Raw genomic sequence first — 62,813 nt, 5'->3', positions numbered from 1 at the left:
GCCACACTAAATTATATTTTCCGCACTCATTTTTTGCACTGTTTCACTCTAGTAATCCAACCAAACAACACAAAACCGTGTGCATTTATTAGGCACGTAATACGGGTACGCTTGAAAATAAGTTGGCAACACTTAAAATATACTATGACTACGATCAACTGGTAAAGCGTTTCACATTTTGTTCAACGCTTTGATTTAGCCTAACCTAAATCTTGGTGTATAGTGTTTGAATAATTATTTATATGATTTTTAGTAACTGTAGGAAAAATATAATATGTAACGCGAGTGAAAATGCCTTTGCTGCACTACACAAATAACTATTCAATGGTCACATTCTCATCTGAGTCGTTATCCAATTTTGTTTCAAAGCACGAGGGGAAATAAGTAGTTTTCGTCATTCGGAGTGAAAGTAACTCTTTTGGGTACGCAATTTTGAAATACGATTAAGTGCCAAAAAGATACTTCTCTCCGTAAAAACTATTTTAATCATATTGTGGAAATAACCTTTTGATCTTTACAAAGTTAGACCACATAACTTGAGGTTGTACATAGTCGTAATGAATGTTAACATTTTTGTTATTTACAAACATAGCTTTAAAATTATCGTGTGATTAGCAGTTACCCGAAAACAATTTTGCAGACGATTTAGAGAACTAAAAACGGCTGCTTTCCGGACAGCATGATGAAAAATAGTTTTCGATTTTTTTTAGATAAATATAGGGAAAATTGGTCTTAAATACAAAGCTAAGACATGTCGATTAACACAGATTAGTAAAACTTTATTTGTTTACATTACAGTAATATCAAGTCAGGGAGGTTTCCTAACCTATCCACAGTGTCCTCCATGGCATCCGCCACCACCATGGTGACCTCCACCACCGTGGTGTCCTCCACCACCGTGGTGTCCACCCCCGTAGCCCCCACCTCCGTAGCCCCCACCACCACCTCCACGTTGTGGTACAGGCTCTGGAGCGGCTTGTATAGAGGCTACGAGAGCCACGAACAGCAGACAGACCTGCAATGAAGAGGAGTATGAGTATTATCTTTGACTGATAGAAATATTCTACACTACATGCATTTATTGAAAACCCAACAATCAAAATTTATAACAATCCTACCAATAATAGCTGAATACCAGTCACCTGGTAATCAAAGGTCACCGTGCGATGCTTAGAGAAGTTAGTAGCTTTTTGATGGTTTGAAAACACACCCAGCTGATCTCAATCTTTAGCCATTGTTGATTCAATTAAAACTACATCAAATCATGGAGCAAAGAAACTGAAACCAATAATCTATTTACTTATTCTACGGAGTAGAAAGAACAAAGACAGGTTTCACGTTTTTACTTGAGTTGGCAATTTTCACGCGCAAATATTTTAAAGTTTTTAGACTGTTGACATTAAAATGTTTGACACGGATATTTACAGAATGAACTGAATATGGTAATATAAGTTCATGTGAGGAGAGATTTTTACATATTTACTACCCAAATAGTTTATTGAAATTTTTCTAGCCAATGCTTACTTAATTAACCAACATTTCTTTGTCATAGTTTAGCGGGAAATTAAAAAAGTATTCTGTTAGTATTTTTATATGATTATTATTTATCAAATGACAGGTTTGTTTGAAAGAGATGAATTATTTGGTTATAAATGATCTTTATGGACATTACTTGAAGTTTTAAGTTTAATTACAGTGTAATGGATTCGTACGAGGATTGTCTAGACTTGTTATTAAATTAAGGCTCATGCATTACTTATTCCCTACACATAATGGGAATCTGTATTTATAGTGTTAGAGAACAAGGTTTGGACACTCAGAAAAATCCAACACATAGAGCTTCAGGTTAAAAACTGAGACAAACTGCTGTCCTCATTTTTAGTCTGGTGAAAAACTAAAATTAATTCAGACATACAAAACTTGGATAATTTAAGTTAATGCCATTTATTCAGATTAGTTCAAGTCCAATTGTTAAATCTTTTGTAGAAATATATGTTTAAGGTATCCTTAATCGTGTGATTAGCAAATTGCCAGAAACAAACACACATTCTTGATAACTAGTACCTAGGCCTAAATATATACGATTTATTTTTTTTTTACATTTTATAGAAAAAATATTTTTGCTACTCTTTTGCACAAATTTAAATGAACATTAATATCGAAATGCATTTTCAATGTATTAATACTACATGATTTCTGCCTACCCAAATAAAAACATGTTATTTAATTTTTTAATTCCATGAAACTTACAAAACTCAATAAGGCATTTGCTACCCTAACAAAGTAATCAAACAAATAAAAACTTAATATAAAATTATTTTCAAAACTTACCAAGAACAGTTTCTTCAACATATTGACCGTGTTTGATGACAATCCTGCGTTCAACTGTTTATATTAGGTCGTTGTTGGGGCTTTCACCTCTAAAAAACTTATTAGGAATATCTTATCAAATTAAGGAAACTCTTCTTAATTTATAGCAAAATTCCTGGAAGTCTATTAGGAGGAAAACTGCAGAACTGGGTTAAGAGTTCAAAAGAACTACAAAGTAAATATTATTTATTTATTAAAATGTTGCTTTATGTAAAGTTTTTATGTTATCACCGTGTCTACAGGAGCTCCATAATGTATAATCACCAGTTACAATAAACAATGATAATGATTTCTTAAAAAAGGTAGTTGAATGGAACATAATTTTACTCCCAAAAAGAACACAAATGCTTTTTGTGGTTTTCCAAACTTTACCGGAGGGCAAAATAATTATTTTTTTATTAAGTAGTGTGAGGTCTATTGATAAATTACTATTATATTTTCCCCAATCCTTAAATGACCCCTAAAGTTTTAAAATTTCAGAAATTTACGCATTTTCTATAAACAACTACAAAATAGCATTTAATAACTTATACCAGTATTTTTTGTTTTACAAAATATTTTTTCAATAATTCGTGTGGTAGAGTAAAAACTTTAATCATTTACAAATAAAAAAAATGATAAACGTTTTTTATTCTTAATGTTTTTATTAAAATATAACCTTCAAACAGTCATTAAGAGCTTAAAAAATTAGTTAAAAGCTAGGTTTTTATTATTTAATTCATTTTATTGTTAACTTTTAGTCCTTTATTCACATCACAGAACAATCGGCTTTAACTCTGAAACATAACGAAATGGAAACTTGGGTGGTTGAATCCAAGCAATTATACTTAGATTTTATAAGTGATTTATTTATAGATTTGTGTGTTATAAAAATAAATAAATACCCCCACCACAGCAAACCTGCAGACTAAGCGAATACCCATTTAGGTACTTGGCTGGATTTCCACAAAATATTCCCTTAATATTGTCACATTTATTTCCTATGAAAATTACAAAAATTTTAATGAGTACTTAGGTTTACTGCTCCATGGAATGTAAACAAGTGTGTTTTTTATTGAAATGTTGATATGTTCATTAAGTAAATGAATTTGCCAAATTCGATTAAAATATGCTCTTAACAAGCAAATTACAACAGTTTTCTTTTTCTCCATAACAATAAGATGTGGATTTTAATTTACACTTTTTTGGAGCTTTCTATATTGCCATCAGGCATACAACAATGCTTAATATACAATTATTATTTTTCATGGTCTAAAAAATTGTTGAAAAGAAAATGCAAAATTTATGTTTTAGGGTCAACAAGGGAAAGCCAATTTTTACTCCATAAACCTTCGTTCCCATAGTCTGATCATTCTGGTTTTTGAGCTCGTTTAAATAAACGTAGGTTTACACATTTGTACCAAATTTCATAAAATCCGATAATCTTTTCCCGAGTTATCTCGCAAACGGATATATATATAATGTTGATCGGATGATGTTTTCGGCCTCTGGGGACATCCAAACGAGAATGTAAATCGGTCCATGAGTTTATTCCCCCTGCGGGAAATTCGCTAAATGATTATCATAATGCGATTATGTTAATATTGTTTATGAATAAATTTCCTAAAACATTATTAACATGCATTGGAAGAAAATATATGTTCAATAGTATAATTATTGCTGTGCTAAAAGAAATATTGAAGAAGTTAAAAGTAAATAGTCATATTATCTTAATAAAATTAAAACTTCATTACAGACAACATTGACAGTACAAGAATTTATTCTCATGTACTTAATTTTTTATGCGTATACTTTTAAATGTCTTGGCTCGGCCAAAAACAACATACAGTTTGACCATTTGTGACACACGAGTTTTGGAAGGTAACAGCAACTTTTGAAAGGGCCTGTTCTTGGGCATTGTTAATAGTAATTGTAAATGCTAATAATAATAGATACTGGATTGGAAAAATAAGTACACAGGTGAAAATTTTGTATATTAACCATGAGGAGTCGAGACGCAATTCAGGTCCCGGTAAGCAGCAGCTGGGACAATTTCGAATTATTTCGTCTGTTTGTCTTCGTACATTTTAAATTTTTTTTACATTTTTTGTACGTTTTAATTATTTTGAACTCTTAACCAAGCTCTGCAGTTTTCCTCCTAATTGACAGTTGGGAATCTCGCTGTAAATTAAGAAGAGTTTCCTCAATTCGATGTGATATTGCTAATAAGTTTTTTAGAGAGGATAAAGCACTAACCTGCCTAATATAAACAGTTGAACGCAGGATTGCCATCAAACACGTTCAATATGTTGAAGAAACTGTTCTTGGTAAGTTATATGAATATACTTTCAAATTAAGTTTTATTTGTTTGATTGCTTGGTAGTAAATGCCTTATTGAGCTTGTGCAAGCTACATGAAGTGTAATATTAAAACATTTAAAATTTATTTCATTATTGGTGTTTAGTTTTAAATGTATGTAAACGAGTAGCCAAAATAGGGGTTTCTTTAAAACCCTTCAAATTAAAATAGCAAATTGTATATATTTAGGCTTAATATTTATCAAGAATGTATAATTTTTCCATCATGTTTAGAGAACCTTAAACAAATATTTGTTTAAAAAAAATCAATTGAACTTTACGTAATCTTAATTAACTGGCATTAAAACATTGTCCAACTTTTGTGTATCCGAATTCATATTACCTCTACAACAGACTAAACATAAGTTTGTCTTTGTTTTACCTGTGGTTCGATGTGTTAGGTTTCCTTGAGTGTCCAAACCTTGTTCTCCAACAATATGAATACAGATTCCCATTACACAGTTTATAGGGAATAGGTCATTGCCATATATACTACAATATGTAGTATATAGTAGTTACAATAGAATCAACAATGGCAAATAATCTAGGTCAGCTGGGTCTGTTTTTGAGCTATCAAAAAGCTACTAACTTCTCTTAGGACCACACCGGCAACCTTTTAATTACCAGAAGAGCACTATAACCACTCAGTTATTAATGGAAGGATTGTTATACATTTTTAAGATTGTTTTTCAATAAATGCATGTAGTGTACGACTACTTATGTCAGTCAAAGATAATACTTATACTTCTTCACTGCAGGTCTGTCTGCTGTTCGTGGCTCTGGTAGCCTCTATACAAGCAACTCCGGAGCCTGAACCACAACGTGGAGGTGGTGGTGGGGGCTACGGAGGTGGAGGCTATGGAGGTGGACACCACGGTGGTGGAGGACACCATGGTGGTGGTGGAGGTTGCCATGGACGTCATTGTGGATAGGCTAGGAAAACTCCCTGACTTGATATTACTGTAATGTAAACAAATAAAGTTTTACTAATCTGTGTTGCTCGATGTGGCTTTGCTTTGTACTTTTGACCAAGTTTCTCTATAATTACAGCTTAAGAAATTTTAATTTCATGGAAAACTAATTTAATCACCTATGTTTTGAAACAAAATTGGATAACGACACGAAGAAAATTTTACCCTTTAATAAGGAAATTGTGTTTATTATCTTTGTTCTGGTTCAATCAGCTGCAAGAACAAGGTTATTGGCGCATATATATATATATATATATATTTATTTATTTATTTATTTATTTATTTATTTATTTATTTATTGACATATTTATATAAATACATAAATATATATTTAAATATTTCTTTATATATGTGTCCGGTAAAATTGGGTTGACCCACTTTTGACCCTTAAACATTAAATGTATTTCTACATTGTTTTGTAGAGTTAAAAAACAAATAATTTCTAATATTGAAGCGTTGTCATGCACTTATATTGTTGAGGAGAAAATTTGTTTTAATCTGTAAATTCAAAATTCCCTTTTTATTCTTATGGAGATTTAGTAAAGTGTAGTTAATAAAGTTTAGTCGTTTGCTTGTTTACAAATATATTTTGTTTAAATTTAGAACATTTTATTGTTTATACTATGCTATTAACATTTAACTATAAAACAAATTATTAGATACCTTCTTTTTAGCAGCAAAACTAGGTACTCGTTAAACTTATGTTATTTAAATACGGAATAAATATGACATAAGGAGATATTTTAGTGTAATTTCAATAAGACAAATGGAAATTCACTTAGTCAGCAGGTTTGCTGCAGTGTGGGTATTTTAAAATTAGAAGCTGTTAAGGTGTGCACTTTCTTTGAACTTGTCTTCTTTGATTGCAGTGTGTGTGTTATGGATATGTCTCCTTTGTCAAGAGATGTCTTCGTTTATTATCTAAATAATTAAACAAATATGCAATGGTTTGAATTGAGCTGTGTTTATTAGTGGCCGTGTTGTATTACTTACTGTGGAATGTTAATTTTAGAAGAACACAGCCGTTTTTAGTTAGAATAATCTATTTGATCGGGTTATAACCTAAATAACCATTCCAGGTTATATGGCGATTCGATAGATTACAAGCTAATCAATAAGGACACATACAACTTGATACATTTTTTGATGAGATCTTGGTGTTTAAATTGCGCATTTAGGGATATAATACGTATACAGGAAATTCGCTTGGTTTGTCGAACAAATATTTTGAGCTTAAATAACCGTTTAGTTGGAGGTGGAAGTTATATTTTATATCATCACCAGCTATTATACTTTACTATACACATACTTTATTATCCTCACTGTAGCAGCAAACCTAGGTACTTGTTAAACCTAATGTTATAAGTATATTTCAGCGAAAATCTAAACAGAAAACTGGAAGTTTGCTTAGTTTACAGGTTTGCTACTACAGGGTTATTTTAATTTTAGGTAGTGATGGCTACAGGTGAATTAAGGGTACTGTTGTTAACTCGTTTCACAAAATCTTTGAATTGGTTATAATTTATTTAGTTTAGTCGTCAACTTGTAAAGGATTTTTTTCATGATAATCACATTTTATATGACATTTTACACATTTTCCTCCGAGTGTCACTATCCGTCACTTACCAAATACCAATAATGTAACAACAGAACGAGTCGTCTAAATTCGAATGCCGGTCTGTTTGGAGAAATTTTCTTCTTACAAACTTTTACTTCTATCTTTACGTTGATTTAGTTACTACTGACCATTGGGAAATTTGCTGTAAATATTAGGAAAGGTTTCCTTATTTTGTTATGTTATTGCTAATAGGGTTTTAGAGGAGAAAACACCAACAATAGCCTAATATAAGCAGTTGAACGCAGGGTTGTCGTCAAACACGGTCAATATGTTGAGGAAACTGTTCTTGGTAAGTTTTATAAATATACTTTCAAATTAAGTTTTATTTGTTTGATTATTTGGTAGTAAATGCCTAGTTGAGTTTATGCAAGTTATATGAAGTGTATATTAAAACAATGTAAATATATTTCGATTATGGTTTATAATTTCACAATTTATGGATACTTTTCCAAAAATCAAAGACAATAATAAAGTACCCCAACAATCGTGTTATTTTACTGACTAGCAACATAGCCTGTTGTTGTTAAATACAATGGTCTCTAGAAAATTAAACACCACTTTACTTACTTATATTAATGGTACAGATAAAGCACATAACTTAAGAAACAGACTTTAAATACAATAAATTCTGCACAACAACAAGTAAACAATAAAAGTCAATGCAGAAACATTCACATGTTTCATATTATTGAAATATGCATACCGAAAAAAGCCATAAACCTTTAGGAAAATTCAACTTTTATTATTATCTGCAAATCCTAATTGATGAAGATTTCCATTGCCCTTTAAATAATAAAGTCGGACCAAAAAAACTGTGAAGGTAATTTTACATAGTAAAACCATCTCCTATTCAGTACTTTCTAAAAACTATAAATATGTTAAAAGCTTTTAAATAAACAGGAAATTGGCCAAAGTGGGAAGGTGGTATTCTAAAATAGAATAAGATTTCCCGCAAATTAATACTACGTGTTTCTTAAAAAAAGTCAATAAAGGCAGCCTAAAGTTGCAACCAAATAAAAAACATGAAAACTTCCGTTTTCAATGTATTTCTTATGGGAAACAAACTTTTTTCACCATAAATCAAAACAAAAACAGTTTCATATTTATTTGCAAATCTAAGCAAATTATGCTTTCAAACGACCCGTTAATTTATCAAATCGGTTCACTAGAACTGAAGATTAAGTTGTTCAAAGATTTTTAAAGCTGAATTATTATATAAGAAATGTGCATTTCAACACTAAGGTCATGGTTACAGTATAGTTAAACTCCACATTAATATATAATTCTTGTGAAAGCGTTACCAAACGTAGTTTTTCTTTAAAACGCTTACAATTTTAAAACTTAATTTTATACAGGACCTAGTCATTTGTGTCAGATGTGTTTATTTCTATCAATAAATCTTTCGTGATTAGGAATACAAACTAAAATTTACACAATACATTTCATTGGACATGACCTGATCTAAAGTTACTTGAATTTAACCTAAATTCTAACTTTTGTGTTTAGTAATTCATATGAGTACGGGCTAAAAATAGGGAAAGCAATTTGTATTTTATTTAGTTTTATATGTTAGGTTTTTTCTTGAGTCTTTATCCATTTTCACCAAAACTATGAATAATGATTCCCATAAAATATTGGAAATAAATAGCCAAAGCCTGGGTTTTACTTTTCAAGTTTCAGACAAGACTCAGTAGAATTACATTTCACAGTGCAATTGAACTCGAATATTTTTATAAAGATTATGTCTAGCAAATAAATAAGGCTAGAAAACATTTTAATTAACAATTTGGGGAGTAAATATCTAAATATCCCTCCCTAAACAACCCTACAGACTTGTATAACCATTTTGAGTTTATTTTCAGTTCATTATGTTGTCAAACTATGGAAACTAAAACTTTAAAGTCAGCATCCAACTTTTAAGATATTTGCGAGTGAAAATGGCCCTTTCAAGTAAAAACAAGGGAAAAACTTTCGTTATTTTTCTTGCTCCGTAGTAAAATGGATCTATCGTGTCAGTTGCTTTACTCCTTGTTTTTATGTAGTTTCAAAGGCATTGGCTTAGTTGTTGCATCTTTCTTTACAGTTTCTGTGTATTACCCAGAGGTTATCTTTAATTGAAAAGTGTTTTCGTTTTCTAACTTAGATTATGTAAGCCTACATAAAATGTAATTTAGATTATGTTTGCTTTTCCTCATGATTATGTTACTTGCTTACCGGTTATTAACTAACGTACCGAATCCGCGGTTTTGGTTGGATTAGAAACGCCAACGGTGGAATCAGCTGATTTATCGGGCGGGAATTGACAATTCCCGCTCTAGAGCGGCTACGACCTATTTTGCGTACTGTTTACATGTACGGTAATGTGGTCATTTCTATGCAGGGATAGGGAAAAATTGTTCATCACACGGGGAAAATAAACTTTACGCCCTAGAGGTGTAATATAATATTTTTTAGTTTTTTACGAATTTATGTAAGGTAGACTAATTAATTGTTATCAGGGAAGTAATGCTCATACTCCTCTTCACTGCAGGTCTGTCTACTGTTCGTGGCTCTCATAGCCTCTATACAAGCAGCTCCGGAGCCTGTACCACAACGTGGAGGTGGAGGTGGTGGACACCATGGTGGTGGAGGACACCACGGCGGTGGAGGACACCATGGTGGTGGTGGCGGATGCCATGGAGGTCAATGCGGATAGACTAGATAAATCACCTGACTTGACCCTCCTGTAATGTAAACAAATAAAGTTTTAATAATCTGTGTTGCGTGATATAGCTTTGCTTGTGTTTTTACCAAATTTACCTATAGTTAAGAAAGTTTTAATTGTATTTAAAACTAGTTCCTACACTAGTATTTCACAATATAATTGGATAAAGGAACTGAAGAGAATGTGACTGTTTGAAATAGATATTTGTGTAACTAATGTGCAAAGTGGAACTTTGCTGCATATGAGAGAAATGTTTACGCACGATCCACAGGCGAGTGTGGAAAGTTTCTCGAGTGCAGCAAAGACACTTTGCACTCGCGTTATGCATTATATTTTTCCTACAGTTACTATAAATCATATTAATAATTAGTCTTTTAAACCCTATACAACACGTATTAGGTTAGGTAAAATCCAAGCGTTAAACGAAATGGGAATCGCTGTACCAGCTGATCGTAGTCGTAATATCTTTAAGCGTTGCCAGCTCATTTTTATGCGTACACGTATTACGTGTCTGATTAAAGCACACTGTATGTGTTGTTTGGATGAAATACTGGATTGTGGCAAAAGAAATTAATAATGCAAAAGAAATTAGTGTGGCAAAAGAAAATTAGTGTGGCAAAAGTAAGTAAATACAGCAATTACCTACTTTTCGAGCTATATCAGTGCAAGGAAGCCACTTTGTGAGGTGACTGTAAGAAAATTGAATTTATCTTTGTGTAGCTCAATCACCTGTGAGGATAATGTGATTGGTATGGTTATACTATAGATAAAGCATACTCCCAGATTTCTCATCCTTATGAAACAGCTGAAGCCAGTTTTATTGTTAGTTCTGTCCGGTTCACTGTAGAGGTCGTGTTTTACAATTTGTCTCTTGTAATTTCAATTTAAAACCTCTCTTAACCATATAAAACTATCTAATCATAAAAAAAATCGTCTCCTACTTATAAAATCAAACAATAAAGCAATCATGAAATTAATCCTAAAATAAAAGAATCAACATTTCGTCAACACTTGCTGTCAGTGTCACCGCACATGAACTAGACACGGAAAACAAGCTTCAAAATTTAAAATGGGATGATATGTCTACTTGTGTTGGTCTATGGTTATACATAGTATTTTTCCTAAAGGTACTATAAAGCATAAATAATAGGAAACCGTATGTATATACAGGTTAACATTTACTATGCAGTTTCACAAATGTTAAAACCTCAATGAAATTTTCTCACAAACAAATCAAAACCTAAATTAAATTGTTTTACATATTATCAAATACAAATCTGAATGAAATTTCACCATTATAATGAAACGGAAACTGAATATAATTGTTGGTTTTTAATGTTTAAGTTAACGCAACAGGTTTATAGGTTTTAATTTGTTGTGTCAATAAACAAATAGAATGGGTTACATCTTTACACTGCAAAAGCTGATCAATTTAGCAGTGTTTCCAAATTGTTTTCAAGTACACCCGTACTACTTAAGCACAACATTTTGTGTTATATGGTTAAAATACTGGAGTGCGGCAAAGTATTATGAGTGCGGAAAAGTAAGTAAACGCAGGAATTAGCTACTTTGCAATATAATAAGTGCAAAAAGCAATTATAATCAGTGCAAAAAGCCCGCTTTTTCGAGTAGGGAAAATATTTTGCGAGCTTCACTCATATTTTTGTGTGGTGTATGGCTAACTGTGACTCGTCAGGTATGAAGATAAATACACTTGCATTCACACAACAATACAAAATCGTCCAAGATATCAAGACTGATGATTCCTGCTAACTGAATTACGTTCCGATTCTTTAGGGTTAAAAATGCTCATTTTTTACTTGTGTTATTTTCATCTTGTACGAGGCTGTGCTAGCGTTTACAGCGACAGCAGCGCTATTAAAAAATAATGAGACTGATTTATCAAATATAAATTGTTGCCCTTGTCGCTCTCAACACCAAGCCACGTTGGACCATGGACACAACAATCTGCAACGCGATTCCAGCGTTCCACTGGCGTCGATGCTGTCGCTTACGTAGGGCCGGGCCTTAGGGTTACTATACTGTATATATGTCTGTACCATGTACTATGTACGATGTACTATGTATGTAATGGGAGTTCGGACCAAATGAGACCAATACGGTTCCAAGCTGTCTAAGACTAAGATTGAGTGGGTTGGCTGGTTTTAAAATATAGATAACCGTTGTATCAGGGTCTGGGTATGTTGAGATTTTGATTGAGGGTGTTCCTGTTTGGCTTTTTTATAATCGTCTGAGATTTTCATTTCTCGCTGATTTTGTATTTTCTGTTTTAGTAAAGTAGTACAGGGTCTGGTAAGTTTACCTAATAGTTAACTATTTTCGCATCCGTGAGAGTTTTGAAACCACAAAAAAGTTTGGGTTCTTTTTTGGATTTTGTTTTTAGTTCTTTTTTAACGTTTTGTTCCATTCAACTACCCTTGATAGAAATTGTTAGCATTTCTTGTGAATCGTCCATGGTGATCTTTACTCCTGTTGACAAGTTAACAACATAAAAGTGTAATGTAAAACAAAATCTTAAGAAAAATTGATAAATATTTACAATATTTATTTTTGGCGAATTTTCCATTATATGGAATAAGCTATTACCGTAGGTCTCATAGTAAGACATGTTCCCGGGACAGATTTACTTTTTCATTTTGAGATCCCCTGAGGCATTCGTACAAATTCATGTATATATGAGTGTGTCCATTAGCGTGATATCATAGAAAAAAATAATTAAATAAAGACTGCCACCCGTGCAATTATTTCCATGGTTACCTTAGTTTCTGGCGCACACCGCTGGGAGCGTCGTGTAGTTACGTAGCTCGTAGGCCTTAACTATATGGCGCTCCCAGCTGTGTGCGCCAGAACCTATGGTAACCGCAGCACAGCTGACGGTCTATATTTAATTCTTGTTGTCGATGGTGATATTGAGCAAACATATGATTTTGATTTAATTTGGTACAAACGTGTAAGCCTACGTTTGTTAGAACGATCTCGTAAACCAACGTGATCGGACTATAGAAACAGAGTTATATTGGGTAACGATTTTCACCCCAATTTGGACACTAAAAACATAAAAACTTTGCATTTTATTTCTAAACCATTTTTTAGAGCTGAAAAACAAATATTGATTTTATTTCAGCAATATTGTATGTCTGGTGGTTACGGTGAAATTTCCAAGAAAGTGTAAAATAAAATTCCCATGTTACTCATATGGGTAAAAAGAAAACGGTCGTAGTTTGCTTATGTATGGATATAATTTGATTGAATTTGGCAAATTTCTTTATTTAATACTAAGCTATTGACATTTTAAAAAACCCCACCTATTTACCTTCCCTGAAGCAGCAAACTTAAGCACTCTTAAAATTAATTTTATTTCAATAGGAAATAAATCTGACAGTTTTAAGGGAATATTTTTGTTAAAATCCAGCCAGGTATATGGAAATTTGCTTAGTCTGCAGGTTTGCTGCAGCAAGGGTATTAACTCTTATAAACTCTTTGCATAAGCTCTGTAAGTTTCCTCCTAATTGACCGTTGGGAATTTTGCTGTAAATATTAAGTAAAGTTTCCTTATTTTGTTATGGTATTCCTAATAGGGTTTTAGAGGAGAAAACACCAACAATAGCCTAATATAAGCAGTAGAACGCAGGATTGTCATCAAACACGGTCAATATGTTGAGGAAACTGTTCTTGGTAAGTTATATAAATATACTTTCAAATTAAGTTTTTATTTGTTTGATTACTGTGTTAGTGTAACAAATGCCTTATTGAGTTTGTGCAAGTTATTTGAAGTGTATATTAAAACATTGTAAATATATTTCGATATTGATTTGTAGGTTCTGTTCTCTACAAATCAATGTAGGAAAACTTGTTTCAATAATTAAAGAAATAATAAATAACATAGTACCCTAAATCATTGGATTTTACTAATGCACATTTCGACAATAAGGTCACACACACAAGCGACCTGTGTTTTATTTAGGAATACCTTAAACATAATTTTGTACAAATAATTTAATTTGACTTGACCTAATCTAAATTATTTAAAGTTTGTGGTTTTTTTGTGAATTCATATGATTTCTAAATCAGACTAAAAATAGGGACAGAATTATGTATTTTTTTCTTTAGTTTTATGTGTAAGGTATTCTTACCTTGTTCTTTAAAACTATGAATAATAATTCGATAGGTTACATACTGAAAATAGCTAAAGCATGAGTCATACTTTCATAAAATGTTAGACAAGTCTCATAGTAAAAATACATTCCACAATGTAATTGAACTTTTGAGACTTCCAGCAATATTCATAACGATTATGGCTAGCAAATAAATAAGGCAATTACATATTTAAGGAAAACTGTTTCCTGTTTAAATTATATTTATCTAAAAATGCTAAGATAATAATGTTTTAATTTCTTGCTTAATGGTTCAAGAATGTGGGTTTAGGAATCATCAGCTAGAAAATATTTTATTAAACTATTTGGGGAGTAAATTATCTAAATATCCCTCTCTAAACAAACCTACAGGCTTGAGTTAACATTTTGAGTGTATATTCATTTAATTATGTTGTAAAACTATGAAACTAAAAATGTTATGTCAGCATCTAACTGTTAAGTTAAGATATTTGCGCATGAAAATCACCCACTCAAGTAAAAACCGAAAATCTGTCATTATTTTTCTTGCTCCGTAGTAAAATGTATTTATCGTAACAGTTGATTTATATAGTTATTTGTGTAACTAGTGGTGAAAGTGGCACTTTGCTGCACACGAGAGCAATGTTTACTCGCCTGCGGCTCGTGCGGAATGATCTCGAGTGCAGCAAAGGCCTTTTTCACTCGTGTTACACATTATATTTTTCCTACAGTCACTATAAAGCATATAAATAATTAGTCTTTCAAACACTATACAACACGTTTTTAGGTTCAGCTGGCAACACAAATGGTGGCCTAGAGAAAGTAGTACCCGCGGTCCGTATCACTCCGCTATTTTTCCTCGGCAAGAAATGTGCTCCGCGTTTTGAGAATATAGTTCCGTATGTTTTTGTAATTTGAAGTGGTTTCCGCGCCTAAAAAATTGCTTTAAAGGTATTTTCTTGTTTATTAAGATTGTAGGAATGTTTTAAAAACGTTTAAAAGAAAACCCCAGAAAGTTCAGAAATACCGAAACTATAAACACGAAATGACAGGTAAATCGTAGTTATAATAGTCAATCAGCTGTTCATAGTATTATTATCTTTAAGTGTTGCCAACCTATTTCCAAGCGTACACGGATTACGTGCATAATAGAACCACGCTATTTTGTGTTGTTTCGTTGGAATCCTGATGTGCGGCAAAGTATAAACCGTACGGCAAAGTATAAACCGTACGGCAAAGTATAAACCGTACGGCAAAGTATAAACCGTACGGCAAAGTATAAATATGCAGCAATTAGCAGCTTTCTATACTATAAACAGTACAAGGAAGCCAACTTTGTCGGGTGACTGTAGGAAAAGTTAGATTTTTGTTAGTTTTACTATGGAGTTTCAAGCAATCAACATTGGCTTGGTCTTTTCATGGTTCTTTGCAGTTTTTTTTTCTTAACCAGAGGTTAATTTACATGAATACAGTAGTTATTTGTGTAACTAGTTTTTGGAGTAGCACTTTGCGCTAGTGTTAAACGTTATATTTTCCCCAGAGTTACTACTATATATACTAATGCAAATTAGCATTGGAATTAATAAATCTTTTAAGCACTAAACAAAACGTTTTAGGTTAGGTTAAATCCAGGCGTTAAATCAAAGATTACACATGCTACGCAAAATTTTGCATAGCATAAGTTATTGTGTAATCTTCGGTAGTCGTAGTATCTTTAACTTATTTTCAAGCGTACACGCATTACGTGCCTAATAAAAGCACACTGTTTTGTATTGGTTGGTTGGAGTACTGGAGAGCGGTAAAAAATGAGTACGTAAAAGTAAGTAAATGCAGCAATAAACCACTTTGCGTGCTATAATCAGTACAAGAAAGTCCGCTTTGTAAGATAACTGTAGGAAAAGGTATTTTCGATTTCTATCTTTGTTTGTTAAATAATGTTGCAATATGGTGACAAATATTGTTCATCACACGGACAAAAGTGTCTTTCGACCCTCGCTCATTTTCTGATCTCGGCTTCACCTCCTTCATGAACTTGAGCTTGGGTTGAAAAGAGTCACTTTACGCCCTAGTGATATAGTTTACTATTTCTGTTAGTTTTTTAATGAATGCATGTAGTGTAGACTATTTCTATCAGTCAAAGATAATACTCATACTCCTCTTCACTGCAGGTCTGTCTGCTGTTCGTAGCTCTCGTAGCATCTATACAAGCCGCTCCGGAGCCTGAACCACAACGTGGAGGTGGTGGTGGGGGCTACGGTGGAGGTGGACACCACGGTGGTGGAGGACACCATGGTGGTGGAGGACACCATGGTGGTGGTGGAGGATGCCATGGACAACAATGTGGATAGGCTACGAAAACCCCTGACTTGACATTACTTTAATGATTAATAAATGTTTGACTGATCTGTGTTACTCGATATGGCTTAGCTTGTATTTTATACCAAGTGTTCCTATAGTTACAGCCTAAAAAAGTTTTAATTGCATTAACTAGTTGCTACACTCGTATTTCATAACAAAATTGGATAACGGCGCAGAGAATGTGACTCTAGCTGAAAAGTTAACTGTGTTAATTATCTTTGGCCTAGCTCATTCAGGAGGATATTTTCAAACTGGTAAATATTTTGCGAGTTTCACTCATATACCTGTGTGACTCGTCAAGTATGAAGACTAACGCACTTGCATTCACACAACAACATAAACTCGTCTAAGGTTATCATGGCCGAAGTTTCGCTGGACCTGAACTACGACCCGATTCCTCAGGGTTAAAAAACTCATTTTTGACCTGTGCACGTCTGGAATTTCAAATGTTATGAGAGGTTGGCAGAAATCAGCACACTTTTCCACTGGCCGTGGTTCAGTTCGACTTCTTTAAAACTATTGATACACTAAATACAACTATAATTTGGAAAGAAAATCTTTAGCTAAGTGCGTGGCCAATGGCCCTTACGAACAAACGTGAATTCACAATTTAAACAATTTGCATACTAGTTACAAAGTGAAATAATCAAACTTCTATTACATTTGTTATAAACGCAACAAACATTGTCGTGTAAATCATTTTCAAGGTTACAGTAAATGTATAATCAATCCTTATGGCTGTTTTGAGGAAGCGTTCAAGGCATTTAGAGCCAATTAATTGTAAACAAAGCACGGAGTGGTCAACGATGAAAGTTCAAGGTCAGTTTCAGGTTTAGACAGCGATGACGCAAGAGTGAATCACAAAGCTAAGTGGTTCCATGACGACCTGCTCGAGGCTGGTGGGATGTTATACAACCAGGTAGAACACTGTATGTTATTTGGTGTTATAAACATTTGTGACAGGCTAAAGAGGACAAGGGACAAGATCCTAGAACAGCACCATTCCGGTGTGGCTTCGGCTCTCTGGACTAAAACTTCACGAAACTAACTAACATTTGTGTTCAGTAGTGGACAACTTTCCTTCGGTTATCCAACATTCCATGTAGTATCTATGGACATAATAAATGTGGTTGATTCAAAATGGGAAAACTAGCGTTATGGCTCAAATAGGTTTGACGATGAAGAAAGATACAGTTTTAATATGTTTACATTGGGTTTTCTTATTTTCCAGTTTACAATATTTCTGCTTATGGGACCTTGCAGCGAATAATCTATGCGAGGTACATAGAATGAAATTAAATGAATTGTTGTTTCTTTAAACAGATTTTGTTACATTGTAATTTAATTTTTTTAATTTTTTAATTTTGTTGTTGTTAATTTTGCATTTAACATTTACGTTAACGGAAAATTTATTGGTTTATTAACACTTTTAAAATAAACACCTTTGTTAAGAAGACCAAGCGTCTGAACGCCTCTAATATTATGTAACAAATTGGTAAACATATACAGGGTGTCTCGGAACTCTCTACCAATATTTTAGGGCATTGCTCTTGGGTAAAAAACATAACTTAATATCATATTTAAACTGTCCGGAAGTCCTTAGTTACTCACACAGCCGCCATTTTGTTTTTTTCAGTTATTAATTTTTTTCTAGAGAATGGTTAAACATACGAAATTGAAACTTTGCAAAAACATTTATGACAACTAGACAAAGCTACCAAAAAATTATCACGATATTTCAAATTCATAAAACAAAATGGCGGCAATTTAAAATTTTTGTAAAATCAATGGTTTTTGAGTAATTTAAGAAAGAAAATTTTATATGGCTGCCATTTTGTTTTATGAATTTGAAAAATCTTCATAATTTTTTTGTAGCGTTGTCTAGTTGTCATAAATGTTTGTGCAAAGTTTCCATTTCGTATGTTCAACCATTCTTTAGAAAAAAATTAATAACTGAAAAAAAAACAAAATGGCGGCTGTGTGAGTAACTAAGGACTTCCGGACAATTTAAAAATGTGATATTTAGGTACGTTTCTTACCCAGGATCAATGCCCTAAAATATTGGTAGAGAGTTCCGGGACACCCTGTATATATATATATGACTGCGTTCTTAGATTCGTCGAAAGGATAACTCAAAATTAAAATAACAAAAAAGTTTGTATAAGTGTGCGGTTTGACATTATTTTCATTTTCATTTGAGATTGGGATGCGACCTAGAGGGAAGAATGAGTTTAAAATGGAGTAAGATGCCTTGTGTAGCTTTGTTACTGACCAAGTCCAGCTGTTTCATTAGTCAAAACCTATTAAAAGCCCAATGATCAAGGACAGCTGGGTCCAGTTTCGAACCAAAAAGCTACACACTCTCAGGATCTTACATAAATGAACAAATTGTAAAAAAAAAAAACATTATAAAACTTTACACAACTTCGTAAAATTACTTTAAATTAAAATTGTTCAGCATATATTATTCGGCTACTGATACGAGGCGCGCCTAATTGGTTTAACAGTGAAAACAATCCTGACGTAAACACTCAATTTTCTTATGTCAGGAAATCAACATGTTTTTTAAGTCTGACCTTGCACCGACCAATGTAAACAATTCCAATTTTGAACAACACGAGTGAGTTCGAGGAAGATTTCTGGCTGTGCAGGTCTATGGCTTCAGGCAGCAAAACAAAAAGTTGCTAGGGATAATAACAAAGGAGTCTGCTTCGGTCAGGTCTAAACGTTGGTCTGGTCCTTGAGTCAAGCTGAGATGGTTAGAGGAAGATATTTGATGCGGGTGTTATTATGTTTGAAAATATCTAGGATTGTACACAAAACTTAATTAGCAAGACAGTTCTGCAGCAAACCACCAAAGTCAAGTTAATTGTTTTAAGAAATGTGAAAAAGGTGGGAAATACTCATTTAAATTTTACACTTATTTTAATTGGCCACCTTTTCACGATTCTAGTTTGAAAATAAATTGCTGCTATCTTCAGGCTGCTCAGAGTAATAAAACTTTAGTTTTCGTCTCAATTTCACAAAAATGGCTGTTTTTATGCATTGCAAGGCGAAAGTAGTTCTTTTTCTTCATGTGACAAAATTATGAGCTGGATTTGAGCATATCAGCTGTTCATCTCTATGGATATAAAATTGTGTCTGCTGATTTTGTCGAAGAAAATAATCCCAACTAATAAATATCCCACTATATCAAAAAACCTAACCGTTTCAAAGATAATAATGGTTAAAGTTTTGAAATTTCTGCATGAGAAAGAGTTTCGATAAAGGCCTTAGCAAGCATGCCAGCTGTTTTATTCGAAAACCATTCAAAATTTCACAACTTAAACCATTATTATTTTTGAAACGGTTAGGTTTATGAAAAGATTTACAAGAATAAAATCGTCTTAAAATTACATTTTCTACCAGAATACATCATGAAATACAGAGTGTTCCATAAGAAAAATCAAAGTTGGAGGCCATTTTTCCAATGAAAAATGGCGGCTAAAATAATTTTTTTGACTTGACTATAATTTTTTAAATAAAAAATCCAAGGCACTTACCATTTAACTTTTTTTATATCTCTTATGGTTTTCGAATAAAACGGCTGGCACACTTATATCAATCACCCTGTATACTTAATACAAGAAAGGAGTTTTTTATGTATAAACAATTTTTACAGGAAAACACAGAATGTCTTTGTGACAAACGCTGGTCAGTACATAAGTAGTAAAAAGAGACAACAAGATTTCTAGAATAAGAAATAATAACAAAGATAACCTCAAGATAAATGATAATGATTCACGATTCGCTTAAAATAACATTCTGAACAAAATGGCAATACAATAGATTATAGCAACGATAACAGGAGAACTAGAATGATAGTAACACAATAAATACCATGCAGCATGAGTAAAACAGGAAAAAAAATATTGATAAAAACAGATACAATCCAGATTTTTTACGGGGAAGTTCAAGATTTATGTTTCATTCCACAGGGGTTTTTTTCTGTAACATCCCTTTTCAGCTGGCCTACTCACTGTAACCGATTTTCACAATTTAAGTGTCATTAAAGCTTGTGATCCAGCGTTTCTGTGAATGGTAACGAAATATGTAATTTCCTTAAGGACTTCACCCATGGTGGAAGTAAAATACATAGGTGTGCTATTCCTGTCATATGCTGATGTCACCCAGATTGCAAACAAAAGATCACCTGATTGTATTGCCATATAAGTATACGGTATTTGTTTTGATTTGATTGTTATTATTTTTATTATTTTTTCTAAATGTTGAAATGGTGTTTGCAATGTGGGTATTTGCAATCTCCATAAACGTTGCAATAGTGATGGCCTAATCATAAATCTCTACATCCGATGTATAAGGCAGTTTTTATTTGCTCGAAAGTGAAATTAAAACTGTAAACGTAATTGCATGGTTTCATTTGAAATTAAGTAGAAGCACACAGAACGAAGAAACTCATAAAATATATAAAGTATTAATCTCATGTTTTTGGAGCAACTTTTTGAAAAAGATCTAGCCTACAAACTAAAAATATTTAAAAATTGTAGAGATTAAAAAACAAGTATTTTAGTACATTGAAGTTTTTTTGTACGCCTAATTCTTTCGTAGAAAATTCCCAATAACTGTAAATTTAAAATGTCTATGTTATTCTTTTGGAAAATAAATAAAAATTAATGTTTCTTAAATGGAAAATTATTCTGAGAATTTTAAGGAAATATGTTTATCAAAAATCCAACCGGGTAAATGGAAATTTGCTTAGACTGTAGGTTTGCTGCTGTGGGGGTATTTTGATTGTATCATTTAGTTATATTGAACATTTAACTACAAGTTATGATGTCTTCTTAGTTTCCCTTTTATATTTCTTTGTCACCCGAAATGAGTCCCTTAGCACAAAATATAGGCTTAATAATTCGTGTTTGCTGCAATACAGTCACAGTCCACCCCATATTGTTAGAGTAATAAAACTGTATTACTACGATGTGTTTACTCATCTTCCAGTGATTACCGTTAGAAATATCAGAATATTTGCTTCATTTTTCAAGTGATTCTTAATGGTCTTGCCATTTCTGTTTGACATAGTCACGCATAGTTGGTGATCGAACAAGAAAACTGTAGGCATTTCACATCAGCACTCATAATGTTTTATCATACTCTATCGGTTCGAGAATTTTTCTAGACCTACTACGATGGACTAAGTGAGTGGAAAGTTGATTTTCATAAATCGGTATAATTAGTCTTATTATTCTAAAATAAAAACACTTGCTGTGTAGCTATGTGGTGATAGTGCTCACCTAACAATCAAAAGTTTGCCTGTTCGATCCTGTGAAAAGCCAGTAGATTTTTGATGTTTCGAAACTGGACCCAGCTGTCCCTGATTATTGGGCTTTAAACAAAAATGATCCTGGCTAATGAAACAGCTGATCTTAGTCAGTAACAAAGCTACACAGATCATCTCACTCCATTCTACACGCATCCTTTGCTCATATTTGGGTTAAAAATCGCACCTAGGTGGCGTCTCCACTTCAATTGATAATGATATATATTGATAGAATCAATATAAAATCGATAATCATAATTTGACACATTCTGGAAATACTACTTAATGGATATTCATCTTATAGCTTAGTTTACTTATTTTAAAACATCAAAACCCGAAGAAAGATTAAGACTAGTTTTCCTCAAACCATTTCTGTTTGGAAAAACACAATTAACAATAGGGGCATTCTTTTATTGAAAACCAATTGGCAACGAAGAAAATTACACATCAGGAAACTGTGATGCCTTTAAAATTAGATCAGTCGGTAAAAAATACAACTAAACGTTTTCCTGCCATGAGCATTCCCAGAAGAACCTTGAGAAGTCGCCTGATGTCCTGAGGACACACACGTGCAGAAGAAGAACCAGTCCTGACCTAGCTCGGTCCCCCGGCCCCCTAAAACCCCCCTTGTCCCCCTTTTTGTAGGAGGAGCCCCATGAATATATAGCCCTGCATGCTTCCCTCATCAGACACAAGTTCATAATCTTGCAACATGACTTCTAAACTGGCAATTGTAAGTAGCATCTCTTAATTAAATTATGCTTTGCTAGATATATCATACAGTGTATACAAATATTTTCTTTTTGAAGCAGTATAACTAGTTATATTAATACAATGAGTATGTAAACATAACATTCAAAAGAGATTTTTGAGATGAAATACAAATTTTGTTTTTGTTGTAATCGTAATTGGGAATTTTTGTTAAGGTAAAAAGTTAACAACGATTTCGATTCAGCAATTTACCCATACTGTATTCACTATTTAATATTAAAATACAAAGTTTGTTTCTATAAAAAAAAATGTTAATTTCATGGGTCGGTAAACTAGTCTCTTCTATCATTGATTCTTCTATCCAAAAGACTCAGAATTTTATATATGTGTTTTGGTCCAAAAAATCAACAACTATAGAAAAAAAATGTTCAACTAAGTCTTCATTTTTTACTGAAGGGCACTTTAACTTTTGATAGGGACTTTTGATAGAGGTTGCAATCCCCATTAAAACGATCCCTAAAAACCCCTATTTTTTTACTTTTAAATTTGTTCCATTTGTATAAGGGTGTTTTCATTATAAAATGAAAAAGTTAATAAGTTAAGTACCAGGGGACCGAGCATTGATCTTGGTGTTAAGTTTCAACAAACAAAACATTGTACATAAAAAGTAATAGATTTGTACGGTTTTCATAATATTACAAAATACAGTCTAAAATATTTGATAACACGAATAATATAATAACAGTGTAGGCCTACTATGCTCAAATATTGGTGCTATTTGTAAAACATTTTAGTCCCAATCTTGTCATCTCAAGTCATTAAAAACCATTGTAAAATAAAACGCCAAATACTGACTCAAAAAAGAAACTTAAAATAATAAAGAATCTGCATTTGAAAACAGCACACCAACAGAATCCTATTTTAAAGCTGGGCCAGAATATGAGGCTTAATATTATAATAGTTCGTATCATACTGTATTTTATAGTTTATTGGTCTGTATTTGACATCGGGTTACCTTTGTCCAATTAAAATACGCACATAGTGGCGTCCCCATCCTAAATAGATTGATCGATACGTGCATAGCTGATTTCGTATAGTTTAGCAGGTTCAGTCATTATTTCATGCTTAAGAGCCGATGTTTTATGATTTATACAAGTGTCAAGAGATTAGTTTTCACACCAAACTATATTTTGAGATAAGTCTAAATAAAACAAATTAAATGCAAAATGTCTTTATTTAATAGGCAAAATTAGTACTTGCAAGTCCTCTCTACCACCTCTAAAACATAAATAAAACCATCCACTTTATAAATAAAATTAAATAATCTTCAGTACCATATTATAAACATGATGAAATTAAAAAATTATGAACATATAAAACATTATGAATAACATTATGAAATGATGAAATTAAATATACTCTAAACAAAGCAAAAATTATTAATTTGTAAACTTTACTTAACCAATTACAAAAATAAAATTTATTGTTTTACCTGTAAATCATTTAGATTTGCTACGTCTAATTAAGTTGTAAATCCAAGTTTTAAACGACCGCTCTACATTCTTAATTTACCTTAAAAAAAAAAACATTTTCATACGGACGATCAATCTGTATTGAAAATTTCTACAATAAATGTAATTTACAAACTCGTTATATTTAACATCTGTTGGCCAGCATTGTTTCGGCCAAACAACGCGCCCTCGCCGGCTGCGTGTTATAAAAAACTACAAACATTTTACGAAATGTTCTTGGCTTTTCCTCAAGGCTCTTAGTTCAATATAATGTTTTGCTGTAAAATAAACCAACGCTGTGGCCTTGTATTCAATGAGGAAGCTATGTTATATCGCTTTTAATACAATGTTACTGGGTATAAATTATCAGCTGACCTCAAAAGTAACAAAACTACACATATGTTTCCAGTCCTGTGTACACTCATCTTGCAACCATGGAGCTTTCAAAATGCATCCAGACTATGTTTCTGTTTTTAAAATGACAATGAATGTCCTTCAAACCTAGATAAAGTAGCTCCCAGCAGTATAGTTTCAAATCAACCATTAATGTTTGATTGTATCAGCGCTATCAGCTGATTCTTTTCTTCTCAGGGAAATGTTGAAGACTGACCACTAAGTGTTGACTTTTAGGTTCTTTTCATGGTCCTGGTGGCTGTCTGTATGACAATGGCAGCACCTGATCTAGAAACAGCTGAGTCCAGACATGGAGGTGGCGGTGGATATGGAGGTGGCCATGGTAGTCATGGAGGTGGCCATGGAAGTTATGGAGGATATGGCGGTGGTCGTGGAGCTTATGGAGGTGGTCATGGAGGTTATGGCGGTGGTCATGGAGGTTATGGCGGTGGTCATGGAGGTTATGGAGGTAGGTTGAAACCACTTCTACCTTTGTTGTGGTGTTTATATTGTTGATTGTGGCATCCTTAATAAAAGGGCCCAAGATAAAAGTGGCATCGCAGCCCCAGCTGACTGAAACAGCTGTTCATGATTAATTTGTAATTTATTTTTTACATATTCACAACAGTTTGATTAGCTTAGACAGCTTTCCGCTAATGGTTTTTGATTTTTCTCTTAAAATTCCACTGGTACGGACTCTATAAAAATTAATGGTACAGAAGTTCATTAAAAATTATAGTTGATCAGCTTGAAATTTAAAACAAACAGATTGAATTTTTATGATAGTAACATGGTATGGAAAATACAGTGCTGTGTTTATTATGATTTATCTCAAACAACAGGTTAATATAATTAAAATTATAGGTTATCACGAGGTTATTTTGAACATAAAAATGGTGAAGGCAACAACAATACCTTTACTTTGTGCTGTTTATTCCAAATCATGTTGACACGAATTCTAAAAAGGTTAAAATAATTGGTACTGCTTTTTGGTCTAACTATGTTAAAACTATGAGTGATAACCCTAATGATGTCTTAACCCTTAACCCGCAAGTTTTGTGTGACCAACATTTGTATTGATGATGAGACAAAATTAAAACACAATTTCATTCGGGGAGCAGGATCACAAGGCAGTACCAAGTATTTTTACATTTTAACAACAATAAGGTTACAAATGATAATTATAATTTCATTGACAGTTCATGGAGGTGGCAGTTACGGACATGGAGGTGGAAGCCATGGAGGATACGGTGGCAAGAAACATCATGGCTGAAAAATTCACTAGATTCAACTGCAAGTCCATAAACAATGCTTTCTTATGTACATAAAATGTGATAAATAAGTTATTAAGTTTTCTAACAAATGCCTATTTTATACCTTTTTCCTCAAAATAGTGTACCGCCAATGAAATCTACCAAGAAATTGGAATAGTTAGAGGGAAATTTACAAAAACAACAGTAAAATGATGAGATCAAAATGAGGTTACTTACTGAATACAAATCTGTTTCACAATGAAAATATATAGATTTATTACTCCAGTTATATTGAAAAAAATTGCAGAAATAATAAAGGTTATGCAACATACAAAGTGTTTGTATGGTAATAACAGACCGTCTTATTTTACTTCAATACTTTTAACAGAAATGGCGACCATACAAAGGTAGTTATTATAAGCCAAGTATGAATGGTGATGAGTTTAGGATGAGTCACCCTATAATCCTGAGAAGAGAGTTAAGTTTTGATGGTTCGAGGCTGTGCGCAGCTATCTAGTTCATTTAGGGATTTCAATAAGTTATCCTAATAAAATAAACAGCTGATTTTGGTTAATTCACAAAGCTACACAAGCAATCTTGATAAATCGGATACAATTCACGCTTTTAAATATTGGATGACCAAATTATACTAATTTCAGCCTCCATTCATATCGTGTCATATAACTAACTCATCCTTAAGCCCATTGAAATCTCTTTTTATATGTAGGCAACGTACCAACTAAAATAAAATAATCAAAATTTCTTCAGTGCTTTCTTTTGACTGACTAAACTTCATTAAATTTAGAATTGAGGATTTAACTCCATTAGCATATAGTTTTGTATTAGTGAAATAAATAAATTTTCAAAACAAGAACATTAATATATAAATATGCTAGATTTCTAGATATGCAAATTTGCTGTAAAGGTAATTGTTAACCCTCCCATACATTGTAATGAGGCTAAAAAAGACAGAACAAATTGTCAATTGATCTCCATGGAATGTTATTAACAATAAAAAGAAATTTTTATTTGTTTTAATCTCCATGTAGCCTATAGTGATGTCAATAAAATATGATTGAATAAATAATAGTGTTGTAACCTCTATTCGTGAGTTTCACAAGGGGAAATACTCCTTTTCCTAAATATCTATACACAAATACACGTGTGGTCGGGTCAAGTCACTGTGACTTGGTGATAGTGATCGAGTGTGTGTGTGTGTGTGTGTGTGTAAATATTTACTATAGTGTTTGTGATAAGAAGATGAACTCAGAAAAGACCCCTAAAGGTGGAGGAATGGAATGCATAGGGTGACACAAACCCAATCTTAACTACAAGAACACAACAACAAAGGTAAATCCAATATAATTCAACATCTTGACACTGGGATGACAACAAACTTTACAACAATAAAATATTGTTATGACCTTTGTTTAAGGGAAATCTCCTAAGGACCCCAAAAACGTACCAAGATAGAAAACACATGGCAGTCAGTGAGATTATTATATAGCTTATGTAACCAGCAGTCATCTTTGGACAAAACATTCTAGCATTTTGTAGTTTGCATAACCATCCAGGTTCAGGGTCAGACATGACCAGTGACCGGTTTTGGGCCTATGAAACCACACAGCCACTTTTAGCTGCTAGATGGACTAGATTAAACATATACTGAACAAAAGGATAGATAGAAAAAGGGAGAAAGAAGCAACTTGGTTATGTAATAACAACAAATGTTTTAATAATGTAATAACCAATCTGTGATGTTAGACAAAGTTGTATATACAGAATACTTTTTGGAGGATCCTATGGATTTTCATTTAGATTTGATGTATTGACTGATATTTTATATTGGTACTCTTCATACTCATTTGTCTAAGGAAAACAAAACATTAAAAATAAATCAAATATCCATAAATGGACTAGCTTTTGGGTTTAAGGTCTTTGCAAAGATTCACATCTTTCATAAATACCTGTAACTTCTTCGTTTGAGGTTTGTTTTTGATGATGGTGATTATACGTAATTTACAAAATTATTGTGGACTTTTTCCATTACGATTAGTAAAATACAGATTTCACGTTTTGGGATCTGGAATCTGATCCCGTCCGTGGATAAAATACCTATAAAATTACAGACATAAACATGTTACTATGTTTTATGTATTTTCTCACCTGATTTCGAAATCAGATTCTATGTCCCAAAACGTGAAATCTATATTGTACTGATTGTGATGGAAAATGTCTCCCAATAGTTTCTTAAATGACTCTAGCTTTCATATGATACCTGGTTGGTACCTTCTCAGATTCACATAACAGAAGAGCAAAACAGACAGAAAATTAGTAATGAGGATTTTACACACAAAACTTGTATGAAATCAAGCTACCAACTATTTAGTAGTTATTACAACGATTTAATGATGGAATAACGATTAATCAGAAAAAGATATTTGTTTGAGATCAGCATTCCTAAGAATGAATTGTTTCTGCAAGTTAACAATAACAAGGTAATTAATATTGTTACAAAACTAAATTGTTGTCTTGGAAAAACTATCAAGGCCTTGTAATGGCATGCAGCTATTGTCTAACAAAATGTTAATGTCTTCATTGCATACAGAGTGAATTCAGAACAAGTTTAAAGTTGTGTAAGATAGTCTGTGTTGTAGCGTACCGGTAGCTTTTTACTAAGAACAGCTAATTAGACAGGACCACTTAAACATGATGAACAGCTGAGCTCAGTTTTAAACAATCTAGCTATTGGGGTTTCACAGGCCAGAATTAATGAAACAATTGTGTGCACTATTTTTTTTTCTAGGACGCTAGGCACGAGCCCGGGATTGTTTTTCACATTACTTCAGGCTAGACCTAGGGGTTGCAGCATTATCACTTAGATAAAATCCATTGGGGATTTGGCAGGATTTGAACCCGGGACCTCAGGCACCCCCACTCCTACGCTCTAACCTCTAGACCAGCTCGCTCCCCATGTGTGCACAATTCCTAATAAATCGGGGAGTGTAATAGCATTATTCCAATCATTATTTTAGCCGTTCAACCATTTACAATAAAATCAAAATTTAAGCCAATTTTACCCAATTAATCAAATTAATATTACCTCTCAGCTACCCAGCTGCTTATACAGGGTGTTTCGAAACTATCTCCCAAAACTCTGTGGGCATGTCCCATAGGTAAACAAAAAAAATCATATAAACATATGCCGAATCTAGCTTCGTTTTCCGTCCGCAAGTGTTTATGTATTTTTTACATAGCTTCCCATAACTTTGGAACAACTTGAGGTACTGACTTCAAACTAGGTATGTGTATGATGACTAAAAAACATTTAATTCACTTTACAAAAATGTACAATTTTTTATAGTCATAACACAAATAACAGAGACAATTTTTACCAATCGAATTTACCAAAATTTGTAGTTTTAATTTAAGAAAAATTCATTTTTCTCCATTAATTGTGTTGTGACTCTGTTAAAATGTTATACTAAAGTAAAGTAAATCAAACTTCCAATCCTTTTTTTGTGGCTAGTAATTTTTCTATTTTATAGCTTTTCTTTAAGAGCTTAAGAGACATAACATAACAAAATTCAATAAGTCTAAACCAAATATGAGTCTTTATTAGCACCAAAGATTGTGTTATTGAGCACTCAAAAACAAAAGAGATCATAAACACAAACAAAAAGTGAACATTATCAACTTAATATACAGTTATAAAATACTTGTCTATTTACAAATTGAAAGGTAATTTAGCTTTCCCAGTTATATCTAACATGTTCTTGTATGTTGTCATACTCATCACACGAAGGTGTGCTGATACTTTCGCCTCTTTCTTGTAGGGATTCGTCTTCAAGGTATTTTGCTTTCAACAATACATTATTCCCTGTGAATAAAAACACAAATGAATATTTGGAGTAACAAGAACTAAAACTTATTTTTTGGGTCAAATATTATTTATAAAAGTCATCAAATGCAAATTCTTATCCACAGTAAACCCCCTCTTTACCGACCTCAAATTAACCGATTAACGGAATACCCGCCCTTGCTTGTAAAATGTTACACTTTGTTTTAACCGACCTTGTTTTGAGAGCAGTTCGGTTTAAACGCCACTTTCTAGGTATCTTGGCATCCACTTAACCCTGTTTTGGGTTTATTTGTGACTTTTCTATCGTCATTGCTCAAGAAAATATGAGATAAGTGTAGTTTATTTTGTAAATAAAGCATGCTCAACTTCAGAATAGGCCTATTGGTTGTATAATTTCAAATGAATCGTACTTAATTTTTAAATTCTTTTCTTTAGGGATTGCCCTTTTTAACCGACCTTTTTAATTCTGACCTGGGTCTGGTCCCCTTAGGGTCATTTAACGTACCGTATTTCCAAAGGTAATATTATTTTACCTTTTGTAATGGGAATGCAATCAATATTAGGTATTTATGTTTTGAAATGGGGACGCAATAAATATAATTTTACCGTTTGTAATGGGGACGCAATCAATATAATTTTACCTTTTGTAATGGGGACGCAATCAATATTATTTACCTTTTGTTATAGGAAAACAATCAATATTATTTACCTTTTGTAATGGGGACGCAATCAATATTATTTTACCTTTTTCAATGTGGAAACAATCAATATTATTTTACCTTTTGTAATGGGGACGCAATCAATACTATTATACCTTTTTTTAAGGGGACGCAATCAATATTATTTTACCCTTTGCAATCCCCACACAATCAATATTATTTACCTTTTTTTAATAGGGACGCAACCGATATTATTTTACATTTTGTAATTGGGGGACGCAATTGGAGTGGTTTACCCCAAATATTAATGAAGGACAAGTGTGAAATGGTGTGAATTGTGTAGCTTTTTTTACTATGATCATCCGTTTTAAAGTTAGAACCATTCGTTAAAATCTACAACTTAGTTATCAATTTAAGTGCATTAATTATTGCTTGGTTATTAATTATTGTTTGGTGCAGTTTTGCACATCAAAAAGCAACTGACTTTTATCAGGATCAAAGCGCCGACCATATGATGCAAGCATTATAACCACTCAAACCAACTTAACTCTCATTAACAAAAATTATAAATCTTTTATACACATGGGAGAGACCTATAGTTAAGTAATTCGTTATGTTTAATCAACTTAATTTTGGTATTGTTTATGTCGTTTACAGAAAATTTTTTGCTTGGAAAAAGATTGCTATGCACAACCTAAGATTTGACATTGCTAAATAGCCTTAACTAAATATACATGGCATTTTCAAATCTGAATTTGTAACAAATAAATTTATTCACCATACAAGAGTATTTAATACCAATCGTTAAACACCAGCAGTGAGAAGATTTGACAAGATACAGCTTCAAGTTTCAGATAATTTAGGATCAAAATACCAGTTGATGACTTTAGCCAGTGGATTTTGAAACCTAACTTACTTAACTCATTCACTAAATTTTCTATTAACTTTTACTTTTTTAGGACCATAAAATTTATTATCATAGAAAAATGAGAGGGGTATTAAAATATCAACATTGTTTTGAAACAATAACGTTTTTATTCAATTATAAATATATTGCAGATATAACTTAAAGAATAACAACAATAATTCTACAATACAATAAATATTTTCCAAACCATGGACATTTAGTTTGCATTCATGATAGTGAATGATTTAAACACAGATTGAATCAAAATGTAAACTAAAAACTTATGCATAACTTTACAATACTATTTTTATTTCTTCTCCGATGTTTTATCTTAAATTTAAATTTGCAAGACATACATAAATCATCATCCACGTAAGCTTCACAGCCTTGAAACTCAAGTATAACAAATATTCTTTGAAAATAGCTATACAAATATGTCCAAAATAAATAAATCTGTTGGAACAAGCAGTGGAGAATTTGAAAATTAGGTCCAAATGACATGTCTTTAACCCTCCCTATATCTTTTTATCTTTTCTGAATGATTTAATACTCTACAAAGGGCAATATTATTTGGTTAGGAGAGCCCTATGATGTGAAAGACTAGGAACCCCACTGTAAAAATGTTGATTTTGTAGGAAAATAGTCTTAACAACTAAAAAACTAACAGAGCAATGTTAAAAAAAACTTAGTCACTCTATTAGGATATGAAAAGTAAACTAAATACCACAACAAAGATGACAGGCGTGATCTTGTCGTTGAATATGGTAACAATGATAAAATTGAAAAAGATCAAAGAATGATATTGCTCTGCAGCGAGAGATTACTGTAAATCTACTGAGATCTACTAAATAGTATAACAATATGATTTTGTGACTTTACACAATAAGAATTTTTTGTAAACTTTTGTTCCAATAAAAGTTACTTGTAATGTTAAATTTGTCTAATGCCCAACTATAAATCCTTAGTAAACGGTTTACTTACAAAGAGTATACAAGACTTTTTGCCGGATGAAAGTATTATTTAATGTAATTAATAGGGGTGTGCGAGTACTCGAATCTTCGAGCTTTTTGGTCGAGCTTTTCATTATTCGGCTCGGCTCGAGGCATTTTGAAAAAGCTCGAAGTTCGAGCCGAGCTTTTAATACTAAGTCAAAACTAAAAAAACACTTTATCTAACACAGCTATTCGTATCGTAATATACAACGCAGTGCGAGTGCGTGATTGGCTTGTCGCTATGACGACACATGGTTGCCGTGACAACCCTGTGCGCACTGAGCACTGCGCCTTGTGTGTGAGGGGAGATTATACCAACAAACTATTTCAGGAATTCTATTTTGGGACCGATGAAAGATAAGGAAGAAACAAAAAGTGGTCACGTGTGCAAATGTAGTGGGCGACACAATAAGGCTGTAAACGAGTATCGTCATGCCGTTGTTCCTTGTTTGTTTACTTTTTCAGATTCCTTATCAAACGCCCCTATCTGCTATCTCTCTTTCTCTCTCTCTCTCTCTCTCTCTCTCTCTAACAATGTACTGATTAAACAGATTGTGGTTGACGACTTTTCTACTTATAAGATTCCCTGCGGTTATTTTAGTTCAATCAAACCCATAACCTTTCTAATGTTTATCAAAATAATTAATTAATCTGTTTTGTATTTTATTCCCTACCAACCCCTATTTACCATCTATATTTTATAGAATAAAATGTTTGTTTATAAAGTTTGACTGGTCACACAATTTTGTACCTATTTTATTTTGTTTAAAAGTAGGGGTGTACGGATATCTGAAAAATCGGGTAACAGGGCCCAAATTCAATATCCGACACTATCCGTTATATATCCGGCTTTTTCGGATAGACAATATATTTTGACGTTTTGGACAGAAAACTAAATCTCCATAGCCACCATTAGTTTTCCAGGACAAAATTACAGCAATACGTTTCCAACGACCTAACAGCAAACGGCAAAGAAGCCGTATGATGCAATACTGATAACTAGTTTAGTCCTTATCGGCTGTTTTGCTTTACGATTAGATTCGTCTGGAACGAACAGACATAAAGCAGAAAAGAACTACCATGGTCAAATGAAAGTCAACTCGTGCTTGTCTCCCTCCTGATACTAGGGGCGCTGCGTAATAGTTTTTTTTACAGTACTGTTTCAAATTCAAAGTAGAAAAATCTAGCCTACTACTGTGAAGTTACGTAAACAATACATTTAATGTTTCCCAAAAAAAAGTGAGAAAAGAAACAATAGAAAGGCAACACAATAGAAGGGTGGGAGGGGTTGGGCAATGACCTCGAAAGGAGCGCGGGTGTAGTGAGTCAAGTAGGACCGGAGGGGGAAGGGATGGGTAAGACCTTGAAGCTATATATAGACTTGCACTACTTCCCTAAACCTAAAGGACTGGCCGGCGAGTGGTATTCCAATCACAGGACAAGATACGTTGTGTTTTAGGTATTCATTGCCCGGTTTGACTTTGGATTGTCTTACTGTGTAGAAACTTTGAATAATAAAAAATAAAGTTAGAACTAACCACGATTATTTAGCATTGATTGTGTACATATTAAATGATTAAACTATAGGGACCATGGATATATACAAACTTTTGTCGTGATTGTAATTTCAACATCAAAATACAATATTGCACAATCGTGATATTTTAGGTCATCGACCTTTATTATGCATCCGGTATTGCTGTTTCGGAAGAGAAGCACGTTGATAAATTATAAATTGATATTCCCGTAGTTAAAAAGAATTATTTTGTAAACCTATAAAACAAAATCATAAAATCTTACATAAAGATAACAATAACGGAGATTGTAAAAAAGGTATAAAGATAACACGTTATTCTTTCTCTTTGTTCTTATATTTCTTGGGTTTCCCTTCATCACGCATTCAACAAGTTGCCATGGTTACTAATCACCCATGTCGTTATCAGCTTTTGTGACATAGCGCACAGCAGGGGGGTAAAACTTGACGAAAATCGGTTAATTTTTACCTATTATTTAATTACCAATGAATGTACTACTTTATTGGTATTTGGTACTGTATTAATAATCGGTCAAAATGGCCGATTTTTGTCAAATTTTACACCAAATTTATTGAAATTTTAAGGTGAATATTAATAAAACAATTATTACCAAACATTTGTATTCATTTAAAAGATTGATTTGTGGTATTGGATTCCCCACTGAGTGCAGCCGAGCGGCACTAATGAGGGTCGGACCTTCTTGGGGGTGAACAATAGACGGCTTATCAGACCCTCCCCTCCCCCGTGGTCTGGAGAAAGCTTGTAAACAAACTATGTCACAAGCGACTTGACATTTGGCTGCTTCAACTATAATTTTGTCAAATGAACTGTGATGTTTCAAAATCAAAAACAATAATTTGGGACCAGACTGCTTAACAATAATGGACTGCAATTATTGTTGAACATACAATCCATTTTTAACAAACTAAGATTATACGATTCAAATACAGTTATAAAAATTATCTTGGTATTATACTTGGGGTAATGAAGTTATGTAGGCTAGTGTAATTCTCAGTTCATCAAGGTTCTACTGAATTATGTTTGGCAGTGAATAAGTGTAGAATGCAATTTATTAATTCAGGGATACACACCTTTTACACAGTTATAAAGTCGTTAATTAATAGAAATAGTTAATTCTGGAAAATTAAAAATAGTGATCGCATTCATAAACCTGTTGTCAAAACAGCAACACGGGTGTAAGGGTTTATTGTTTTAGATGCAAGGGTGTTTCAAGGACAAGGTACAGTGTTGGGCCTCCCGGCTTAGGGGGGGAGGGGGGTGGTGAGACTGTGTGAAGGGGAGGAAACTGGTTTTGGCTATTTATTGATTAGTTCCCTGACCCTTCTAGATAACAAAATTGAGTGACAGTATTAAATCATCGTGTACTTTATTTCATTTCTTGTTTACTTTGTGTGTTATTCTATTAATTTTAGTGTTTTGGTCTATTTCCTCTATGTCAATTATATCTTTTTTAATATATAAGTTTACTTTTTACTTGTCTCTCCACCTTTTTGGATCCAAACCAACCATATTCTTTTTTTGATTAATACGATTCATAAAACAAAAATATTTTGTGCATGGAAAACAAAAAGAATAATCACGTGTTTTACAATTTATTTTGTATTTATTTATACAAAATAGAATTAAATATTCATAGTAGTTACAATATACATTATGTAATCGAGTTGCTAGTTGTTTTGTCATCATTCAATGTCGCGTCGCTGTTCTGTTCAAGAATCAAGAAGAATCAAGAATATTTATTTGCCATTAAATAACAGAACGTTACTGTTATGAAAGACAATCTGATTGTCTCAGTCTGCACTGCATATCTCGGCAGGCCTTCAATCGATATCCTTTTATTTCTTGCATCTTAATTTAGTTCAGTTCAGTTCTTATCGTGATTATCTACTATTTGATGTCTTGACAATTCTCAATGTTTTTAAACATATTAAAATAACATTGTGTTTATTTAAAAATTGACAGAACATTATTATTATTATGCACTTTTTAAGAAAAAAAGTTTAGTAACTTAGATAAGGTAGGTAACGCTAGGAAAAGCTCGGCTCGAAAAAGCTCGAGCTCGAAAATTTTTTAAAAAGCTCGGCTCGGCTCGGCTCGAGGTTGAAAATCACTATTCGCACACCCCTAGTAATTAAGTGATGAGATTTTATTCTACAAGGTGCCCAATGTTTAGCGACCCCAAGGATTTAATGATGGATAGCAAACAATGCTAAGATTAGCAATAGAAATGTTTAATGTTTAGGAACATTTGACCTTGACTAATTTAAACAGTTGATACATGTTTTTTCTTGTATGATTTTAAGATTTTGTTTGCAAGGTTTGGCTTTTTAGTTCTTACTCATAATTTAAAAAGTATTTTTAATAGTAGTCGTAATAAAGTTTAAACTAGGCTTGTGTTCATATTCAAAAACAAATTTGGTGAGGGCAGGATTAAAAAATATTGTGTTAAAATAAGATAAACAATTATAAATTCTTGATCAATAATACTCTTATGTCATATCTATTTTCTTACACAATCAAGTATTAATATGGTTCGAAGAGTAAGGAGTGTGTACCAAAAATGTGTAATAAAAATACTTATTTATGTAGTGATTTGGAATATTTAGATACCTAGGCCATAATTTTATTTCTAATCAAAACTGAATCACTTACAGCTTTTAAGCTTGGTAACCATTTTAAGATCTTAACGTAAATGTCAACAAATACTGAAGATAAATAATGAAAAAAATAATGAAAAGAACAATAAAATAAATACAATGGAATCCCGATAATCAGAACTTTGGTAATACAAAAGTCCGCTTAATAAAACCGAAAAAGCTGTCAGCTGTCGTCTTTAGTTTTTGCTGTGTGACGAAGTAATTTGTAGCGTCCGAGCGGACGGGCGAGATAGACTTTTAGTAGGCCAATGGGCCAACTTAAACGTTGTGTATTTCATAATTATGTGTATTTTAGTAAACATTTCACTTAATCCGAAATATTTGGTAGGCCGAAATGGGTCCGGTCCCATCCATTTCGGACTATTGAAACTCTACTGTATTAGTAAAATCTAAAATCTGAATGAAAAGAATAGTTTCATACGATTACATTACGAAATGCTTTGCATTATATACCGTTACATTATATTATATACATATTACTGGGTTACATATAAAATCTAGTATGGCAATTGGGCTTGTCAGCCAAGTAGGATTTTAGGTTAGCCATTTACATTAAATATACTGCTTTATAGATACATCCTTACCGATCAAGTGAAGACAATTTTACTTTTAGTTCCATACAGTTCATGTAGAAAGTGTGTTTATGTTTACTATTTGTTTCTGGTTATTTAAAAAGTATTATAACCAATGAAAACAATGTAGTTATAAGCTTGTCCTTTTGTTTTATAACCAAACAGTAAACAAAAATTATGAAATTTATCCTAAAGAAAAAAATAATTTTGTCAACACTGGCGGCGCTCAATGTCACCAACACGAGAAACTCGTAAAAGAACAAGTTTCAACCTTTACAACAGGTTGAAAGTCTTTGTATCAAAGTCAATGGTATAACTTTAACAAACATTCCAATAAAATAAGACATTGGCACCAGCTGTACACTCAATAAAGACTTCCGTCGTCTTGAAAGATTGTATGGAAAATAAAATCATTAAAATATTACTAAAACCACAAAATCAAAGAACCACTTTCATTTTGTACATAATTTTTACTCTGATTAATGCTATTGCTGTCAACACAGTGTTTTCACGTCATAAATATCACACCAATAAATTTATCACAAGCTCAATGAAAAATTAAACTTTAAACCACCATCAGTGACAGCACTGAAAAACTGATATAACAAATAGAAAATAATAAAGCAAATTGTAAATTCCTCATTTGCTTATCATAAATCGTCGTAGAAAAAATTATCAAAAACTCATTGAAAAGTGTGTGTTAACATAATGAAAGTTGTAATTTTAAAAATGAAACCATTCAGGTACGATAGTTATAAATTGATTAGCTCGCATCAGCATCTGTCACATTGAAAAACTTTGAAAACAAATCCAAACAGATTGCAAAGTAGAAATGTATAGAATGGTGTTACATGTACGATGGTAGAAAAAATTAAATCCGGCAAAACATGTGTATGGGTAATGATCCTTGTGATACAAAAATGGTGAAGTTACGCTTAAATTACAAGGTTTATTAACCTCCCCTCATAGACAGCTCCCCTAGAGTATCACAAGAGGGGGTTCGGATGCTTTGGGCTTTCTGGAATAGTTCTTTGTCACCAAAGTTGCGGGCTTTCCACTGCATCGTGTCCTCTGCAAAAGCAAGGCAAACGGTCATCAGCAAACACCTGATAATTGAGGGAGTGATGTAACAAGGAAGGAAGGAACAAATTAAGAGGAAAAGGAGCAAAGAGTCAACATTAAACACCTGATACACCAGGGATTGGATTGACAAGAACGGAAATATGAGGAGAAAAAAGAGGAAGAAAAAAATAAGTGAAAGAGTATGCATTTAGTAAAAAAAGTGGGTGGTGTTCCAGGTCGGTTATGTTGCTTCTCGTTAGAATGAACTGATGAGGACAAAAAGTAAAAAAGGGGGAAAGAAAGAAAATGAGGAAATAATGAAGAGAAAAAGAAGCAAAAAAGAGTCAACAGTAAACAATTAATAAGCAAGACAAGGGGAGCGAGAATCGATAGACAAAAAAAGAAGGAAAGAAGGGGAAAGAAACGTATGAGAGTCATAAAAAAGTCAACAGTAAATATGAAAGTAAGGAGGTGAGTTATTGGAAAAAGGTTCCAAAAATTTGAGTAAATGATATACAGATGAGAATAGCTGGGACACAACCTCCTTTAACCTGAAAAACACAGCCACGGTCAAATCAGACTATTTCAACACAACCAAAAAGATGTTTATTTTCACTTTTTATTTAAATTTTTAAATTTCCATTAAAGTATTTAAAATCTAATAACTTTTATTTAGATCTTTCAAGTTTACAGACATAACTATATGTATTAGTGATGTTACAAAACCAAATCTCAAATTCATCAAAACTCTGGAAATTTTTTTGTATTTTTAGAGTTGATCGGCGAGTTTTGAGATTCAATTTTCGAAATTTAAGATTTTGGAAGTTTAGGTTTTGAAAGTGCTGACATTTTTCTGCATCATTATTTTGGCTTATAACGCCATTTACACAAGCTGGCAGCAATTGAGCAAAGAGAAACCAAAACACTGATAAAACTAGAAGAGTAAATTATATTCTGAACTTCAATATGTATCATAAATACTGGAACAATGTACAATACGGTATCATTTGAAAATCCACTGAACATTGACCAATAAATGTTTTTAATTATTGATCTATTATCCATATTTATGTTAGTAGTTATTGATCTATTATCCATATTTATGTTAGTAGTTATTGATCTATTATCCATATTTATGTTAGTGTGAGTAGTTAATTCACTATTTTGTGTTTGTTGTTTAAATCATGTTGTTTTTTATAAGTTTAAACTAAAGTGTACATATTCATGTTATTATATCAGGGTCGGGTGTCTATTTCTTCCAGTTTTGCATATAAACATTATATTATTGCATAAATTTATTGTAACCTTAACTAGGCAAGAAAAAAATCACCTTTAGGTTTTATGATTTGAGATTCAGGATTATATTTTTTTTAGTTTTGGTTTAAGTTTAGAGATGTGAAATTTCTGGTTTGACCATCACTAATTTTTATGTATGGCTAATTCCCCTTTAGAAAATCCACAAATACATTTTTAACAGTTAAAAACAGGAGTTTGTTTAACTTTTACGTAACTTAAAACTACTGTAATATCTATATTACTGGTAAATTTGCTGGAACAAATTTTAGAAACACTGTAGCATAAACTTGGAAATATATTAACAATTTTTTCATTACTTATTCTCTACTTATAAGTATAGTTTTATAGCTATTGTGTGAAAATATTAATTTTAAAATAGTGCTTAGCTACAAAACAAAATATGTACATATTATTATCACTATGTACATAAAACTCTGTGTTAAATTAGTTGTTAGTGGGTTAGGTGAAAAAAGCTTGATGGTAATAGTGTTAAGTTATACATTTGATAAATTGTAAGGATGCACAAGACTGGATTTTATGTTCCAGACAAGATCGAGACGCTATTTTCTCATCATAATTCAAGACAAGATCGAGACGAGATTATTTCATTACTATCAGGAATTATTCGTTTGAGCTAATGGTTATTAATAACAATACAGTACTTTAAAACTACAACTTAAGTGCAATAACCCTATAACTATTTTTGTATTACAAAGTTCAATACAAAAAGAGCAAATAACAAAAGCTTACAATAACTTAAATAGTTATGACAATTTTTAATAACAAAAAAATCAAATGAAATTATCATTTTATGTAAAACTGTAACATTTACAAAACAACTAACGGTCTCACATCAAAAACAGTCTATGAAAGACAAAAGAATTGTAGTTCAGCATTAAATCCTCGTTTATCCGGTATTTATTTATCCGTTATTCTGGTTGACTCACAAAGGTTCTGTTTCAGCCTAAATAAAAACTTTACTTTATATATAACTAGGTACAAAAAATGTATATATGCGCGGAATAAATTAAATAAGATCGCCTTCGCAATAGAAACGCAACAACAACACGCTCCTGTATTGCGGGTATTGCATAGACTTTCTGAAGGAGTTTTTTTTTTCAATCTCGTCTCGAAAAGTCTTGGAGCAAAGTTAATCTCGCTTGAACAAGCAAGATTTTTTTAATCTTGCAAAAATCTTGAAAATTAGAGACCTACTATCCCTAAAAATGGTTAAATTAAATTACATAAATGGTATGAATGAGCAATGGGGAAAAAGATCCTTGGGACAGGTCCGTACAATGATAGGAAAAGAACTAAAGAGAATGAAAAAGAAATAAACTTCAGACAAATTTGTAAAGAAAAAGCTATTTTTACCGTTTTATAGTTATGGCAATTTTTTCCCAGACATGTTAATCAGTACAATGTTGTTAATTAACAGCAGCCCACACAATCCCTCCTTTCAAACAGAAAATATTTCAAATCCAAACATGTACAAAAATGAAATAGTTTGTAAAGTGTGTGAAAATTTATTTGAGCAGAATTTAAGAAAGAGAAGAAAAAAATTTAATTTTGGTTCATAACGAGATGTTAGATTACATAATTAAAATTGATTCAATCTAATTACAGCTTGGTTATTAGAAAATACTGGTGTTATTTACGAAAATTTGGTTGTTACACTTAATAGTCCCACTCATTGCTTAGCTTTTCAATAGTTTCATTCAGTATTTTTACACTTATTTTACATCAGGAAATTCAGAAAACTGTTTTCTTGATACTAAAATAGTAATCCATAAGGCTTTAAATTAGTTGGTGATTTAAACAAACTTACTACATCTAACGTTCTAACTGACAAAGCAAACTACCTAAAACTGACTATAACGCATGGTAAATTACATCAATTAAATATATCTGCTGGCAATGTTCACCAACTGACTTTATCTACTGGCAATTTACATCAAATGACTTGGTGTATGTATATAGTTTAGTAGCAAAATTTAATTTTGATGGAAGGAAAGCCAAAGATGAGATATTATAAGGAAGCATTCAAACATCTAACAACTTATTGTATTTTCTGCTAAAAATGTACACCAACTGACTAAATCTGGTGCTAATTAATTTTTCCAAATGGTAATTATGTTTATCGCAGCACTATCAACAATTAACCTACAATCCTTCTTTAATTTGAATCCAGGCAGATACACTAACCTATTATATAAATTCTAAAACAGAAAAAGTATACAATGGAAAACCCCAAGAATAGAGTTAAGAAGGATTTAGTACACAATAGACAAACTAGTACAACTGAAAAATTTTATCTAAATTCACAACTAGAAAAAAAACACAGTGATAGCTTACGGTATAAAACCATCTCTTCCAAAGTCCTACTTTAAAGATGTAAAGTAAACTAAGTCATCCAAAACATTAAACACAAGAGAAGGACCATTAAGTTAACACAAACATCCAAACACCGCAATTGAAAGCCAATAATCAAAAGCCAATCATACCCACACACACCAGTTTAATTCCTCACATAGCTATTGGTGCAGGAAATCAACTACACAAACCATCCGGCGAGGCCTTGGTATTTCTTTCTTATCTCCTGTAAACGCTTGCAATGAGGTTTATCCCCTAGATCTGTAAAGAATCATCGGATAATGATCAAATTAAAATAACGATCAAATTAAAATAACAACAAAATCAAATTTCAACAATAAAAACGTTTTAAGCTGAAAAAAAGTTTCAGAACAAAACAAAAGGTGGAATTGCTATCGTCTCTATTTTATGCTTTGCGATATCTTGGATATAATGCTTTAAACTTGGAGGTGATTCGGTGGCTCAGTCGGTAGCACCACACACTTAGAGCCCCTATTGCTGCGATGTTGTGGGTTCGGATCCTGCTTCCCACCACTACTTTTTATCAATACAGTTCACCCTTGTATGTACTGTACCAGCTCACCCCTTACTTTGCTGTATATGATACGCACACAGGCCTCTGTGGCCTAGTTGAACTGGCAAATGTAAAGTAAAAGAGGCCGCCAACTCTTAAAATAATTATCTAATTCACAATATTATGAATTAAAATGTATATTGTTCTTTCTGAACAGGCTTCATAGTTAGTTTTTTTATGAATTCCTTACACAACCGAAAATATATTCCAAGCATGTTAGAATAAACATGGTGTCTACTAAACCTGGTTTGAAAAATTCAAGGAGTTTTCCAGGAGAATTCAAGACAAATTCCTGAATTTTAAGGAGCTACTATCGGAACCCGTTTAACTAATCGCAACCCGCTAATAAATGAAAATGATTATTATTAGGCTATTATTATTATTAATAATGATTATTATTATTTGAAACAAAACATTTCCAAAGAATAATATTTTATACAACATAATAAAACAGTATAACTGGTAGGTAAGGCGACACCAGTTATCATCTCCCGCGATTGTGGGAATATCAGTGAGCATATCTTGCAGTATCTTCAACATCAGCGACAAAACGTCACACCGTCAACGATCACGGCAACACCCGTATGCATATTTTGCGGTTTGGGCGACACCGATAATCGTCTCTCGCGATCGCGGTAATACTCGTGAGCATATCATGCGGTTTTAGCAACAACGATAATCGTTTCCCGCGATCGTGGCAACAAAAGCGGTAGTGTTTCGGTTAGGCGACGATTCCGATGACTGGGCTCCGGATTCCCGGAGGTTTGGGTGGATTCCTGGAGTTTTCCAGGACATTTCAAGGTAAGATAAAATTCCCGGAGGTTTCCCGGTTTTCCCGAATTTCCCGGAGAGTAGACACCATGATAAACTTAAAATACTCCATGCAATTTAATGAGAAAATAAAGAGGAATATATAAATAAAAAGTGAGAAAGATAAATAAGGGATGAAGTTAAGTTTGTCTAAGACTTGCAAACTTATTCAGCCTAAATCCTCATGTAAGAATGAACACAATGTAACAAAGAGTAATAGACTAAACAGCAGAGGATGATTATGATGTTATCGTTATCGTGAACGTGTGACATGATCAAAATTTTTAGCAAGATCGCATAAGATCAAACGAGATCAGGCGAAATTGATATTGAACCCAAAAATCATTAAGTCTAGGGATTCGGTGATTCCTCAATGCTACTTAAATTGATGGTTTTTAGAAATCAAGAATATTAATCAGCCCATCTCTGGTATCCTAAATAATACCTGTTAGGTTCGGTTTTAGGTATAAAGCACAGAGAAGAAGGAACAGAGGATACGCTCCATGGTTCACTTAAGTTGTGTCTAGCACTAGTGCTGGTGCCGTTTGGGCTCTTCTTTGCTTATCACAAGTACATTTCCGGCACACCAGAGCTGAATGCGCACGGTTGTCCCATAAGCGTGTTTCCTCTGTACCTTACTTCTCTATGGTAAAATAAAATGTATACGCCCTACTTAGTGTACTCTTATTATATTTTACTTGACTAAATCTCTTGTCTTCGTGAAAGGTTTCTATCAATAAGCATGTCTTCCAATGGGTCAAAAAATATGTCACTTACTGTAGTTCTTCTCCCGGTAGCAAGCGTGTCGCAGATTCGTGACATACTCTTCTTCTACAGACGCCTCGAGTCGCCGCAACGAGCCTTGATACTCACTGTGGAAACTCTCCTTCACATAGTATGGGACTTGTAGATTCATCGTGTTACGCATTACTGGGAACTTACTGGAAATTTTAAAATTATTTCACAACTAATAAATATTGATTTAGTCATTTATTTTTAAGTAAAGCCACCAACCTAATTTAAATACCCCCGCCGCAGCAAACCTGCAGACTGAGCAAATTTCAACTTGTCTGATTACATTTTTACTAAAATATTTCCATAAATAAGACACATTTATTCCCAATTCAAATACCAACATTAGATTTAACCAGTGCTTAGGTTTGCTGCTACGGGGAAGGTAAAAAGTGTTTTTTGACCATATGTCAATAGTATACGATGAAATAAATAAATTTGCCAAATTTTATCAACATATATCCATTAACAAGTAAACTACAACAGGTTTTATTTTCTCCATAAGAATAACATGGGAATTTTAAATTACACTTTTTTGAATTATCTCCGTGACCGTTAGGCATAAAACAGCACTTCAATATACTAAATTATTTATTTTTTTAAGCTCTACAAAATGGTTGAGAAAGAAATTGCAAAAATTTTTATTTTTAGGGTTAAAAATGGGAAAAACCTATTTTTACCCCATAAAACCCCCCATAAACCCCTGTTTCCATGGTCCGATTATGCTGGTTCGCGAACTCGTTTGAATAAATGTAGGTTTACACGTTTGTACCAAATTTCATCAAAATCGGGCAATTTTTGCTCGAGTTATCGCGCTAACGGACACATATATTAATATACTTCAGCACAACTGAGACTATATATTACTCTATATTGACTCTATATTGAGTTTTTCTATATATTAATATTCATATATATATATATATATGAATTTGAACGGATGGTGTTTTTGGCCTCTGGGGACCTCAAAACGAAAAAGTAAATCGGTCCCGGGTCTAGGTCTTACCATGAGACCTACGGTAATAGCTTATTCCCTATATGGGAAATTCGCTAAAAGCAGTAAAAATGAACTGATAATAGTAAGCATCAACTAAACAGTATAGTAGGGATGGTCAAGTCTCGAAATTTCGGGAAATTTTCGGGAAATTTTAAATCTCGTTACACAAGACGAGATTTCTTTTTGGCCGAGATTTTTATCGAGACGAGAATTAAAAAAAAAAAAAAAAAAAATTAAAAACGCCTGCAGAAAGTCAATGCAATACCCGCAATACAGGAGCGTGTTGTAGTTGCGTTTCCTTTGCGAAGGCGTTCTTATTTAATTAATTCTATAAATGTAAATATTACTCTAATTATTTTAATAATATTACTTTAATAACATTTGAGAAGTTTTGTTAAGTGTAAGCAGTGTGAGGAATGTTTTATTACTATAAAAAGTCAAAACAAGTAACTATTTTATAAAAATTAATATTGCTTTTATTTTATGATTTATTTTATTTTAGGATAAGTTGAACTATATCCTAACTGATATCACTATGTTTCCTAATCGTAGGCATTTTTAATAAGTTAGGCGTGATTAATAAAAAAATGTTATGCTGATGTTTTTTAATAAAAGATTGAAAATATTTTTGCCTATTATCAATATTTTTGTATTTAAACAGTCATCTAACAATGTTACAAAATCAGGTAAAAATTTTGAACGTGCATTTCCCGTTGTGTATGAGAAGGGAAATCCCGTCTCGATCTCGTCTCGAAATTTTGTGAGAAATAAAAAATCTCGTCTCGTCTCGTCTCGAACTAAAAATTCAATCTCGTCCATCCCTACAGTATAGTAACTGAAGGTGGAACTTAAGTGTTAGTTGTAAAAATTATTTGTTCACATTGTTTTTGACATGTTGAGCCAATCAGATAAAATCGACAACATAACAACACACCAAATATTGAAGCATCCAAACAAAATAACATTTGAAAATTCTCTATAATATTTATCTAAATATGAATACTCCGTGATTACTCACGAGCTGGCAGTTAGACTGTAGACAGGATCAGATATGAACAGTGAACTCATCATGGACAGAATCACAACCAGCATGATCGGCAGCATTTGCAGGAAGATTGTATAGCCGTTGGCCTGCAAAAAATTAAAATGACTTAACACGTTTGATAACGATTGCCACATATATGTGACGCTGCAGTCAGTACTAGGGACAAATGTATACATATTAATATTACACATAGACCCGGGTGTCACTTGGTTAACAGTACAAGCAGACCACGGGCCAGTGATGCAGCAAAGTAAAAAACAGTTTTGCCAACTATCATATGACGTTACTAATCATATCCATGGACCAAGTGACGCACTAGGCGACAGACATCCCTGTAGACCACTGCAGAGAATTCAGGGCTTTCACATAGACCGTTACGAAGATATAAGCTTTTTAATAACATTGGAACACCAACCTCCATTGCGAAGATATAAGCTTTTTAATAACATTGGAACACCAACCCAAACGTGCAATGTCAGTCTTTTTTTAATGTGACCAGACATCGCATATGTGCGTCTCTGGTCCATATGAATGAAAAATGTAGTACTATTGTGGCAGTGGACAAGTTAATTAAGCTCCCATATATTACGTAATGTAACCAACAATATTTAATTAAAAATACTTTTGGCCAAGTGGTCTGAGTCTGTTTTTACTTTTTCCCCCTTTACATAGTAGGCCTACATGAATTTTAATTTAGGCCTAGATGTATCTGTTTTTGTTTGGGTCCCCCGAACCTAAAGAAAAGGGTTTTTGAAGTGGTGTCTGTATGGATGTGAGGATATATTCAGAGCTACAGAGAACCGCCGTTGTCCAATTTCAAAGAAAATCAAAGTCTCTGGGTGTTTTAAATTTTTTTATTTTAGGATATTCAAAAACAGCCAGAACGATTTTGTTTCAAATTTAGTATGTTATGGTTATTCTAACTTTAAACAAAATGGCAAAACCCTCTATTTTTTATTTTTACAAATGCTGTAAAAATTACAGTCAAAAGTTATTAAATAAATAAATAGGTTGCAGATGAGTCAAAGAACACATAAAATCACACACATAATTTACTTAATATTTCGCCTCTTTCAGAGGCTTCTTCAGAAGTAGGCCTAGATGGTAGTTACAAAACAACAGTTTAAATAGGATGACACAGTTTGAATTCAAAATGTCTGACAGGTTGTCCAACTGACACTGCACAAAGCACTAAATACAGGCACATTGCAATATTGTATTTACATATAATATGTACATTGAAAAGCAAATTAGTTTTGTCCATGAAAATAAATACTTAAGAGTTAGCTGTGAGGGTGAGGATATGAGGATATTATCTAATGTTGAGGTTAGGTGGGGTTCTGGAGTTGGTCACAAACTGGTAAGCTAATTCCCATCTTCTGAGCATTGAACTATTGCATTGGTTCTTTGGCAATGATTTTAGAGCTTTTATGGTGAAACAGTCATCAAATAGAAGTTGGTGGGATAAGGCATGTTGTGCAACTGGTTTTTCTTTGCTAGTTTTAACATCATGTCGATGGCCGTTCATGCGTTTTCGGAGAATCTCGGTTGTTAGGCCTATGTACTGGGCTGGACAATGTGAACATTGAAGCTGGTAGATAAGGTTCTCTGAGCTGCAGGTATGATGGCCTTGGATTCTGTAATTTTTATTATGGTATGTGCTGGTAAAAGTTTCTGTAGGATGGTGTATCTGGCAAGATTTACATCGGTTTTCATTGCATGGGTATGAGCCCGGTCTTGGTTTCTCAGATGGTATTTTTGATGGATTTGGGAGTTTTGGGTGGACTAGCATATTCCTCAAATTTGGGGGTTGCCTATAGATTATGGAAGGGGCTCTTGAAAGGAGGTTTTTGGTTTGGCTGGAGGACTCTAGGATTTTGAAACCTGTTTTAAGGAGGTTGTTTAGTTGTTGCAGGCCAGGGTGGTAAGTGGTTATCAAATTTACTTGAAGATGGTTGGTATTTTTCTTTGTAGTTGGACGTGGGTTCTGAGCCGCTTGGATCTGAGATTTTACGAGAGTGCTAGGATAGCCTCGGTTTTCGAAGGCTTTTTGAAGTTGGGTTTGGTATTGTGTACGGTCTTTCGGTTCTGAAATTAGGCGATTTCCCCTTAGGGCAAGACTGTAAGGAAGTGATCTCTTGGTGTTATTCGGATGACAACTAGAAAAATGGAGGTATTGTTGGTGGTTGGTCGGTTTTATGTGGATAGATGTGGTGAGGCTATTGTTCCTTAGATGAATTGTAAGGTCTAAAAAGTTTATGGAAGTCTCAGAGAAATCCCAGGTGAAATTTAGCGGTCCAAAACTGTTGAGGTCTTCCAGGAACTTCCGTAGTGATTCTTCACCGTGGGTCCAAATTATGAAAATATCGTCAATGTATCTAAACCAGCAGATGGGGAGGTGTTCACGGCTAGACAAAAACTTTTCTTCATAATTCCCCATGTAGAGATTAGCATAAGATGGGGCCATTCTTGTACCCATGGCAGTGCCTTTGATCTGTAGGAAGTGTTTGTCCTGAAATTGGAAATAGTTCTTTTCCAGAATGAATTTTATCAGTTGAGTTATAAACGAAGTGGTGGGTAGGGATCCTTTGGGTCTGTTTTGAAGGTAGTTTTCTGTTGCTGTTAGGCCGTGGACATGAGGTATGTTTGTGTAGAGTGAGGTGACATCAATAGTGGCCATGAGAGTGTTAGCGGGGAGTGGTTGTCTGACATTGTTTTATTTATTTATTTTGATTTATTTATTTAATCCAAGCTAAATGCTTTTTCCTAAAAACATAACCTTAAAGTCAAAAGTTATTGCAACTTTTGTGATTTTACCCATAAAACGCCATAGATACTCCCAATGCTTACAAATTGGGGTTGTTGACAAGCTAATGGGAGAAAGTAAGTGTCCGTGTGTGCTGATACCTTTTGAAAGTCTAATAAATAAAATAAGATCATAGATAAAATTACACATTTTAGAACTAGCTACTATAGCCTACTAATTACACAGTAGTATTGCGGGTATATAGAACTTTACTTTAATTAGAAGATTCAGCATGCAATGTTATCAGGCAAAAATTGGTTAATATTTTACCTTTAAGCTTTGACTATTGATACAACAACTTCTGTAAACAATAGTCAATGCTTTAAGGCAATTCTGATCGAGATACAATACTCGGTCAGTTTAACTCTTGCCAGACCTGACTATATTTTATTTGATAAAAATATTTAATTTAGCCATGAGACAGCATTGCTATTCAATTCAATAGAAACAGGTTTTGCAATTATGTAATCAGAACTGTAGTCTTGAAAAAAAAACTTTTTAATTTTTTCCTTTTTAACACGATGACAGGAAATTTAATTCATTTAGCATTATTAAATTAATTAGAAAAAACCGCATGTGGCTCAACCAAGAACACCAATTATTTATACAGGTTGAACAGTTATCACAACCTCATATTTTTCCTAAATTTGTTGGGTCAGATGAATTTAAATTTGTATAACATTAAAACTAAAACTAAAATATATTTTTAAAAAACTGAAAAATGAAAGCACTGCAATGAGCACACAAAAAAAACATGTTTGATAGGGTATTTGTGCATAAATGATGTGGATATTCCTTAACAAAAATTGGAAATTTCAAATCTAAATCAACATTAGTTTATGTATTTACATTTTTATTTAAAACTATTGATATCCATAGCAACATGGTTTTTACTCTATCATTGCCACTGGACAAGTAAGTAAAACTAAAATTGCTCTACAGAGAAAAATAAAAATAGCAAAATGTACTACATGTTAGGAGCTGTTGTGTGAGTATACTATTTAATTCGCTTTGTAGAGTAAGTAATAGTATTTTTATCACCTCCAGATTTCTGGTATGTTGCGTCTGTTTATTTTTTTCCATAGCTATCAGATCTTTTTTCATTGAATAACACGATACCACATCTAACCTCATTATAATCATTACACCACTTCAGGTGTTCCTTAAACACAGTTCAATTTCCTCTTAGACTGGATGATATCGTTTCCAGCAAAAATTCATTCCTCGAGTGGACATTTAACTTTTAGTGGGGAATTTTCTTTCTCAGTATACAAGCCAGCTTTAATTTCCTGCTAACGACTTCAGCCAGAATCTTTTAGTTGTTGTTCAATTTGTTTTCCAGTTCTCTTTTTAGTGCTAGTTTTTTTTCTATATTTCTAGAATAGATTGAAACATTATCCATGCCCTTTTGGCTAGAAGTTTTCATTTCAAGAAATAAATCTCCATACCTTTGTTTAGCTTAGCATAACGGTTTGTATTTATGTAAATAAACAGTTTTAGACATTTAATGTACTAATTTGTTCTCTAAAAATAAGAAGAACACGGTGTGAGGACATGTCTCCTGAGTGTTACTGGCTTTTTGCGCTCACTTTCCTTAAATTTAGTAACAATTGATTATCTATCTATGCCATAAAGCATTTCAGGAAGGAAATGTAACACAAAAGTAGTATGGTCCTTATAACATTGTACCTTTGACTATAAATACAACAACAAAATTGTACCTAGTTGAAAATGACGACCCCCTCATATCAATCAATGACCTTTCAATGATTTAACATTAATGTCGATTTTGAGGATATGGGATTAGATATACAGCTGTATTAATAGGTACAAGTAGACTACGATCTGTTTGACAAATGTAATCAAATATTTTAATAAAGCAACTTTTGCCATCAACTTATTAAAAGCTTAGTAACATTTCCCTAGATATATGGATTTGAATTTATTCATCTGGGATGAACATAAGTTGCTAACAATTCTAATTAAAGAGGATTTTTTCAGGAATCACCCATTCTTGGCAACATGTATGGTGTTTTACAGTCTCTGTGCAACTTTTGCAATCCATTATGGTCAAGATGATGAAAATGAATCTGATCAGTGCAGCAATGAAGACACAGAAAGTCTTAGAAGCAGTTGTTCATCGAGTTCTATTTCTGAATATTCTGAATCTGAATCCAACACCAACGCTGAGTGTTCATCTATTGGGAGTGTTGGTTCTAATGCAACCATTTCTAGTGGAGAGTTTCCTGAAGATTGGTCCAGTGACTGAATTCCTACAAAATCATTGTTTATATTCCAATAAAAAATGTCCAATAAAAAACCAAACCATGTAAAACCATAAAAATTGACAATAAAGAATAAACGATAAAAAAATCCAAATTGAATACAGGGTGACTGTTCTGTTGTTTGTGGGTGTGAAACCAGATATTTTCAAACGGATAGTATATGTGACAGAGCTATTGTAGCAATGGGGGAGAGGTGTCTTTCTTTGCTAAATTCCTATGGCATTAAGTCATTTTTAGTTGCCATAGGTGATAATGCGGTACATCTCTGCATGTTTGCCTATGATGCCTATTTGCAAAAGATGAACCTACCACAGCGCAGCGATTTTTTCTCAGTTCAATTTCCTCTTAGACGACATGATATCGTTTCCAGCAAAAATACAATCGCCTTAGGTGGATTGAGAATTTTAGAATAATGGGATCTAAATGAGAAAGAAGCCGTTTTTTTTGTTTTTTTTTTTTGCTGCAGAATGTTGAAACGGTTTGGCAAGCTTTGGTTCATAAGCGGTTCTTATGCTAAAGCACTTTTTGAGGTCACAGGTGAAATAACAACGTTCGATAAACAATACCTATTTTCCTACTCTACGATTTTATCATTTTCTTACTGTTCATTTTTTCCTAGCTGTTTATTTTCAGCTACATCCATCGTCACGGATGACGACTGGTCAGGATTCAATTGGCGTAGGGTGTACTATGTTTCTATGAAGGGTCGCTACCCGTTTCAGTGGTATTCTGTAATACAGGGTGTCTAGTTTATTTCCATTGTAAAATTCAAGACTAATTCCAGACTTTTCAAGACTAATTCCAGATTTTTCAAGACTAGTTTTTTCAACAATTAGTGGGCGTTGATAAAAAAAATGTATCGATTTTCGATTCTTGATACCGATACCAATTTTTATAGCTTAACCAAATTTTCTAAATAATACTACACCAACCCCTGTCTTTTTCATAAAGTAGTATTATGATAATGTGGAATTTTCAAGTAAAGAAATAATGCAGCAATGAAAAATTCTAACTAGCAAATTTGGTTGTTTTTTTTATCATGAAATCTTCCGCGTACCGTACGTTTAGACATCATCATTGACTGCGGCGGTTACAGAAACGTGATCGTCATCGTCCGCGATTGGGGCAAAATCATCATGAAAATTTTCCGCGGCTGTTTAGACATCACCGTCATCTCCAGCGGTCATGGAAACGTCATCGTCGACGTTCGCAATCACGGCAAAATCATGAACATTTCCCGCGGCCGTGTAGACATCATCATCGTCTCCCGTGGTCACAGAAACGTCATCGTCATCTCCCGCGGTCACAGAAACGTCATCGTCATCTCCCGCGGTCACGGAAACGTCATCGTCGTCGTCCGGGATCGCGGCAAAATCATGAACATTTCCCGCGGCTGTTTAGACATCACCGTCATCACCCGCGGTCACGGAAACGTTATCGTTGTCGTCCGCGATCACGGCAAAATCATGAACATTTCCCGCGGCCGTGTAGACATCATCGTCGTCTCCCGCAGTTACGGAAACGTCATCGTCATTTCCCGCGGCCGTGTAGACATCATCGTCATTTCACGCGGCCGTGTACACATCATCGTCGTCTCCCGCGGTCACGGAAACGTCATCGTCATATCCCGCGGTCACGGAAACGTCATTGTCGTCGTCCGGGATCGCGGCAAAATCATGAACATTTTCCGCGGCTGTTTAGACATCACCGTCATCACCCGCGGTCACGGAAACGTTATCGTCATCTCCCGCGGTCACGGAAACGTCATCGTCGTCGTCCGGGATCGCGGCAAAATCATGAACATTTCCCGCGGCTATTTAAACAACACCGTCATCTACTGCGGTCACGGAAACGTTATCGTCGTCCTCCGCGATCTTGGAAAAATCATGAGAACATTTCCCTTGCCCGTGTAAACATCAACGTCATCTCCCGCGGTCACGGAAACGTCATCGTCATCTCCTGCGGTCACGGAAACGTCATCGTCGTCTCCCGCGGCCACGGAAACGTCATCGTCGTCTCCCGCTGTCACAGAAACGTCATCGTCATCTCTCGTGGTCACGGAAACGTTATCGTCGTCTCCCGCGGTCACGGTAATTTTATCGTCGTCCCCAGCGGTCACGGGAAGGTCATCGTCGTCTCCCGCGGTTTTGGAAACGTCATCGTCGTCGTCCACTATCGCGGCAAAATCGTGAACATTTCCCGATGCCGTGTAGACATCATCATCATTGGCTTTCGCGGTTTATGTAAACGCAAGACGACGATCGAGGCAAAATCATGAAAATTCCCGACTTTGAAATCAAATTTAAGACTAAATCCCGACTTTTCAAGACCATTTTGAAATTCAATACTAATTCCCGACTTTCCCGATTTTCCCGACTACTAGACACCCTGGTAATAACATGGTCGCCAGATGTAAGCGTGTGTGAATTCTGTCTTTGGGGTCTTTACAAATTTTGTGTATACAACTCAAAACTCCGAACCCTTCTTGATCTAGTGGAATGGTCTCAATTATAGAGATTGATTTACATAACTTATCAAAAGTGAATTTAATTTCAATCCACAAGGTCTTTTGGATTGTATTTACTCTGTTGAGAACCAAGAGGATAGTTGGTACTCAGTCTCACCTCTCTCTGCTGTTGAGGATGAGGTTCTTGTCGTCTCCATTGGTTGCCCCGTCTCACATACACATTGTTGGAACTTGCGAAACCTCCACCGAAGAACATGTTGAAAAGTTCCTCAGCTGTCACATCGGCTGAAAAACAAACCTTTTTACAGATATCAAATCAATATATTATGGCCTGTGACTATTTCTGCCAACAAAGAAAGCAATACTGTTAAAACTCTTCAAGTAGCTATTCTTTAAAAAGCTTTACCTTACTTATGGCAACAGAATCAAACAATCATTTGTTCTATCTTACGCTTGAAAATGAAAAATGTTGTACAGGGAGCGGCAGAAATATCTGACGGTTTTCTAGCGAGTACAGTCCGGCAGCCGAGTGGAGGGGGGTAGTGGGGAGCGGCTCATTCTCAAGGCAAAGTGACCCCATTTCAGTCGCCACGGAGCAGTGGACCGGTATACATCGCGCGTTTGTTGTTGAGGCGTATTTTAAAAGTGGCGATTCTGTTGTTGATACGCAACGTAAGTTTTGTAGGCATTTTAATGTGGCTTGTGGGGAACCTATCCCATCCCGAAACACCATCAAATTGTGGGTGGATGCCTTTAGATCCACAGGATCAACTGCAAAACGTAGGCCTACAGGCCGTCCAAGGTCAGTGAGGACACCGGAGAACGTGGAGCGAGTGCGACAAGCTGTGCTAACGAGCCCGCATCGCCCGATGCGTAGACAAGCTGCTGCTCTTGCCATGTCTGATCGCTCTATTCGACGAATTTTGCAGTCAGACCTTCACTTTCCTCCATATAAAATAGCAATCGTCCAAAAACATCAGCCACACGACCACGCTAATCGTCAAACATTTTCAGAGCAAATGATTGATTTGATGGATGACGAAAAAATTCTTGTAATGAGTGATGAGGCCCATTTTCACCTAGATAGCTATGTAAACAAACAGAATTTTAGGTATTGGTCGAATAGTTGATCTAAAGGTATCCACCCAAAATTTGATGGTGTTTCGGGATGGGATAGGTTCCCCACGAGCCACATTAAAATGCCTACGAAACTTACATTGCGGTTGCGTATCAACAACAGAATCGCCACTTTTAAAACACCCCTCAACGACAAACGCGCAATGTATACCGGTCCACTGCTCCATGGCGACTGAAATGGGGTCACTTGGCCTTGAGAATGAGCCGCTCCCCACTACCCCCCTCCACTCGGCTGCCGGACTGTACTCGCTTGAAAACCCTCAGATATTTCTGCCGCTCCCTGTATATTAGAGAACAAAATTGATTCTGCTTTGCAATATAATGTATACTGAGTGAACGTAATAGACATCTCATCTATATTTGACAGAAATCCTTCATTTAAATCAGCAGATTTTCTTAATGGCTCAACTCAACTACATGTCATGTTTATACATATCATGTGTTTATCCTAAAACAGCTTAAACTCTAACATGGAAATGTAATGTCTAGTTCTATCTAACCATAGTCAAAAGTTAGAGCCAACACACTTAAGACATTGTAGCAATCCATTTTTACAGTGCAAAATTTCCAATTTTTATACTCCCGCCTTCACACTCTAGGACACTGGCCCTCGCCATTATTGTTTTACACATTACTTCACATTAGGCCTAGAGGGGTTGCGGCATTATCACATGGATAAAAGCCATTAGTAATAGGTAGGAATTGAACCCGGGACCTCAGGGACTCAAGCCCTGCGCTCTACCACAAGACGAGCTTATTCCCCATTAAAAGACTCATTTAGGTAGTGAAGCTCTAAGAGCCATTAGGTAGTCCTTATCCTTATAAATATACCCTCGATGAAATCCTTAACCTAATCTTTGACTATTGAAGATATTCCATCCCCATGTTATAGTTGTCACCAGTTTTTAAATCAAAATAGTCATAGTTGTTGTGAGCCATCAACAGATTTACTGATATAAATTAAGTTACCGACTTCTGTAGAATACATGAACTATTTTTTACCAAATCAAACTGATAAAACTTTTTGTGAGCCATAGCAACTGTCATGATACCAACTGGAATTTTAGTAACAATCCCATTCTGTGACTGGCTCATACAACTAAGTTTTTTTTTTATAAGAAATTGGCGACAGCTGGTAGTAATAGTCAATGTCCTTATCCTCTATAATCACCCTCAAATCCTCTGGTGTAGTTGTATTCGTGATGTGTACGATTGCGATGGGTAGGGTGCCTCTCCTCCTCTGCCCCGTACATGTCGTACTGCTTACGCTTCTCAGCATCCGTCAATACGGCCACAGCGTTACCAATGGCTGCAACAAAATGTTACATATCAATTTAAACTCTCACTTGAAGGTATATTTGCTGAAGAGTTGTGAACCATAAAACTAGTCATACTGAGTAAAACTATAGTTCGGCCGCTTAGAAAGCGACCTCCTCCAGCATTGGTTTAGCATTAGCGCGCAGGTCGTTTTCTAAGCGGCCGAACTATAGTAACATATTACCGTAGGTTAGAGAATTTCCCTAATAAACAGTTCCTTAAATGTATTGTTTTGTTTATTAGTGGAAACCAATTTAAAATATTTACGTTATGAGCTAGACGACAAAGGATACATAGGGATCATACAGGAGTGGCATGCATATAAAAATATACCCTAGTGAAACATATGAATACAAACAATAATATTAACTGTTTAGGTGAGTCGGTGGCTCAGTTGGTAGCACCTCAGACTTTGGGCCTAAGTCAGCGATGTCTTGGGTTCGGATCATGGTACCTGTGATTTACTTTTATCAGTAAATTTCACCCTTGTACTGAATCCGCGCACCCTTGCTTTGCTGGATACGTTCCACGCATAGGGTTCTGTGGCCCATGGGGGCAGGTAAATGCAAGGTTAAGAGGCCAAAAACCTCTTTCACAAAAACAGTAACTTACATCAATTAGGATTTTTGTTTGTTTCAGATACACTTGAGTACAATTTGCAACATTTTTATGTCATAGAAGTACAAGATAACTGGTCAAAGTGGTGGACCCTCGATTTAAGTATACAAAAACCGGATAATATGAAGATAGCCAACTGTTAAACCAGTAAATATGGTCACACAAATTCCAATCATATGGATAAACACAAGAAATTAATTAAATAAAAATATCTTAGAAGAGAAGCAAAACAGAAGACAGAAGACCTACAAGAAATACAAACAAAATATTTGATATTGTAGACATATTTATGCTATGCTGAAACAATTAATATATTGTAACATAACCTAATAAATTTTTTTAATTTATTTTCTAAATTTTTTCTCCCCATTCAAACATTTGAAACTCATTCGTACTGTTATAGTTGAAAGATTCGTCTGAACTTCTTTCATGGAATGCTTCATTGCTACTGGATACAAGGTAAATTAGGTTTCAACAAAATAGTACATTTTTTAACCAAGAACTATTGAATGGTTGAACGAACACTCACCTTTAAATGCCTCAGCAGCCCCAGGTGCCTTGTTTTTGTCCGGGTGCAACTGCAGTGCAAGTTTCTTGTATGCTTTTTTGACGTCGCTGTCCGTTGCATCCTTCTCCACCCCAAGGATCTCATAGTAGTCCTTGCATTTCTTTATCCTGTCAAAGTTAAACATTTTTGAGAAGAGAGCAAACCTCCATCAAAAAAACTGTGTATGAATGAATTTACACTGCCAAATTAATTTCCTTGTTTTGGGTCAACAATTCTCTCACTGGCTAACATTGGGTCTGAAGATATATCTCTAACCAACTCAAACCTTCCCCAGTTTAAATTGCTGTTAGTGACGGTGAAATATTCTATTAATATTTGTATAGTGTACAGTTTTGTGTTTCTTGTACCAGATTTGGACTCTTTCCCGTTCAGGTAAGCCTGCTATCATCACAAAAATCCTAAAAGTATAGGCCTATTGACAATTAGAAAAAGTTGGATAGTTCTCAGGTGGAACTAAATATTAATGATGGCATTATATCGGTTTAAATATCCCATTTGCTGATGTTTAAAATTACTAAAGTTTTATACATCAGCAATCCTCTCCCTAAATTCTGTTCTAGGCTATCCAGAAGCGGAATGATGAGTTAAAACATTTATAAAGTTCATAGAACTTTTCTCCTCTACAAAATAATCAATGTTGTTGAACCGTAAAACGTTCACAGCTTACCTCTGTACAGCTTCAAGCTGCTCCTTTGTGAAATCGGCACTTGATGAAGGCTCTTCTTTCTTTGGTGCTGCAAAAAACATTTAAATACAATTTTTTGGAAAAATATCAGAATTGAGAATAGTTTTATTCTTATTTTTATTCTTCACCTACACCTTCTTATGACAAACTAGGCTATCTCGGTACCTGTAGCCGGCAGTAGATTGAACATGGAGTAACCCGCCTCTCTCTCTATTATTTGCACTGTTAGTAAGATCGTCAGCTGTTCCTGCCGTGATATGTTTTGAAGAAAGAGTGGAATTATTCAATTTGTTTAATTTTCATTGAGGATATGATCCGTATTTTTTGCCCTTAAGATTTGGAAGTGCTTTTTTCCCAATAATGTTAAATTTAGAACTGCATGAAATGCCAATGAAGCCTATATTTAACTCAAACCTAAGAGAAATTCAACTTTTTATCCGACCATACAACACTACATCCTAGAGGTTCAAAATATCCATTTGAGCAACGGATAAGTAAGAGCTGTAAAAATGAGTATTTGTAATTAAATCAAAACGCTGGGCGGCTTTTGATGATTGAATCATGTTGAATATGACATTACCAACGAATTTACAGATCTATGATAAACATGCAAGTTAGCAGGTAATTATACAGATTTTTTTTTATTTTTAAATTGATTATTAATTACCGCTGCTTAAAGAATTCAAATTCTTTACCTGTAAATCGCTTTCGAGGAGCAGATTCTTCTGCGTGGGGACTTGACTTTCTCCTTGAAGCATTGTTTAGCTGCTGAAGACGTTCAAGAAGTTCTGAAAGATAATTACTTAGTAAGTTAATTTCTAAACAATAAATCCATATACATTGTTTATTTATTTGTTGTCTAGTAAAAACTACATTTGTAGGCTGGACTTATTATCTTCCACCATTTCAAAACTATTTACTTTTCATTGCTTACCTATTCATAATAAGTTGTATAACCCTATTTCAAAATAAAATAAGCCTATAACCCAAATCTCATAATACACTGACACTATACTTTTAACTAGCCTATTAGGTTAGATACCCTGCTTTAGCCTATACTATCTACAGCACAGAAAAGTCTCTGTGTCTACAGTTCTCGAAAGCATTCTTATTGGATGGTATTCAGGCTATTTTTATTGAAAATTTAATTACAGAAGTCTACCTAGGTTGGATGTGTTAACTCATCGTTTATGTTCGAGTAGACCAATATATTTTTATGATAATTTTGATTTAAAAGGAATTATTTACATTTTAAAGATCTTATTTGATTAGGATAGTGTTGTTTTTTTTATAAGTTGATTCTTTCAAATTTAACAGTGAAGTAAATTAAAAACTAACATTTTTCATTTATAGTAGGCCATTTTTTTATATAGTAGGTATTTTTCGGGTAGTAGGCCTATGACCTAATAAAATAATATAGATTTTTAACTATAGGCCTATAAGACTACTAAGTAAGCAGAACAAGAACCATGGGTAATTAATTTTGGTAGACATTTATGAAAAATAAGTTGGTTATAGTAGTGATTGATTAAGCCTGATTGCTCATAAAACAGTTCAACGTTTTCTGTTTTTCTTTCCTTTTTTATTATTTTCCTCATTTAATTTAGTAATAGCCCAAATACCCTGCATCTACGTCATTATACAAGCTGTGTAAATCACACGACACACACGTTTCTGACTGAAGCCTTACGAATGTCTATTAGTCAATCTCATCAAGACTCTATTTTTACACAACAGATCTACTTATAGAAGGCCTAATTTATAGTTTACCTGTTATGTTATTCTTCTTTAAGATATGTAGCCTGATTTAGGTCTACTAAGTAGGCTACCTGGTTTGAACTTAAACATTGACTTTTTAAAGAGATAGGCTATGCCAATGATTTAAAACTAGTCAAATTAGAATTACAGATAAGACACAGTCCACATAATCACCTGATAAAAAAAAATCAAAACTTAAAACATAGGCCTACATTTTTTACTACAGTAATTTTGAAATGATGAACTGCCATGCTCAATAAAGTGAATTCAGAAGGGTCTCTTCCGAACCCAGAAAAAATTCAATAGCAACAAACGGACAAACACAAGGCCAGGTAGACGATACGAGACTGCAGAATATTAAACTATTTTTACCCTGCTTTCAGGTTGCAGTTTTCTATCTGCCTGGGGCATCTTAATGTAGTCATAAGAGTAATCAGTACCGGTATTCGCGGCAATATCTTTACATTCTCCCACAGTCGCGAAGACAGTGTCATTGTCTCTCGTGATCACAGCAAATTTTAGATGTTCTTCAGCGATTTAAAAAATATCATCATCACATTTCTATGACCCCAGCAAGAAGTTATATCTCGTCATTCCCCACAATCCCAAAGACATCAACATCGCCTCTCGTGATCGTGGCAATATCTAGACGTGCCCTTGAGGATGCCATAAGGATCTTAACATTCTCCCTTTCCTCCGCAGTGCAGACGTCACTACCGTCTCCCGTGATCCCGACAATATTGACATTAACTCCCTTGGTCGTGATGACATCATCACCGCCTCACGTGATCTTGGCAATCTCGTTGTTTTCCCATCGTCCCAAGAACATCACCATCGTCTTTCGTGATCGTGGCAATATCACCGCCTATATTTAAATGGACAGTGTCTTCGGGGACGAAATGATACACCATTATTATTTTTTACTTACCTATTAATTACTTCTAATTACTTCCCAAGATGATCAACAACTACTGGTGGTGATACGACCAACAAAGTGCTACCTGTCTGTTACATAATAGACTTCCCATGGGTAATGTAAAAATCTGAAGCCAAATAGGTGGTGCAATCTGTTGAGATGGTCTACTAACTAATAACAATATTCTGTGTTTAACTGATGAATCCATCAGCTGTTTGCTATGATACTGCATTGATTTTATTTAATTAATATTTAACCCAAAACACTAAATTAAGTACCCTCTGGTGAGATGGTCCTGAACTTTATCTATTTATTTTTTTTATTTTTTGGCTTCAAATTTTTACATTAGGTCTAGGCCTACATACATAGAAAGTCCATTCTATATAGTAAATGCCTGTACTCATGCAGCCAAACGGACAGCCATGAAAAAGGCTGATTAAATTATGACGGATGTGGAAGCGGCTTTGAACACATTAAATTAAATTTTTAGACTTAGGCTATCTGAGATGCAAGATGATGAGCATGCAAAAAAGATTAGAGACATAGAGGAGTGTGAAGAAACTGGGACATTTAGTGTCCAGGACCTCACTTGTCAAGCTCGGCTAAGTTATTTGGTAAAAACATGTACAGCTAACTAATGTAATGTAGGGTAGGCAGGCCTGCCCTACATAATGTTTAAGTAATGGAACATAGTAAATAGCCTATCTGTTGGCTCAAACAACCGAATGAAAATATTTATTATTCGATAGTTTCATTTGTTTTATCGTTTGGTTAATTACATTAACCTTACTAAACTAACCAATCGATATATCAAATAATTAATATCGATCAATATTTTTATTCTGTTGTTTGTGCCAACAGATACGGAAGTTTACCCGGCTTACTTACTTAAGAGTCTGTAGCCTTAAATAACACAATCCTACTCAACTCACTAAGCGGGTATAAGTTATAGGCCTATGGCTGGATTAGACCCATAAAATTAGTAGACCCAGGCCTAGTAACAGCCTAAAGCTGTAGTTTTGTTGTAAATATTGACTTAGAAAGCACACAGACTATAGAACAGTGATTAAAAGACTTAAATGCAAGACATTTTACATGAGTGTTTTAAGTCAAAGGTCTAGTCTAGGCTAGGCCCTATATCATAGGATACCTTAGTTGGCATTGACTTCTAGACTAAGTTAGGCCTAAGTATTTTGAAAAGTATGTAGGGATATTTACCTTTAGCTTTAGGGGTGGAGTACAACTTTTCCGCTTTGAGCAGAAACTTTTCAGCTTTCTCACGACTGCCATCCAAGATGCATTTTTCTGCTATCTCTATACACCTTTCAGCTTCGTCTTTGTTTACTTCCATTGCAGGCAGAGAAACAAGATGATTTAATAAGTAACGCTCCTGATAACGGAGCAAAATTGAGTAGCTGTACAACGATATCTATACCATGCACGTTCCTAATTTTCTTACAAAACTCGAAAAGAAAACTACCCACTATAAAGTAATAAATATTTAATAGGTAACAAACCAAACCAATACGACGTAACTTTCCTGCAGGATGTGACAGACGAAACGAAATGGTTCTCTCAAAGAGAATCATATGATGCAAGAGCTTTTTTTTTAAGGTTTCAGTTTGTATCGCACAGCCAGAGCCAACAGTGGTTAGGCAATTTCCCTGGAAATAGGGATCGTTGATTTTTACTCAATTTCCTTATAGCTACATAAAGTAAGCTTATAAAGTAAGGATACCTTACCAGGATTTATTTGGGTTGCCTACATGTTTAGAAATTCTAGTCAAAACGACATACGAGACAAAAGTAGTTTTAAAATACCCTGCCACAGCAAACCTGCAGACTAAGCGAATTTCCATTTGCCTGATTGGATTTACACTAAAATGTTTCCTTAAAAATATCACATTCATTACATATTTAAATATAATTAGTTTACCGAGGTTTGCTGCAACAGGGAGGGTAAAAGTGTTTTTTTAATGTTAACATTTAGTAAGAAATTCCACAAATTTCCTGAAGATTCCACCTTGTACAATAGGGAAAAGAACATTGAGCGATTGAGGGCAGAAGGAGACAACTTGCTGGAAATGGCTATAAGGATTTGGTTTATAGTAAACCGTTTCAAAATCAACGAGGCAATAACCCAAGTCCCTAATCTGTACTCTGCAATCGAGGATAGAAAAGGGCGAGGCTGTAAAGCTATTAGGTTTCTGGATTGACCCACCCCAGGGCCCATTTCATAATAAAGTACAAACTAATATTATTAGTAAATCAGCTGATCGCCCAATACAAATCTAATGGAAATTACAAGTTACAAGTTGTAACTTGTAAAACTTGTAGTTTATTATGAAATGGGCCCCAGGCTAGGCTGGAACATCCACACAGACAAGGTTTGTGTCGAAGTTGTCAAGAATCCTCTACCTTCTCAGG

The 62,813-nt window shown here is 33.9% G+C and overlaps 3 protein-coding genes across 8 annotated transcripts; 2 read left to right on the top strand and 1 right to left on the bottom strand.

Annotated features, from left to right (window-relative positions):
• The first annotated feature begins 4,655 nt into the window (after nt 1-4,655).
• On the top strand, nt 4,656-16,480 carry LOC128996613 (uncharacterized). The gene is made up of 5 exons (XM_054422017.1): nt 4,656-4,676; nt 5,465-5,630; nt 7,541-7,584; nt 9,826-9,976; nt 16,320-16,480. The coding sequence occupies exons 1-5, from the start codon at nt 4,656-4,658 to the stop codon at nt 16,478-16,480; spliced, it is 543 nt and encodes a 180-aa protein (XP_054277992.1).
• A 5,983-nt stretch (nt 16,481-22,463) lies between these two features.
• Nucleotides 22,464-25,785, top strand: LOC128997100 (uncharacterized). 2 transcript variants are annotated; one of them, XM_054422678.1, is made up of 3 exons: nt 22,464-22,540; nt 24,660-24,849; nt 25,622-25,785. In XM_054422678.1, the coding sequence occupies exons 1-3, from the start codon at nt 22,520-22,522 to the stop codon at nt 25,693-25,695; spliced, it is 285 nt and encodes a 94-aa protein (XP_054278653.1). In that variant the 5' UTR covers nt 22,464-22,519; the 3' UTR covers nt 25,696-25,785. The 2 variants fall into 2 exon arrangements, with proteins under 2 accessions (XP_054278653.1, XP_054278652.1); XM_054422677.1 differs by having other exon boundaries at nt 24,660-24,891.
• A 3,611-nt stretch (nt 25,786-29,396) lies between these two features.
• LOC128996256 (dnaJ homolog subfamily B member 14) lies at nt 29,397-61,946 on the bottom strand. Of its 5 annotated transcripts, none has more exons than XM_054421452.1 (10): nt 61,605-61,946; nt 58,408-58,500; nt 57,695-57,761; nt 56,989-57,134; nt 55,696-55,833; nt 53,545-53,672; nt 45,803-45,915; nt 43,773-43,936; nt 41,769-41,872; nt 37,818-37,951 (listed from the first exon to the last, which is right to left on the bottom strand). In XM_054421452.1, exons 1-9 carry the CDS (start codon nt 61,735-61,737, stop codon nt 41,793-41,795), a joined length of 1,062 nt encoding a protein of 353 aa, XP_054277427.1. In that variant the 5' UTR covers nt 61,738-61,946; the 3' UTR covers nt 37,818-37,951; nt 41,769-41,792. The 5 variants fall into 5 exon arrangements, with proteins under 5 accessions (XP_054277425.1, XP_054277426.1, XP_054277427.1 ...); XM_054421453.1 differs by having other exon boundaries at nt 37,819-37,951; nt 41,753-41,872; XM_054421454.1 differs by having other exon boundaries at nt 37,826-37,951; nt 41,803-41,872.
• Nucleotides 61,947-62,813: the final 867 nt, after the last annotated feature.

The sequence above is a fragment of the Macrosteles quadrilineatus genome, unplaced genomic scaffold (assembly GCF_028750875.1).
Source record: "Macrosteles quadrilineatus isolate MER2022 unplaced genomic scaffold, UCM_ALF_1.0 Scaffold_6__1_contigs__length_79288215, whole genome shotgun sequence".
Lineage (NCBI taxonomy): Eukaryota > Metazoa > Arthropoda > Insecta > Hemiptera > Cicadellidae > Macrosteles > Macrosteles quadrilineatus.
This window is presented reverse-complemented; position numbering and strand designations above follow the sequence as displayed.

Bases quoted from the DNA above. Each gene is read 5' to 3' on its own strand.
- LOC128996613 (XM_054422017.1), top strand. From the start codon at position 4,656: ATGTTGAAGAAACTGTTCTTG. The intron at 5,631-7,540 runs GTGGATAGGCTA...AGTTGAACGCAG, and splicing joins AGGTTGCCATGGACGTCATT to GGTTGTCGTCAAACACGGTC. The intron at 9,977-16,319 runs GTCAATGCGGAT...TGCTGTTCGTAG, and splicing joins TGGTGGCGGATGCCATGGAG to CTCTCGTAGCATCTATACAA.
- LOC128997100 (XM_054422677.1), top strand. From the start codon at position 22,520: ATGACTTCTAAACTGGCAATT. The intron at 22,541-24,659 runs GTAAGTAGCATC...GTTGACTTTTAG, and splicing joins TGACTTCTAAACTGGCAATT to GTTCTTTTCATGGTCCTGGT. The intron at 24,892-25,621 runs GTAGGTTGAAAC...TTTCATTGACAG, and splicing joins TGGTCATGGAGGTTATGGAG to TTCATGGAGGTGGCAGTTAC.
- LOC128996256 (XM_054421450.1), bottom strand. From the start codon at position 61,737: ATGGAAGTAAACAAAGACGAAGCTGAAAGGTGTATAGAGATAGCAGAA. The intron at 43,937-45,802 runs GTGAGTAATCAC...TAAAATTTCCAG, and splicing joins TACAGTCTAACTGCCAGCTC to TAAGTTCCCAGTAATGCGTA. The intron at 29,556-43,772 runs GTAAGTGACATA...TTTTATTCACAG, and splicing joins CTACCGGGAGAAGAACTACA to GGAATAATGTATTGTTGAAA.